Source organism: Rutidosis leptorrhynchoides, chromosome 4 (genome assembly GCF_046630445.1).
Source record: "Rutidosis leptorrhynchoides isolate AG116_Rl617_1_P2 chromosome 4, CSIRO_AGI_Rlap_v1, whole genome shotgun sequence".
Classification (NCBI taxonomy): Eukaryota; Viridiplantae; Streptophyta; class Magnoliopsida; order Asterales; family Asteraceae; genus Rutidosis; species Rutidosis leptorrhynchoides.
The window spans coordinates 306,168,654-306,240,742 of NC_092336.1; the positions used below are offsets into that span (position 1 = coordinate 306,168,654).

A 72,089-nucleotide genomic window follows, 5' to 3' on the forward strand; every position below is an offset into this window, starting at 1 on the left:
GTCTTATTGCGTTTAAAATAAATTGCATGTATTCTCAGCCCAAAAATATTTAAAGTATTTAAAAAGGGAGACTATAAACTCACGGTTCAATATTGAGATTCAATATTGTAGGCAAATTGCGTAGACGTAATGATGGTAAACGACTGTATGGTTGGCCTTGGATTCAAGAACAATACCCCGAACAATACCCAATATTTCCTTAGTTTAAAACGGTTTGAAACCCGAATTAAAAACACCCTTGTATATACCTTATTATTATTAAACTTAAATTTAAAATTAAAATTATAATTTAAATATAAATATTGAGAGAAAGAACGATATTTGTGTGATTCTTCCAAACGAGCAAACTGGCATATTTATAATACTTTTTCATTTCCTGTAGCTCATGCGATCGCATGAGTTTTCAGTGTTTTTGCCATGCGATCGCATGGCCGCCTTATCCGTTTTTGTTTGCTAGTTCATCGACATCAAATAGTGTTTTACTGTAACAAATAGTGTTTACTGCAGCAAATAGTGTTTACTGTATCAAATAGTGTTTACTGTAGTATTGGTTTAAATTAGTCGAAATTTTCCGGGTCATCACATAACCTCCCCGTTAAAGAAAATTTCATCCCGAAATTTTGAGTAGTACCTGTTTTATGAGCAATATCAGTGAACAAATGTGGATACTTTTGCTTCATTTGATCCTCACATTCCCAAGTAAACTCGGGTCCTCGTCTAGCGTTCCAACGAACCCTAATTATCGGTATTTTGCTTTGTTTTAATTGTTTGACCTCACGGTCCATGATTTCAACAGGTTCTTCGATAAAATGGAGTTTATCATTGATTCGTATTTCGTCAAGAGGAATTACGACATCCTCTTCAGCTAAACATTTCTTTAAATTTGACACGTGAAATGTGTCATGAACACTACTAAGTTCTTGCGGTAGCTTTAATCGATAAGCAACTGCTCCAATTCTTTCGGTGATTTCAAAGGGTCCTACGTACCTAGGACTTAGCTTTCCTCGTTTACCAAATCGTACAACGCCTTTCCAGGGTGACACTTTCAACATGACTTTGTCGCCCACTTGAAATTCTAGTAGTTTTCTTCTTACATCAGCATAACTCTTTTGGCGACTCATGACCGTTTTCAATCGCTGTTGTATTTGAATGATCTTTTCGGTGGTTTCATGAATAATTTCTGGTCCAGTAAGTTGTCTTTCTCCTACTTCACTCCAACAGATAGGAGATCTGCACTTTCTACCGTAAAGTGCTTCAAATGGCGCTGCGTTGATGCTCGTATAATAGCTGTTATTGTATGAAAATTCTGCCAACGGTAAGTGTCGATCCCAACTGGTTCCAAAGTCAATCACGCATGCCCGTAACATGTCTTCCAATGTTTGTATTGTTCTTTCACTTTGACCATCTGTCTGTGGGTAATAACGGTGCTCATATCTAATCGAGTTCCCAATGCTTTTTGTAATGACTGCCAAAAACGTGATGTGAATCGGGTGTCGCGATCAGATATGATGGAGATAGGTACACCATGCCTGGAAACTACTTCCTTCAAATATAGGCGTGCTAATCTCTCCATACTGTCTGTCTCCTTTATTGGTAGGAAGTGAGCTGATTTAGTTAGACGATCAACTATCACCCAAATAGTATCATGACTACTTGCAGTTCTTGGCAATTTCGTAATGAAATTCATGGTTATTCTTTCCCATTTCCACTGCAGAATTTCTGGTTGTTGCAGTAATCCTGACAGCTTTTAGTGCTCTGCTTTGACCTTCGCACATGTCAAACATTTGCTTACATAAGTAGCAATTTCTGTCTTCATATTAGGCCACCAATAGAACTTCTTGAGATCGTGGTACATTTTCCCGTTTCCGGGGTGAATTGAGTACCTCGTTTTATATGCTTCATCCAGTACTAGTTGCCTTAGGTTACCATATTTTGGTACCCATATCCTACCAGCAAAATACAGGGTTCCATCGGCTTTTACTTCAAGCTGTTTTTCTAATCCTTTGCTCAGTTCGCCTTTTTCATTTTCTTCTTTTAAAGCTTCTAACTGTGCTGCTTGAATATGTTTTATACGATCGGTACGAATTGTAATGTTCAAAGCTCGGACCCTAAGAGGTTTTACTCTTTCTTTCCGACTTAGGGCATCAGCTACAATATTAACCTTTCCGGGGTGGTAACGGATTTCACAATCGTAATCGTTTAACAACTCTACCCAGCGATGTTGTCTCATATTGAGTTGTTTTTGATCAAAAATATGTTGAAGACTCTTATGGTCGGTGTACACTGTACACTTGGTGCCATATAGATAGTGTCTCCATATTTTGAGTGCAAAAACTACTGCTCCAAGTTCCAAATCATGCGTCGTATAGTTCTTTTCATGAATTTTTAGTTGTCGTGAGGCATATGCGATAACTTTTGTACGTTGCATTAATACACATTCTAAACCTTGGCGCGAAGTATCCCAATAGATCACGAAATCATCATTTCCTTCTAGTAATTTCAAAATGGGTGCAGACGTTAACTTCTTATTTAATAACTGGAATGAGGATTCCTGTTCCGTGGACCAATCATACTTCTTTCCTTTTTGAGTCAATGCAGTTAAGGGTTTGGCGATTCTAGAGAAATCTTGAATGAATCTTCGGTAGTAACCAGCAAGTCCTATGAATTGGCGGATTTGTGTTGGAGTCTTCGGTGTTTCTCATTTACTAATGGCTTCGATCTTGGCAGGGTCAACTTTAATTCCATGTTTACTGACAACATGGCCCAAAAATTGTACTTCTTGTAACCAGAAATCACACTTCAAAAATTTTGCGTACAATTCTTCTTTCTTGAGTATCTCTAGTACCAGTCTTAAGTGTTGCTCATGTTCTTCCTTGTTCTTCGAGTAAATCAATATGTCGTCGATAAAAACAATGACAAATTTGTCTAAATACGGTCTACAGATGCGATTCATTAGATCCATAAATACTGCTGGAGCATTAGTCAATCCAAAAGGCATGAATAAAAATTCATAGTGACCGTAACGGGTTCTGAACGCGGTTTTAGGAACATCTTCTTCCTTCACTTTAAGCTGATGATATCCGGAGCGTAGATCAATCTTAGAATAAACACTTGATCCTTGCAATTGATCAAACAAATCATCAATCTTCGGTAATGGGTACCGATTCTTGATCGTTAATTTGTTTAATTCTTGGTAATCTATGCACATTCTCATAGATCCATCCTTCTTCTTGACGAACAGAATAGGAGCACCCCAAGGTGAAAAACTGGGACGAATAAATCCACGGTCTGATAATTCTTGCAACTGGTCTTGTAATTCTTGCATTTCTGAAGGTGCAAGTCTATATGGGGATCGGGCTACAGGTGCGGCTCCTGGTACGAGATCAATCTGGAATTGTACACATCTGTGTAGAGGTAGCCCCGGTAATTCTTCTGGAAATACTCCGGGATATTCTCTTACAACCAGCATGTCATCAATGCTTCTTTCTTCAGTATCGATCTTCTTTACTTGTGCCAGAATAGCATAACAACCTTTTCTTATAAGTTTCTGGGCCTTCATACAGCTGATAAGTTTCAGCTTCGAGTTTCTTTTCTCCCCATAAATCATTAATGACGTTTCATCCTTTCGAGGGATGCGGATTGCTTTCTCGGCGCAAACAACTTCTGCTCTTGTTTTGGACATCCAGTCCATGCCAACGATTACGTCAAAACTTCGTAATTCTACGGGTATCAAATCGATTTTGAAGGTTTCACCAGCGAGATTTATTTCGCAACCATGACAAATTTTATCGGCTTTTATCAGTTTACCATTAGCTAATTCAATAGTATATTTATCGTCTAGAGGCAATGATGCACATTTTAGTTTAGAACTAAAGTCTTTACACATATAACTTATATCAGCACCTGTATCAAACATAATAGAAGCTAGTTGATTATTAACGGTAAACGTACTCGTGACAAGATTAGCATCCTCACGTGCTTCACTAGTACTAACATTAAATGCCCTTCCACGTGCGGGTTCTTTGTTCTTCTCCTTATCAGGGCATTCATTTATAAAGTGACCAGACTTCCCGCATTCAAAACATTTCTTGACATCGGTCGGTTTTGTCTTTACTTCAGAAACGGTGGCATAACAATCTTTTGCCACATGTCCTTTCTTGTTGCACTTATCACAGACCACTTGGCAATAACCTGCATGATGTGTGTAACATATTTTGTAGAACGGATGGGGTCCATTATAGTTTGGACTAGCAGTTGCCCCATCTTGTTTACCTTTAAAAGTTTCTTGCTTCTTCAGGGGAGTACTTTTACCCTTATAGTCTTCCCATTTCCTCTTTCCTTCAGTTGTCTTGACTTCGATAATTGGTGCCTTAATCGAACTCTCTGTGATCTGGCCCATGAGTTGGTGTGCCATTGTCATGGCTTCCTGCATTGTATTCGATTTGGACGATGTAACATTTCCTTTGATATTGATCGATAAACCGTCAATATACATTTCTATCTTTCGTTTCTCGTTTGGCACCAATTCGAGACACAACAAGGCTAGTTCCATGAAATGCTTTTCATAGTTATTGAGATTCGCAGCGATAACCTTCAGATTACGTAACTCAGATTCCAATTTTCTGATCTCGTTTCGAGGACAGTACTCCTCGATTAGCATCTTTTTCAGTTCTTCCCAAGAGATATCATATGTTGTATCTACTCCTTCTGCTTTAGCATAATTGTTCCACTAAGTAAGTGCACCGTCTTGCAACGTGCACGAAGCATACTTTGACTTATCTCCATTCGTACAATTACTGATTTTTAAAACGGACTCCATCTTTTCAAACCATCGGGTTAGACCGACTGGTCCCTCGGTTCCACTAAACGTCTGTGGTTTGCATCCTTGAAAAGTTTTGTATGAGCATCCGTTTCATGAGTTTGTGTTTACGGCTACTGCTTTGGTTGCTGCTTCGGCTGTTGCTTTTGCTACCTTAGCTGCAGCAATTCTTTCATTCACACGTTTCTCTACTAGTTCCTCAAACTCAGCATCCGACATTTGAGACATGTTTCTTCAATAAATACAACAGAGATAATTTAATCATATAGAATATTATAGGTAAAATGAGTTGTCAATAGTTAATCGTAGCATATTAATAATATGAACCAATTATTATAAAAGCCTTTTCTTCTTATTCGCATTTTATAATTATTTCTAGGGTATTACCTACCCGTTAAGTTCATACATAATAGCTACTACAAGGAATTAACTACTAAAATCCTAATAATATTCCACTATGAAAAATTATAGTGAGTTACTATGTTATTATGTAATAATAATAAGAATAAGTAGTAATAATACAAATAATCATTCCATGCATTTATTATTAATAAACCAAAATAATACAATACCATACAATACCGATATTTTACATATGCTTATTCTACATAGAAAGATAGAGTAGCACTCATAAGTAATAGAATAGCGCATGGAAGATTTATGGTTGCGAGGTCGTTTATTCAGAACTATCAGAAACTTCTTCCCATTTGGTTCTCTCTGCCAATTGTTTATGTGTGCAAGGTCCGACAGACATTCTAGCAGTGTATTTAATTTTTGGTTGGCGTTTTGAGGTACCCGTTGCCTCAGTGGGTTTAATACTATAAGGGTGGTTACAGATCGAATGGTCCTGTTCCTTTTTAATAATTAAGGACTTTTTATTTTTGTGGTTGTTTTTATTATCTATAGCAAGTTGGAATTTCTCCTTAGTGACTTCTTTTATTTCATTAGCGAAATCATCTTCCTCACTGATCTCGTCTAATGACGAACTGTCTGAGTCATGTGTAGGAGAATATGATGACGAACTGTCTGAATCATGTGTACGAGAATATGTACCGGTGGTCATGAACCGAAATCTGCCAGGCGTAATCTTCATAACCCGCCCGTCGGCGGTGTATCTGGCCCAATGTCCATATTCGTTTAGAAATGGACGATCCTCGTTTATTCCAGGGATCATGGGTCCATGCCAATGATACTGTGGCTCCGGAAAACTAGAGTTGGGTGGAGATGGAACCTCCTCTGGTTTTACCGGGAGTTGAGATTCTCCGGCTAACACAATTTCTTCTTTAATAGGTATTGGAACGCCCTTTTTAGTTGTGGATAGAATAGATTCAGTGTCCGATTCCGAGTCATACAAAATGATAGGATTAGAAGAAGTCATCTAACACATAATTGAAACAACAATTACGTTAGCATATAAATATATCATATATAGTGTTTTTGACAAGATGATAAGCAAAAATCGGTAAAAATAGATATGGTCATAGTCCAGACTCACTAATGCATCCTAATAATTATCAGTTAAACACACTAATGTAATTTCTGGTTTTCTATGACCTCAAGCTCGGATACCAACTGTAACGACCCGTCAAAATCGCTATTGACGCGACACGTTAATCATTAATTCCACAGTGAGGTTTTGACCTCTATATGATACGTTTTGATAAAATATTGCATTCATTAAATTAAGTGACTTCTTAAACATAGAAAGTTATAAACATATGGGGGAGTGCTTAGGTATAAGCAAAACCCCAAAATACATAAGTCTTTAATTTACAGGTTGACATCACAGTCCAATTATTTATTACACAACGCAGTTTTATTTTGAATGCAATAAACTTTGTACAAAGCATGAGAGACTCCATGCAGGCAACAAGCACATCACAGCGGAAGCAGTCTAAGGACCTGAGAATAAAATATGCTAAAAAGTCAACACGAATGTTGGTGAGTTATAGGTTTAATTGCTCGAGTCATAAATATATAAAGATAGACCACAACATTTCATCAAAACTTTATCAATAGATTCTACGTAACAGAGCACCCTGTTAACTAAACTTTAACGTTATAATGATAATTACCCCATTCGTTTTAATACACGCAAACCAACGTGTCATAAACTCAAGTAACATACGTCCGTTAAAAGGCTAGCGCTCTAGCTCGGACGGGGATGTCAAGCCCTATGGATCCATATAAAATTATTCGCGCCCACCAGTCCATATCCTATGTACTGGCAGCTACTAGTTACCAAAGCTAAGGGATTTTCGGTTTAACTCAGTGTAGAATTTAGTATGTACTTGTGTCTTATTGCGTTTAAAATAAATTGCATGTATTCTCAGCCTAAAAATATTTAAAGTATTTAAAAAGGGAGACTATAAACTCACGGTTCAATATTGAGATTCAATATTGTAGGCAAATTGCGTAGACGTAATGATAGTAAACGACTGTATGGTTGGCCTTGGATTCAAGAACAATACCCCGAACAATACCCAATATTTTCTTAGTTTAAAATGGTTTGAAATCCGAATTAAAAACACCCTCGTATATACCTTATTATTATTAAACTTAAATTTAAAATTATAATTATAATTTAAATATAAATATTGAGAGAAAGAACGATATTTGTGTGATTCTTCCAAACGAGAAAACTGGCTTATTTATAATACTTTTTCATTTCCTGTAGCTCATGCGATCGCATGAGTTTTCAGTGTTTTTGACATGCGATCGCATGGCCACCTTATCCATTTTTGTTTGCTAGTTCGCCGACATCAAATAGTGTTTACTGCAGTAATAGTGTTTACTGTAGCAATTCACTGTAGCAAAGTCGTTTCACTGTAGCTACTGTAGCAAAGTCGTTTTCACTGTAGCAAATAGTGTTTTACTGTAGCAAAGTCGTTTTTACTGTAGCAAATAGTGTTTTACTTGTACATCTTATAATATATATATATATATATATATATATATATATATATATATATATATATATATATATATATATATACCGGTTTACATAATATTAAATCATATAGAGAATTGGTTTAAATTAGTCGAAATTTTTCGGGTCATCACAGTATCTTTCATTATAAATATCCTCCATATTTCTGAAGATATTTTTATAACTATTTTTATCTGAAATCATTAATCTCTTCGTGCTATCAGTGTTACATCATATAGAAACTGTTAGTTTCTATATTCTGTAAACTTTCGAGCTTAAAATATGAATGTTATTGAAGTAATGTTGGGAACTGATGCATGAGTTAGTATAATATAATGACACTTGATCAACGTGATTATATTACAGTAAGTCATGCTGAATTTCTAAATGGAACATGATGATTCATAGATTATAACGTCATCATGTGTCATGTTACATTACTTTTTCATTCTGATTAACTTCTGAACATATCAAGAAAATATATTCTTGATAGTTCTATTCTCAGTGATTCTGGTAATTTGACAAATCAAATCGTGCTATTACGTTATTTCTTGTTTAGAACATTAAGTTCAGTCAAAACTCCATACTTACGAATTCTGGACCATTACTCGCTTTACTAGAAGGCGAGAAGAGAATAAAAAGGTAAAGAGCTCCAATATATAAGAAGAAAAAAAATTTAAAGCCCAATAACAACACGGAGGTTACAAATCGTGGATATTAATACGAATAGCAATATAAAGGCACGGTAGAATTAAGAATAGTATCACCCCAAGGTAATAGTAGAAGTAAACAAATTTTTCTGGTAGAAGATTGAAAAGAAGGATGACAGAAATGATAATTAGGAAAATATCAAGGATTAGAATGAGATTAAGCATTTTCACAATCTTTTGGAAGTATGAACTAAGAAAGAAATTATAGGAATGGTGAGAATAATGGAACGGAAGAGTTTAATTTATAATGGAAATATCAGACAGAGTAATTGAGGCAGATCACCGTATTTAATTATAGAGATCTAATTTTCTTATTCACCGAAGAATCAAATCTTTTAAATTTTGAAGATTTTCTTTAAATCACTTGAATTCCTGAATTCAACCCTCTACGTCAAAAGTTAAGACGCACCTTTTTTCTAAATTCAACCATGACTACGTCAAAAGTTATGACGAAACTTATTTTCCTCATTTCACTAGTTTTTGATATCTTCATTCGTACTCTTTGAGTAATCGAATTATTTTATCCATATTACTCAATGGTGATAAAACTCTATTTATCAACACATATTCGTCATGAAAACATTTTTATTGTTAGCCATGACCACCTCACTCAAATTTCGGGACGAAATTTCTTTAACGGGTAGGTACTGTGACGACCCGGGAATTTCTGACTAAATTTAAACTTAATCTTTATATGAATTCGACACGATAAGCAAAGTCTGTAATGTTGAGTCTCAAAGTTTTTGACCTGTTTCATATATTCAATTACACTTCAATTGTTCTCGACAATTCACGAACAATTGTTGTAAGTAATATTAATATTACTTTCATTATTACTATTAACAATAACATTAATATTGGTATTGTTGATATTAGTATTATTATTATTATTATTATGATTAAAAGGCTTTTATTTACCACTGAGTATCAATGTAGTACGAAATCCAGTCCGTAAATAGTGACGACTAATATTATTACATGGTTATATATTTATATTATATATATATAATCCTTTTCTCATTTGTCTAAATTTCTACCCGTGAATTGATTAATGTCACCAAATTATTAAAGGAGTTAGTATGCTTTATTATTTTCTTTCTTTTGTCATTCCATCCTCATAAATTAACTAACCGTCTATTCTTTATAAATATGCATATATATGAAGAGATGTAGAGATATGAGTGGGATATGACATCACCCACAAACCTTTATCAAATATCAAATTTACGTTTCTATTTCCTTTCATTTTCATACCCGACCACCTTACCCACTTGATCCTTTCCATCTTTTCTAAATCACATGTTTCTTTTGCTTTGATTAATTAACATATATATATATATATATATATATATATATATATATATATATATATATATATATATATATATATATATATATATATATATATATATATATATATATATATATATATATATATATATATATATATATATATATATATATATATATATATTAACTTTTGGGACAATCATCAATCCACTTATGCTCGATATTGTATATATATATATATACATATAATACCGTACCCACTTGATTCATTTAATATATCTGCTCGATATTGGATCTTCCTGTTTCACTATGTATGTCCGAATATCAAAATAAACAACCATCAAAACTCTAGTTCTATTTCTGCTGCCATCGATAGGCAAATTAAAGCTGCAACTTTGCTACCATACGAATCGATCACTAATTCTATTCGGTCACCACCTACAATTTCACCCTCACCACGGCTCCACAATCATGAACAACCATCAACCGCTACCATCTCTCTTCCCTCTCTCCTATTTGTGTTCAAAGAAAACCACCAACGATCATTTCTAGCTATTTTGTTTACGGTCATTAACACCACCATTTTGTTCACCAATTTGTTGAACCATCATCATTGAGCCTCGCCACCCTGCACCGGCATCCTCTACCACCACAACCATCTAGAATCACCACCATGCCATACTTTTTCCTCGTAAATATTTAACACCCACCACTATCATAAACAACCACCTCCATCACTATACCGTTTCTTCACCATCTTCACTATTTTTCTCTAACTACCACATAAAATTATCCATAACACAACCTCTCTCTCTCTCTCTTTTCTCTCTCACCTTCTTATTCCTTCTTTCGTGAACTCAACACCACAGCCATCATCTTACAGCTGCTGCTATTTTTGTTAATATATCGATCATGGTGATGACGAAGAAGAGGTGGGAGACAATAAATAGTATCGACATACATGGTAATTATATTATTACTGAATATTTCGATGATGTATATATAAATTAGGATAAAAAATTCATAAAGGGATGGTGACAGCCTAAAGTGGTTGATAATCAAATCATTCCACGTAACAACTTGACAAGTTGTATTATTGACAACGAATCCTTATCTATTTAATCGACATGGGCCAGGATTCCTATTTGTGTTGTTGGAATACTGATGCAACCTAGGCCGAAGCCCATAACACACATATATTAGAATCAAGCGGTCCAAAAATCCACTTAAACTAACTGAATTGCTTATCAACTTACTACTGTTACCATATTGTGTTTCTGTGTTACGGTATACATGAGTATGTGATGAGTGAGATAACAAGATATTGATGATGATCGATGATGATGGATGTGGTATTGTTGAGGTACGATGAGGAGAACACGGGTTAAGAGATGATGATACAACCACCATCTATCTGCGTAGTTATTTCTGTTTCTAATCCTACTGCTTTCCTACTAATTCCAGATGCAAACCTACAAATCCTTGGGTCGTTAATGTATTGGACTGTTAATCTAAATTGGGTTGTTAACGATAATTGGGCTTGTAAATTACTTGGGGCAAAATGATGCAAAAGTCAGTTAAGTACAAATGGCTTAAGGAATAGAGCAGAAAAGAGGCGACAGAACCATGGTTAAGGGCGTTGGGTATAAATCGAGAGGTCGTGGGTTCGACCCTTGTCTAAGGCATTCTTTTTAAGGAAAAAGCTTTTAAAGGTAGTTTCAAATATTACTGTTTTTATTGTTATTATTATTAATTAGTTGTCATTATTAAGTTAATTATTATTATCAACAATATTAGTAATATGATTAATAGCATAATTAATAGTATTATCATTTAGTATTATTATCATCATTATTATTAGTATCATTAGTAGTAAATTTACTATTATTATTATTATTATTATTATTATTATTATTATTATTATTATTATTATAAGTATTATTATTAAGTATTATCATAAAAGTTATTATTGGTAGTATCTTTATGCTTAAAATGATTTTTTTATATCATTATTATTAAAAGTTATTATTTTCATTAAAATTATTATTATTATTATTAAAATTAACTTCTTTTATCTAAAATTTTATCATTTTTATTATTGGAATTATCATTATATTTATTATTATTATTTTTATCAATAATAATATCATTATTTTTATTAGTATAAAGTATCATTATTTTATTAATATTATTATTGTCATTACTATTATTATTAGAGTTATCATCCTTATTATTATTATTATTTTTATCATTGTTATTATTATTATTATTATATAAAGATACAACTTTGTATTATTATTTTATCAAATAAATATTAGATCTATAAAAAAAATTCATTTAATACATATAACATAACTAAATGACATAACTAGTTTAATATTTTTATAGTAAATACTAATTATTTATCTAAAGTATGTAAGATAAATATAGTTAATTAAATTATTAATAAAACATATAATTTCCTAAAATAACAATTAATAAGAATATATATAAATTTGTTCGATTACAAATACGTGTGTTAATATACATATAAATGTTATAGGTTCGTGAATCTGAGGCTAACCCTATACTTGTTCAATATTGTCATATGTATTTTTACTACAAAATACAGTATGGTGAGTTTCATTTGCCTTTTTACCCTTTATATTTTTGGGCTGAGAATACATGCGCAATTTTTATAAATGTTTTACGAAATAGACACAAGTAATTGAAACTATATTATATGGTTGAATGATCGAAGCCGAATATGCCCCTTTTTACTTGGTAACCTAAGAATTAGTAAACCAGTCTACTAATTGAAGCGAATCCTAAAGATTGATCTATTGGGCCTAACGAACCCCATCCGTAGTAGCGGATGCTTTAGTACTTCGATGTTGTTTTATATCATGTCCGAAGGATTTCCCGGAATGATAGGGGATATTCTTATATGCATCTTGTTAATGTCGGTTACCAGGTGTTCAATCCAAATGAATGATTTTTGTCTCTATGCATGGGACGTATATTTATGAGAATTGGAAATGAAATTCTTGTGGTCTATTAAAATGATGGAAAGATTATTTATGTTAAACTAATGAACTCACCAACCTTTTGGTTGACACTTTAAAGCATGTTTATTATCAGGTATTAAAGAAATCTTCCGCTGTGCATTTGCTCATTTTAAAGATATTACTTGAAGTCATTCATGACATATTTCAAAAGACGTTACATTCGAGTCGTTGAGTTCATCAAGATTATTATTAAGACAATTATAGTTGGATATTTTATGAAATGGTATTCATGCGGTCAACTTTCGATGTAATGAAAGTTTGTCTTTTAAAAACGAATGCAATGTTTGTAAAATGTATCATATAGAGGTTAACTACCTCGCTATGTAATCAACTATTATGAATCATTTATAATGTATATGAACGGGTCCTTTCATTACTAAGACGACTTCCCATCCTTGATCTTGTGGAAAGTAACCGTTATGATGATTGGCTAGGCAGCATGTTGTAATGTCATCAAAAGGACGAGGGTTTCGTAATGTCCAACAGCCCCGTAATAATCTGAAAACCTTGTTTCTCACCCCAACTACTGAATCCGTCACTTGTGGGAAGATTTTAATTAAAAGTTGTAATCCGATATTCTTTTTCTCACTTTGGTAAGAAGCGAACAACACTAACCCGTAAGTATAACATGCTTCTTTATGTTGCATGTTAGAAGCTCTTTCTAACTCACGAAATACTATGTTAGGATATGTTGAGTCAAAATAAGTTCTTAACCCGTAGCGTAAAATTGCATTTGGGTTCCCCGCATTTAACGCTTTAAAGAAAACACGCCTTAACTTACGGTCTCCCCAATGTGATATACCCCACCTATCAAAGGAAAGCCTTTTATAAACTAAGGCATTTCTGAAAAGTCTTTCAAATGTTTGACAAGTTAATTTCGCCATAACTAAATGTGCTGATAAATTCTAACCGACTCTAGACAAGATTTCCTCAATCATATCCTCTGGTAGGTCTTCTAAAATATTTGGTTCTCTACCCTTAACGTCCATTTTGTTTTTATACTGTAAAATAGACAAGGATTAGATTCGTAAAAGATAATTAACAAACAATACAAGCAATTTTTACATAGAACATAAAAGGACAAGCACACTAAAATACATATAATACACAACATGATTACAACACTCTAATCTGAATCACTGGTTTCTTCTTCTTCAGACTTGGTTCGTTTTCCTAATTTTCTAGGGATATATGGTGTTCCTCTAATACAAGCCGTCTTTTTCCACAATGGTTTAGAAAAACCTGGTGGTTTAGAGGTTCCCGGGTTATTGTTACAATTTAGGAAATACGGACATTGCCGATACATATAAAGTTCATCGGGGTTGGAATCAGGTTTCTCTATTTTTATACCTTTTCCCTTATTATTTTCTTTTGCTTTATTAAATTGGGTCGAGGTAATTTCTATAACATCATCGGAATCCTCATCGGGATCCGATTCATCGGAAAATTGGTAATCTTCCCAATATTTTTCTTCCTCGGCGGAAACACCAATGACTATTATCGACTTTGATCCGTTGGTTGAGGATTTTCTTTTATTTAATCGATTTATAGTAGGTATCAATATTTCTTCCTCCGGAACCTCTTCTTCTTCCGGTTCCTCCTCTTCCGGTTCCTCTTCTTTCGGTTCCTCTTCTTCCGGTTCCTCCTCTTCCGGTTCCTCTTCGAGAATTTGTGAATCTTCCCAAAGTATATTCGACTCATCATTATTATTAGGTGAGTCGAGGGGATTTGTACTAGTGGTAGACATCTATCACACAATATCAAACACATTAAGAGGTTAATATATCACATAATATTTACATGTTAATAATATATAGTTTCCAATAAAAGTGTTACGCAATTTTTTTTTAAGAAAACAAGGTCGAAGTCCAGACTCACTAATGTATCCTAACAAACTCGATAAGACACACTATTGCAAATTTCTAGTTCTCTAAGAACAACGCTCGGATACCAACTGAAATGTCCCGTTCATATTGATTATAAATGTTCCATATGAATTGATTTCGTTGCGAGGTTTTGACCTCTATATGAGACGTTTTTCAAAGACTGCATTCGTTTTTAAAACAAACCATAACCTTTATTTTGTCGACAAGGTTAAAAGGACACCACCTAGAGTATCCAGAAATGATAATCTAAAAATATCACACTTACACACTACCAATACATATTGGTTTACAATATTAATATGTTACAACAAAATGAATCTCGAATGCAGTTTTAAACAATATTATACAAGCATGCTAACACCAAATCTTGTCCATATCTTAGCATGCAACAGTAGAAGCTCTTAATACTCACCTGAGAATAAACATGCTTTAAACATCAACAAAAATGTTGGTGAATTATAGGTTTAACCTATATATTTATCAAATCAAATTAATAGACCACAAGATTTCATATTTCAATATACATCCCATTCATAGAGATAAAAATCATTCATATGATTTGAACATCTGGTAACCGACATTAACAAGATGCATATAAGAATATCCCCTATCATTTCGGGACATCCATCGGACATGATAAAACAACTCGAAGTACTAAAGCATCCGCTACAACGAATGGGGTTTGTTGGGCCCAATAGATCTATCTTTAGGATTCGCGTCAATTAGTAGACTGGTTTACTAATTCTTAGGTTACCAAGTAAAATGGGGCATATTCGGCTTCGATCGTTCAACCATAGAAAGTAGTTTCATGTACTTGTGTCTATTTTGTAAATCATTTATAAAGCTGTATGTATTCTCATCCCAAAAATATTAGATTTTAAAAGTGGGACTATAACTCACTTTCACAGATTTTTACTTCGTCGGGAAGTAAGACTTGGCCACTGGTCGATTCACGAACCTATAACAAATATATACATATATATCAAAGTATGTTCAAAATATATTTACAACATTTTTAATACGTTTTACTGTTTTAAGTTTATTAAGTCTGCTGTCCTCGTTAGTAACCTACAACTAGTTATCCACAGTTAGATGTACAGAAATAAATCGATATATTATCTTGAATCAATCCACGACCCGGTGTATACACGTCTCAGGCTAGATCACAACTCAAAGTATATATATTTTTGGAATCAACCTCAACCCTGTATAGCTAACTCCAACATTACTGCATATAGAGTGTCTATGGTTATTCCAAATAATATATATAAATGGGTCGATATGATATGTCAAAACATTTGCATACGTGTCTATGGTATCCCAAGATTACATAATATAATAGAATATATGTATTATACAATATAAGTTAGCTAGGATATTATTAATATAGATTTGTTACCAATTTTCACATAGCTACAACAAGTAAAAATATCCAATCTTGTTTTACCCATAACTTCTTCATTTTAAATCCGTTTTGAGTGATTCAAGTTGCTATGGTTTTATATTGAACTTAAGTTTATGAATCTAAACATAAAAAGTATAAGTTTATAGTCAGAAATACAGATTACAAGTCATTTTTATAAAGGTAGTCATTTCAGTCGAAAGAACGACGTCTAGATGATCATTTTGGAAAAAATACTTCCACTTTGAGTTTAACCATGATTTTTGAATATAGTTTCATGTTCATAAGAAAAATCATTTTCCCAGAAGAACAACTTTTAAATCAAGGTTTATCATAGTTTTTAATTAACTAACCCAAAACAGCCCGCGGTGTTACTACGACGGCGTATATCCGGTTTTACGGTGTTTTTCGTGTTTTCAGGTTTTAAATTATTAAGTAAGCATATCATATAGATATAGAACATTTGTTTAGTTGATTTTAAAAGTCAATTTAGAAGGATTAACTTTTGTTTGCGAACAAGTTTAGAATTAACTAAACTATGTTCTAGTGATTACAAGTTTAAACATTTGAATAAGGTAGTTTTATATATATGAATTGAATGATGTTATGAACATCATTACTACCTCAGGTTTTGTGGATAAACCTACTAGAAATGAGAAAAATAGATCTAGCTTCAAAGGATCATTGGATGGCTTGAAAGTTCTTGAAGCAAAATCATGACACGAAAACAAGTTCAAGTAAGATTTCCACTCGAAATAAGATTGTTAAAGTTATAGAAATTGAATCAAAGTTTGAATATGAGTATTACCTTATATTAGAAAGATATATTACTATAAATAAGAAAGATTTCTTGAGGTTGGATGATCACTCAAAGTGGATTTGCAAGATTAGAAGTAAGCTAGCAAACTTAGAAGTGTTGTTGGTGTGTTCTTGAGTAGTTGTTTTATAACTTGGTTTATGTATGGATTTATGAACTACATTGAGCTAGATTTTTTTTAAGATGAAGAACACTTAGAACAAAGGAAGAACACTTGAGTGAGAGTAATTTGATTCAAGAAAATTGCAAAGTGAATGTGTTTGTGAGCTCCCTCATTCACGTGAACTTAGCCTCTCCATATAGGCTCTATTAGTTTGTAATATTGTGAGATATTTCATTCTAGATGTTAAATGATGGTTCCCACATGGTTAGGTGACTCACATGGGCTGCTAAGAGCTGATCATTGGAGTGTATATACCAATAGTAAATACATTTAGAAGCTGTGTATTATAAGAGTACAAATACGAGTGCATATGAGTAGAATTGTTGATGAAAATGAATGAGGATGTAATTGTAAACATTTTTGTTAAGTAGAAGTACTTTGATAAGTGTCTTGAAGTCTTTAAAAAGTGTATGAATACATATTAAAACACTACATGTATATACATTTTAACTGAGTCGTTAAGTCATCGTTAGTCGTTACATGTAAGTGCTGTTTTGAAACCTTTAAGTTAACGATCTTGTTAAATGTTGTTAACCCATTGTTTATTATATCAAATGAGATGTTAAATTATTATATTATCATGATAATATGATGTATTAATATATCTTAATATGATATATATATACATTTAAATGTCGTTACAACGATAATCGTTACATATATGTCTCGTTTCGAAACCCTTAAGTTAGTAGTCTTGTTTTTACATATGTAGTTCATTATTAATATACTTAATGAGATACATACTTATCATAATATCATGTTAACTAAATATATATATATCCATATATATGTCATCATATAGTTTTTACAAGTTTGTAACGTTCGTGAATCGCCGGTCAATTTGGGTGGTCAATTATCTATATAAACCTATTTCAATTAATCATGTCTTAACAAGTTTGATTGCTTAACATGTTGGAAACACTTAATCATGTAAATATCACATTCAATTAATATAGATAAACATGGAAAAGTTCGGGTCACTACACCAATGAGGAGGAAATCTCTCAAAGCGTGATGAAATGCCCAGTCAAAATATTCAAGTATGTGATGTGTGGGGTATTGATTTCATGGGAACATTTCCCTCTTCTGAAAGAAACCAATACATTCTTGTAGCTATTGATTATGTTTCTAAATGGGCTGAACCAAAAGCTCTTCCCACTAATGACTCGCGAGTAGTAGTTGACTTTTTTAAGAAATTATTTTGTTGATTTGGTTTTCCTAAAGCTTTAATTAGTGACCATGGAACCCATTTCACTAATCAACTACTTGAAAGAGTTCTTAAAAGATATGGTGTTAACCATCATTTTTTTACAGCTTATCACCCTCAAACGAGTGGTCAGGTTGAAAATACTAACCGAGGATTGAAAAAAATACTCGAACGGACAGTTGAGAATAATCCAAAACTTTGGTCTCGAAAATTAGATGATGCATTATGGACTTTCCGAACTACCTACAAAACACCTATAGGAACTACTCCTTTTAGGTTGGTTTATGGAAAAGCTTGTCATCTACCGTTGAAATTGAACAACGCTCATATTAGGCTTTAAAACAATGTAACTTAGATCCTAAAGAAACAGAAAAATATAGATTACTTCAACTAAACCAACTTGATGAGGTTAGACTTTCGGCTTATGAAAACTCGATAACTTATAAAGAGAAAATGAAAAGTTGGCACGATGCACAAATTAAAAATATTAAAATATTTCAACCAGGGGATAAAGTCTTAATTTTCCAATCAAAATATAAATTTTCTCCTGGAAAGTTCCAATCTAGATGAATGGGTCCTTTCACAGTTAAGCAATCTTTCTCCACTGGATATGTTGAATTATATAATAAAAAGGGTGAAACATTTAAAATAAATGGTCATAGATTAAAAATCTACTTTGAAAAAGATGCATTACCAGGAGGGGAAGTAATTTCCCTTGCCCCAATTAAAACTTAAAATTCATGACTTAAAATACTGTAGAGTTTTGTAGAATACTTGTATATTATTTTTGTATTTTGAAAATTGAAAGTTTCAAAATTTTAAGCGAAGCTGCCGGCCTGGTAAAAATAGAAAAAACTGCAGACTGTCATTTCAATTAATGCCTTTTGACCAACGAAGCTGCTGGCTTGGCTATAACGCCGCCGACTTTGCACTACAAATAGTTTTTAACCTTAAACCTCTCCATTTCTTCATTTTTACACTTATACCTATTCAAAAACGCTCTCAAGGAGAAAATTTGCTGATTTCTTAATCCAACTTGTAATCACACATGGCTGATAGGGTAAGTTTCGATTTTAACTTTGCATGATCAAAATCCTTTTAATTTCTGTAAAATCTACCATGATTGCTCTATAAAAACATGAAGCCGCTGGCACTAGCATAAAGCCGCCGGCTTCATCTAACCGATTCCTTGATAATTTTTTTTTGCTGTTATAAAACTGCTGAATTATGAATTACTATAGAATGCTTGTTTATTACTGTTAGATCTATTTGATTGATGTTATTAGACTTAAATTGATGAATGCTGAAAAAACCCTAAAAATTGGAAACTGGTATAAAGCCGTCAGCATGATAACAAAGCCGTCGGCATATTGATAAAAATATCCGATTTAAAATTACACTGTTTGAACAGGTTTCTGGGAAATTTGTGAAAATTGTTTATGAGGGTTATGAAGCCGCCAGCCTGGCTTAAAGAAGCCGCCGGCTTCGTTCAGCTGTTTATTTTATTTTATTTTGCTGATGTTTATTTGAATTGTGTTAAAAACAGAGAGTTACGAACAGGGAAGAGCGTGAGGAGACTGAAATTAGAATTAACTGGACTGTTTTACATGAGTTGTTAAGGTTTCCTCAAGATGATGATAGGTTTGAAACTATGGCACGCAGGCTCAAAAGGATGATGCGTTAGGAGATGTTGGCTCCTTATACGATTGATTGGTCTGCGCTTAACTCAGCTGGTTTGTTTGATACTTATAGGGAGATGCTTCAGACTACTTATTTGGTACCCCTAGCTAACGGAGGGGGGATGAGTGTAGTGTTTGAAGATTGGTTTAACTTGTTTATCGGTCGGGAAACCATTTATCCTAGTTTGGTTTACGAGCTGTTGGCTTCTGCTGTCTGCTCTCATCACATTCAGAGTGTGACAGATTCCTCATTTTTTAGATTTCGTTTGGGTGGATGTGAGCAGTCCATGAGCATGGTTGGTATTGCTCGAGCTTTGGGTATCTATGGGGAGCGTATTAATGAGACTTGGTTTGAGGGTTATTTGATGAGTGTTGCTAGACAGGGACGATCGGGTACTAATCTGGGCTTTGACTATGATGTTGCTTGGAGTTAGTTTGGTGATCAGTCTATGGGTTTTCTTAATACGGATGTAAGGAGGAAGCACATTGTCTTCCCATACATGCGATGTTTTGACGTTCTGGTTTCTCACACTATCGCCTTGAGGAAGGAGAACACAGAGAAGTTAACTCAGTCTGATTGTTGGTATTTGTCTCAGTTGTTTAATCATAATGCAGTGAACATTCCTTATTGTGTGGCCGATTATTTGAGTAGTTCAGCGAGGGGTAGGACTCAGACGAGTGATGTATGTGGTGGTCATTTTGTGACCATGATTGCTAAAGCTTTGGGGGTTCCGACTATAGGTTTGAAGCCACTTATGACTGAGGTTGGTGAGGTAAATGCTAGGATCTGGTTGAGTGCTAAGGTTGTTAAGAGGGGATCAGGTGAGAGTTATATTCTGTATGAGCCAATGATTGGCCAGTTGATGGATGTTGAGCAGCCACATGAGGCACCTCACACTGAGGCGTCGAGTAGCCGATCTAGGGGTGCTAGGAGAGGTGCTCACAGTGGTACAGATGATCTGTCGAGAGTGATTGAAATGATGACTTCCCTGAACACTAATCAGGGTCATATGACTTCTATGATGGGAGATCACCACCGAGAGTTACTGGCTAAGCGCCAGGAGGATAGGACTGAATTTGATGCATTTAGGAGAGAGACTACTTATGAGTTGGGGTGTATTGATTACTCGGTTCAATGGGGAGTTCATAATAATGAGAGGTTCTATAGCCATTATCCGAGTTCCGATCCCTTTGAGGCCACGTACTATGAGCCGCCACCATATTATGCTCCAGATGTTGCCTATCCACCAGCACGTTATGACCGCACCTATGCTCTTACCCAGATCCAGCCTGCTGCTAACAGTGATGAGGATGATGAGGAGTAGGGGATGTTGAGACCCCTGTGATGATTTATTGGCTATGTTATGTTTTAAAACATTATTATTATTATCTACACTTTGGTCTGTAATAACTTTAACTACGTTTAATTTTCGTATGCATGGGAACCTTTTTATTGTTATATGTTTGCTTGGTTTATTATCATGTATATGTTTGCAATGATGATTGAAGGACGAACAGGTTGAGCAGCAATTAAAGATGCTTCTACGTTTAAAGGCTCGAAAAAGGAGGGAATTACCTTTTTCTCACTTACACTTACTTTCATTATTTTATTTAGTTTATGCAATGAGGATATTGCAACTTTCTAAGTGTGGGGTGGGAGATGACTAATTGATTGAATTAAATTTGTTAAAGTTAAAATAATGGGAAAATGGGTACAAAATTTAATTTTTGAAGTATAAATTTTTAGTCAAACTTATATCTTTTTATCTAACTTAATCTTAAAGCTAATAAAGAACTACTCTCAATTTCGAGATCGGATTACTAAAAATAGCAAATAAACTCCAAAAATTCTGAAACGATTGCAAACTTATAGCCACTACCATATGGCATAATAAGCATGGACCACTGAGATAGCAAAAGAGTCCAAATACGGGCCAAGATAGAGAAATTGTTAAAAGCAATTGTAAAAGAAAAAGAGCCCAATGAAGGCCAACAAAAGAAAAGAGTTCCAATGAGAACCATACATTTTTTTTTTAAAAAATTCTCTAAAACACAAAAGAGTCCAATGATGACCAAACTGTATAAATCTGATTTAATAAACATTAGGACTGCTTGTATTCCTTGGTATGGTTCAGACTAGTTCTTTTAATAATAAAAGCTAACTTATAATTAGACATCTGTTTGACTTTGCAATTTTGCTTCAACTCTCTATACCCATTTAAATTATTTAAATTTATCCCCATTTGAAATAATATGATAAATTTACTTGAGGACAAGTAAAAATTCAAGTGTGGGGTATTTGATACCTCCTAAATTATACAGTATTTTTATAACATTTTAAGGAGTTATCTTGTTATTTTAAAGTCATTTTTATGCCAAAACACACTAAAATGGGTAAAAAGGGAAAATAGGTATTTCTGATATTTTATTTAAGTTATGCGCAATACAGGAACAAAGACAGTGAAAAATGCAGAATGTAGGATGAAGCGGCCGGCCTAAGGGCTATAAAGCCGCCGGCTTCCTCATGGATTTTCAGAATGTTCCAGTTTTGTTCGTGAAATATGTTAAACTTGAAGCCAAAGAAAAAGTGAAGTAAAGCTGCCGGCTTCACACTGAAGCCGCCGGCCTCGTGGACACGGTTTCTCGACTTGCTGATCAAGTTCAAATAAATAAGGAAACCAATTCAAAAAAAAGATTTGCCGGATAAATAAAGCAGCCGGCTTGGCACCAAGCCGCCGGCTTAAGTTAGACGGTTACGCGTTTTTGACTTAAGGATCACGTTTTACTTGGAGAGCAATTCACCGCCTCAGGGAAGCCGCCTGCTTCACCCTGAAGCCACCGGCTTTGGTAACCGTTTTGAAACATTATAAATAGAGGCCTTAGGCCAGAGTTTTTGACATCCAATTCAGTTTTCTCTATTTTTCAGAATTCAAGTACGATTTAGTTAGGTCTTTATTTCCTTTCGACATTCAAGTTCATTAATCAATCATTTGGTTTTCAATTTCTTCTATGTCGGTATGATTCTTTATCTTATTTCTTATCTTTTACTTGTTTTTACTTTAGTTATGGGCTGATAGCCTTACATATGCTTGAATCATGTAACATTTTTTTATCAATTGCCTGAACCATTAAACTGTATGAAAGAAAAGAGAAATTCGGATGAGGGACATGAAGCCGATGGCTTCATGGACCAAAGCCACCGGCTTCATCTGGATTATTTAATATTCGTATGTTGTTTATACTCAGATCAAATTAAAAAGTATTCGGCGGAATTATTCAAAAAATTCAACGAAGCCGCCGACTTCATTGACAAAGCCGCCGGCTTTATGTGATATACACAGAATTTATGTTTTAAAAGAATCTCTGGAATTTCTGTTATGTTTTATGTCTGATTAAAGCACCACCGTTAAATTAATCTGGTTTACATAAATCAATTATTATTAGCTTTTAACTAGAACATCACTATGTTTAGAACTTGAAAAACTTAAATATAATCGGATTGATTTAGTTGTGAGGATTATAGCCAGTAACTATAATTATGGTTTGGTTAATCACACTAAATCCATTATCAGGTCTTAATGCAAGCAGGAAGTCTAGCCATCTATTTTAGGGTTAACCTGATCAATTAATCTTGAAATAGGTATTCTTAGGTCATTATCAATCCGAGTTCAATCTTAATTCAAAAAGGCAATTGTGAACAAGGTGTGAAAGATTCAAGCATGTGTTCTCTTTATCATAGTTTATTTCTTCTAGTTATTTATTTGCAATTTATTTGTTTATTGTTATTTAAAGTTTAAAACCCAAATCTATATTCTTAAATCCACTCGTTCTTTTGGGACGAACCTTAACTTATAAAATACTAAACTACATCTGATCGGGTTTTGTTGCTCGTTAGGGTATTAAAGGTAAATCGTAAATTAAAGATATTATAAATTTAAAAGTAGATTAAAAAGACACGCATTTTTTCACATACTTTTGACACATCACAGATATAAACGAAGGTTCTTCGACTAGGCCTAATAATAGCAAGGTTACTATGCAAGTGCAATTTATTATCTTTCTGACTCAATTCTACCAATAATCTTAACTTAAGTTTCATGCAATCCAAATACCTTGTTTGGTGCGATTAACCTAGAAGATTAGATGAATCGAGTAAAAGCTTACTTCAAATTAATTACTAGTTAATACTAAGTCTTATTACTTAATCATTAAGCATGCAAATACAAATCTTGATCTTGGCAAATTCAAACAAGATAAATAATCATCACAGAAACATAATTATACAGTGCTGGAAAAACCAGACTCTGTACTTATTTGAGCACGAAGCCGGCGACTTTGAGTATCCCACCCGGCGGCTTAGAATGATCCACCGACAGCTTAGATGACTCAGTCGGTAGCTTCATCTTATATCCCAGTTTTTGTACAAGTAACTACTATGATCGTTTAGTTCATAGTTGGAGATGAACAGAAGTAATTAACGGTAAATAAAAACATAACTAAAGTATAAACGGAATAATACCTTGAATAAATGAAAGAAACTTGAATAATCTTGATTACAAAGAGTGTAGAGACTAAAAACTAAACCTAAAACCTAACTAATTCTTAATTGAAAGTGGAATATGAAAAGTACATCTAAAAACTGAACCATAGACCTCTATTTATTGTTTTCGAAAACCAACACCTTAGCCGGCAGTTCCAAGGGCATAGCCGGCGGCTCCATTGACTTGAGCTTGAAGTACACGAAACAGATCTTTCGGAGCAATAATTTTCCAAAAATAGGTCCGATCCGGTGGCTAAAAATGTCTAGCCGGCGGCTATGGTGCTTGGGGAGAAAGGAAAACTTGGCCGGTAAACTTTTGACTTTTTGACCTTGACCCGCCAGCTTTAATGGCTTAGCCGGCGGCTCTACACTTTCGAATGCAGTCGGATTCCTCCATTAAAGTGTAGATTTTTCTCTCGCAGTCGTTTTGACAAGTGGCTCGCCTTAAACGGAGTCCGGATGCTCAAGATATGCCCAAAACTGTGACAACGCGCAGATTTTCCAACTTTCTTCAGAATTTCTTCAATATTTAGCTCATTTTGCACCAACTTCTTGCATATGATCCTATAATCAATATTAAAATAAAGCATCAAAAGCTCATAATATTGACTCAAAACATATGAATTTATGCTAGATAACATCCAAATAAATGATGTAAAATATGTATAATTTGGGCGTTATCACTCGTTATGTTGTTTCCTTGTTTGTAACACATACATGTATGCACAAATTTATTAATAAAATCTCTACAGTTTAGTCTGTGGATTAAAGTAATCAACTTTTGATTACATATAACCACGTTAATTATTTGTTTTTAATTTTTTCTTTATTGTCTTCATTTATCTTTGTAGTTAGAGTAATTTTTCTGGAATTACTCATATTGTTTGGGTCCTAAAAATACTAACACCGCCGTTAAAAAAGATTATAATACTCCGTCCGTCCCATATTAATTCTCCAGTATTCCTTTTCGGGTTGTCCCAAATAAATTTTTCACTTCAAAAAATGGAAAGTAAATTTAGTGAAGCTTACAATATTGTCCCTAATCAATTGATTAAATGTAAAAAGTTAGTGGCTTTAATAATTAACTGATTAAGGGTAAAATTATAAAGTTAGAAAAAAGTACATAGAAAGTATATAATGACATTTCCTACATATTTTTTATCTTAAAACAATTAATCTAGGACGCTAGGAGTACTTGTATTTGTCAAATGTAAAAACTAAGATACTTTTTATACTAATTGTCTTTTTTTAGTTTATGGTCTTGGAACTAAGTGATGAAAATGGAAATAAACCAACTTGTTTGGTTTGAGCCTTTGAGCTATGGGTTCCTAACGAATAAATTGCAATAAAGAAAATAATAATAATAATAATAATAATAATAATAATAGTAATAGTAATAATAATAATAATAGTAATAGTAATAATAATAATAATAATAATAATAATAATAATAATAATAATAATAATAATAAACAAAAAAATTATGGCGTGTTTGTCAATTTTTGAAATCAATTATTAAAATTAGATGTTAGCGAAAATGCCTTCTCGTTTACGAACCATAACAATTCTTTCGAAAAAATAAAAAGCTGTAAAATGTCCTCGCAATTCGCAAAGAATTCTTGGAATTGCGAATGCATGATTTTGGTAATGATGGAAGAGCTTTAGCTCGATGATCGCAAAATTTTAGCTCGTGAGCGAAAATATTTTGATCATGGCCGGGTTTTTTGCTTGCAACTAAGGCCAAAAACCGAATACGCAAGGTCGCAAGTGACTCACAATTGTCAAAAACTAGATATGCAAGGTTGCAAATGATTCTTGCTAATGGCCTAAATTTCATACCTTAACATCCAAACTTTAAAAGGTCATATTTTATGATTGTCAACTCTGATTAAGTTCATTGTCTTTTAATTTTTTTAGGTTTTTTTAAAGATCTATGACCTTCAATATTTTGACGTTTTTCATTGATTTTGACATTTAAACGTACTTTGAGCGCTCATAATTTGATATATATATATATATATATATATATATATATATATATATATAATTCGCAACTCGTTAGATTTACCAACAATTGACTAAAATTACACGAAATCCTAGATTAATATGACTAAATGACGCAATACAAGAATCACACATTTCTAACTTTAACGCAAATCACAATATGAGGTCGAAGTTTAACAAATTTTTGGGACTTTGGTATTTTGATAACAAGTATATTTCGAAAGATTACTCGAATAAAAACACAATTTCTAAATCTGAGCTACGAATTAAAGGATATGCGTTTCATAGTTTATATAACTAATTTTTAGGTCACGATCGAAAAATCTCTGGTAACAACCTGGTAAAAACCCGCTTGCGAATTGCGAGAGTATTTTTTGCAATATTTTAGGACAAGGTACAGTAATTTGTAATATAAAAAAAATGCCTGATAGATATCTAACTCTTAATTTCTTCCTTTTTTAAAAATAATTTACATGGCATGTCATACTTTAAAAAAAAATTGGGGTAAGATGTTGATAGAATTTTAAAGAAAATGTTAGTACATTTTCATTTTTGATTACTTCTTAAGTTAATTTATAGAATTAATGATCCGAGATTGGTTCGTTTCTTTTTTTCCCAAAAATAAAAATTAAAATCAAAAGGATTCGAAGACCAAATTAGTTACAAACTAGTTATTGAACCCTCGCTTCGCGCCGGGGGTTCGATTTTTAATGTATTTCATTGCGTTTAGTAAAATTATTTTGTGGCTAACGATGATGTCGTTGAAGCGCAACTCGAGTCGAACTAAAAGGTATAACCCGTGAGAGATTTAAATGTTATTTTAAATTAACAATATATGTGCATCTTCGCGTTTCGCTATGGAATTGTCGACTTTTAAAAATTTAACGCAAAATCAACGTGTATGAAAAGTACCCCAAATATTTAGCGTTTTTTAAAAAGCGTCCGTTTTACGTATAGCTAGTGACATTGTGTTCTTAAAATTATTTCAAGTTTAACGATGGTGTCGGAAAAATTTAACTCGTTGCAAGTGAGAAGATATGACCCGTTGAATATTTAGGTGGAGTTTATTTAAAATTTTTTATGAAAATAGTTATTTGACACTTTACCCCCCTGTTTGGGGGGTCGATTTGAATTTTTCAAAAAAGTGTGGGGGCCTTTGTTGGTAAAATGAAATTTAGATAAAATTAAAATAAAAAGAAGGTGAAAAGTCAAAAATGTCCCTGGTACTATTCATAACTTTTTGTTTATTAGTTAACTAGTTGTGGAGCCCTCGCTTCGCGCCGGGGGCTCCGTTTTGAATGCGAGTTAAAAAAAAAGTCTTGATCTATTTTGTAAAAAAGAATTTTTTTCGACATAACATTGAAGGGTTGTTCCTTTTGTGAAAGTTGCTTCTTTTAGCGTTCGGATTTTATTTAAAAAAAAAAGTTAGTAAAGTGGGGGTTCGATTTGTATTTTAATAAAAGTTAGTGTGTTAAGTTTGTGAAATTTGAAAAAACTGTACGTATAAAGTGGGGGTTCGATTTGTATTTTAATAAAAGTTAGGGGGTTAAGTTTGTGAAAATTGAATATTAGTAAAAAAAAAAAAAGTTAGTAAAGTGGGGGTGCGATTTGTATTTTAATAAAAGTTAGGGGGTTAAGCTTGTGAAATTTGGAAAAAAATATACGTATAAAGTGGGGGGTTCGATTTGTATTTTAATGAAAGTTAGAGGGTTAAGTATGCGAAAAGTGGAAATGAATAGTACTATTCATTATTCATTTCCACTTTACCTTTTAGATATAAGTATATATTAATATGTAAATGGTACTGACCTCAAAAAGATTGCTTGAAATTATAGACCCTACAATCTACTTGAAAACAACTATTTGGCTTGACCTTACTAACTGGAACTATAACCAACAACAATCAACAAAAAAACCGTTACCAAATGAAACTCCATCGCCAACTAAATACCCGTAAACTCTAGCATCTAAGCAAAAACCCTACACCTGCTTAAACATGCAACACCCATCAACCATAATATTCGAAAGCCGCAACAAAGAAAATGAAGAAATCACCCAAATGTTGCCTTATAAATCCCCAACTGTGAAGTGAAAACCAATTCCAGTTACTGAGTGAACACAATGTTCTGAATCCAAACCCCCAGACCATTAGAAGTTACTAATGATTTAATAGCAACCAGGTTGTACGGCACTACGGCTGATGGTCGAAAAGCAAGAAAATGAAAAAATTGAAAACGAAGGAGGCATGTAAGAAACTTGGTTATTTTTGCAAGTTAAAAGTTGTAAGATTTTCTCTATTCGGGTTATTCGGGAAGGGCAAGTAATCCGACCCCATAATCTAGTGTACGCAGCCCATCGGGAATACTTCCTAGCTGTTTCCAACCCTTGTGAAAAGCCAAAATCAAGTTACAAAACCATAAAGGCCAATATAAAGATGAACATACATACATCGAGTTACATTTCCAGGCTACACTTTCTTATAAGCTAACAAAGACCAACTGAACACCCCTTTTACAGAAGCATCCATGGCTCAATCAATAGAGAATTTCAAAAAGGACGACGGAATAACCAAACAAAAGTTCCACCAATTAAACAATGCTACCCAAATGTTATGTGACCATGAACCGACCAAACTTTATGTGACCACGAACAATGAAGTAATAAATGTTCTATGGACTCGACATATAATATACACCAACCACACTTTTCATCCGTTCTATCACGTAAACCATGCTGTAGGATAAGACCTCTTTTACCAGAACTCCACCTTGAATCGCTAACCAATAGAAAATGGCTAACTTTGAAGGGACAAGTTTGTTCCAAACCACGTGAACCCAATCGGTCTCCAAATCTATTTTAGAAGAAATCATAACTCGAACATCATCCGCAACCGTATAAATCTTATCACCGTATGATTTAACAAGACCATTAGCGTTTGTAATTGGATACTTTCGTATTCGTTCAAAGAGCTTGTATACCCCAAATCGCAAACAAACGACGCACTATCATTAACAACACCCACCTCCGCTATCCACCAACCTTGGGATGGTTTTATTTGTGCAAGCTAGTTCTTATTAAATGAGGTCAAGACTTGTACTTGTAAAAGGATGCGTGTAAGAAACATGGTTCTCATCCTCTTTTAAAATGGTATAATATTCGTACCCATGTTGATTTTCGATAGTAAACCAAACAATAATGTACTATATAACAAATTAGCACTCAATTCAAAACATTAGGTGTTGAGATTAAGAAATCAGAATCTGTTTTATACTTCTGCAATAGGTTGGTGACATTAAAGCAGAGGCGGAGCTAGAAAATTTGATCGATGGTGTTAGTAGATATAAGAGTCAATTTTTTGTTAGATACTGAAAATACTTATTTTTTCATCTAACAAATTATTAATATTGATGGACTTGCAAAAATAATACGAAAGTAAATAAAGGTCTATCAACGTAAACCCTATGTGGCCATCCAAGTTCAACCGTTGTGCCTTTAGGCTGCTCGCAAAGCGACTAGTCGTCATGAGATTAATCAGTTCGTCAAATGAGTTGAAAATCTACGTAAATAGGAAATATATTTTTTAATTTTAGTAGTTTTAAAAATGATACAGATATAGATGCTAGTTTAGGAAGTCATAAAACATTAGCGATTTTATGTATTCCATCAAGTTTGTAAATTGGTACATATGTTTATTACTCCATACTTTCTTAAGTTCTTAAGTATGCTACTAGTATTGTGAAACAATAATATAAATGTAAACTGATTAATGAGAAGAGAGAAATAAAAAAGGAAAAAGTCATAATTAAAGAATCGAACTTTCACAATAAATAAAAGAGTAGTAAGTTAAGTTGAAGTGAATATAGATCTTTGACAGCAAAAATAAATAAATAAGTAAGAAGAAAGAAAAAAAGGTTAGTGGATTTGAACTTGCACCCTCTTCAAAAAACATTTCGCTATAACATTGTTCCAACCACTCAGCTAACTTCAATTTTATGTTTATTAATGCAATGTAGCCACTATATTTCAAAAATTTGATGGTGTCAATTGCACCCATAGTCTATAACGTGGCTCCGCTACTGCATTAAAGTAGAGAATATGGACCAATGCAACATTTATCAATAGCTTGTGTTGATGAGATGATAAAACATAGAGACAAATAGTACGAAATTCCTTTGATCAAGTAACCCCTCTATAAGGTTTAGGATGTACTAGAACTAGAATGGACCATTTCCACTTGACTTATCTTTTAGCCTTTACATCCTCGTGTCAAATTACTATGCTCTTAAAAGGGGCCTCTTAAAGCTGCAAAAATTGTTTCCAAAATGGTAAAATAAAAATAATATACTGAAGTTCATGATGCAACTGTGCACATGAAAATTCATCATTCATCATCATCTATAAGAAAAAAGAAAAGAAAATAGTAAAACGAATGATTGGAAATAATTATGGGTGGGAATGTGTGATTATATGACAGACATCATCAGATTTTTAGTTTAATCACAAAGTGCAGAGTCTCAGTAGCAAAAAGATATAGTAAAAAGAAATGTTCCTTGCTTTCATGATATCTTTGACAATTGCCAGTTTGCCACACCCTTGGCCTTGGGCCCTCAAGGCCTCAACCACCATCATTTTCTTCCTTGCCACTTTTTATTATATATACGTAAAGTATTCCACAACCTTTTGGCCTATTATTTATCATTTACTTTTCAATTCCATAGCAATAGCAATAGCAATATTGACTAGGTAAACTCAATACTTCTATTCACATCAGACCGAAAACAAAAGATCGTTACACACTTACACGAATTCTGGGATTTACTTGTATTTCCTAATGTTGCTCTCTGTCTGTGCGTGTGTGTGTGAAAGAACTATATATGTTTTACATATGGATAAATGGTATCAAGAGAATCAAACACTTTGTTGACATGGGTGCAGATATTGATATGAACAAAATGCCTAAACAAGTAATTTGATTTCAAGGGGTAATAAGTGTATAAAATAATGCAAAAGGCTTAAAAGGTTGTGTAGGAGAATATGATTTGATGCATATATCCTTTGCTCATTAGTGGTGAAACTTGGAAGTTTTTCATTGAAGTCGAAAAGGATAACATCACTAACTTTGAGGGTCTAGCTATAACGTTTTTAGTTTTAAATATTGTAAATTGTAAATACACTAATAACTCAAATGTTAAGGGCACACAACGCTTGGCTCAATGTAGTTCCGCGTGTTTATATCTTATTATCTTAAGTTGATTATTGGTAATTGCTATTAACTTTCTATGTGACCAAAAGGGAATGCTATTGTTTAACCTTAATGGCCAACTCAAAAAGGATAGGTATGATTATGGTAACTAGAAGGGTTACAACTTTAATAAACCTAAACTATTAATCTTATTATAACCACATATTACTCCTTTAAATCCTCAAAAAAAGTCAATTTACATATGGCTTTTTCTAATTTACAGGTATCATGTCTTGCCTCTTTGTAGCCGATTATATTTTGTGAATAACCATTAAGTATTGGTTTTGAATTGAAAAGGTAAACCATCCATCATGATCAACCAAATATCAAAGGATTAAAAAAATGAAATAAAAATAGCATAATGCTAAATATTGCGAACAATATATTCAACTTATTATATTTAACTTAATTTCATATTTATAACTCAGATTTACTACTCATATAAAAAAATTGGAATATCGATGTTAAAAAAAATTATGTATACTCATTAAATTAACAAAGAAATACAATAATTATAACTAGTCATGATAATACTGGATATTGGTAATTATTTGGTATTATGCCGTCCCACAAGTATATGATATTTGCATAGTCATAATCTCTTTCAATCCTTGTTATTATTAATACTAATAAAATCTTTCATTTCTATCGTTGACCATGTAATACACAACAAAAATGTTGACCAAAAATTAATATCGTCATTTACTAGATTTTGGATACAAGGAGTTTATGGTGCCATTAGTAAGCAATACAGAGCAACATGACATATTAATGGGACAAATACATACTTTTGGACATATACAAACCACAAAGTGGAGGTAGGTTTGGTTATTATCTATTCTATATAAATTTAAGATAAATATAAATATAAATATAAATTAATCTAAATTTAAATATCAACTGGGCACTGTTCTTTAACAACCATTAGTTGCTTGATAACGATCTTTTGCCTTCTTTCACTTACAAATCTAACTTACTTTTCTATTTAACAAGCAAATTATATATATCAAGAGTAAAGAGTAATACTGATGGAATTCACTCCAACATGTAACAAATGATTATAATTATATAGTATTATTGAATAAAGAACTATGAGAACCCAAATGTGTTATCTTATTAATTTAGAAGTCCTCACAAAAATGAGTCTATAAACGTTAACCTTTTTCAATACACACAAAAAAATATAATACTACTAATTTTAGTGTAAATTTTTTTTTCCTTAATGATATTTTTCCACAGTATATAAATAATTTAGTTATTAAAAATTGTGAGCTTCAAACTTTTTTAGCCATGTTCAATTGCATTTTCCACATGTGCCCAAAACCAAAGATAATACAAGTAACCTCCACATTATAAGATTTATAAATTTCAGGGTGGTTGTGAAAGTATAGGATTTTTGAATATTGAGAAAACATATATTGAGAAAGCATTAGTGGGTAGTAATGTTATGATAAAAAGAGACAAAGCATCAAATAATTTTATTAGAAAGCACAGGATGAGGAGAGTAAATTAGAAGCAAATGTAGCATGTTACAAAGGAATTTTAGGCACCAATAACTTTACTTTTTGCCAATTCATTCAAATCAACAGAAAAAAACAGGAACTCATAGGTATTTGCGTTCACATCTAGTAACAAGTATATATGAATATACTCAAAATATGAATAATAACCACAATTTCCCAATCGTGTTCTAAACAACTTACAAAATCGAGCTATCGCATATCTTGATAAACATATGACTTTCAATAACTTGACATGATAATTAATTTTATTGAAGGTATATTTTTTCTATATAAGAAAAAAGTATGCAATGATTTAAAATATACTCGTAACATTGAATACAAGGTGGTCCTAGGATTCCAATTAAGAGCACCCAACCTGGAAAGATAAAACATATCAATGGAAACAACATAAATTATCATTTGATGCTTATTCTACTTTCACTTTCGGTTTGCCACCAAAATCTACTCCAAAAGAAAGAAAAAAACAGAGCATGTAATACAAAGCTACAATACACCTTGATAAGGTGAAAAACACACTTACTTTTCACCCAAAAAAACACTACAATTGAAACCAAAAAATTATCTAAGTATAGTTCGAACTAATCGAGAGTCAGTCTCTTAACAAACAATTAACACATACTATGTTTTAGAAGAGAGTTTGATACATTGCATTTAGCTTTTTATATAGATTTAAGAAGTTTTTTACAAACAAAGAACACATACTAAATATCCAGTTAAGAGCTATCATAAAAGTTTATTAATATAATTGGTATAAATCCATAAAGATATAGTCAAATTAACACTTAGATATTTTTATATATGTACAAACGAATTATTATACACATAAAGATTAGTGAATTAGTCAAATGAAATTTAATATCTAATGTCTAGAATTTTGGACTCAAGACTCGAGGGGAGATGTTAATTACAAACGTGGTACAAGAATATTAAAGTGAAAGAGAAAGGATATCTATTTAAACATTGATATTATAATAATGGGTTTTAAACTAGTATTGAATTGAAAGTGAATAAATATTTGTAATACAAGTATACAATATACTTACTGTACTATAAAACGACCAAACAGAAACAAAGATGGCGAATGTTATAGCTCTGTATTAAGGAGCAAGCAAACTCTTTACCCCCACCATTTTTTTTTTTTTTTTTTTCCATCTCTTCCTTTCTCCTTATCTTCATTACTAAATTTTGACTTTTAATATCAACTTTTATTTATGCTTGATCATGGCCGATGAAAATGTATTATCGTTCTCAGTGGCTTCTGTTGTAGAAGACGTTCTTAACCATTCTCAAGGTCTTGATCTAGACTCTCGTAGAGCCCAAGAAGCCGGTATATACTTGCTACACTCTTAAAAACTTTATAAGTTCATCCCTTTTAATGTAACTTAATTTCTGTATAAACGTGTTATATTCTATACAATAATAATGCATACGTTAATGAAATTGCTTTTGGTAGCTTTGAATGGTTAAATTTTTATATTTGAAATACGTATAGCAATGAGAAGATACGAAGGTGCAGCTTGGCTTCGAAAAATGGTTGGAGTTGTTGGTGCAAAAGATTTGCCGGCTGAGCCTTCTGAGGATGATTTTAGGCTTGGTTTAAGAAGTGGATTAATCTTGTGTAATGTAATTAATAAAGTTAATCCTGGTGCCGTGCCTAAGGTAAAAAAATTTCTAATTTACAAGTATCCCACAATTAATTGCTCCGTATTTTTTTTTTTTTTTTTTTTTTATTAAAAATGTAAACTTGACTTTGATTGTGATTATGATTATGAATTTATGTTTTTTATTAGGTGGTTGAGAGTTCATGTGATCCTAGTGCTGTACCGGACGGAGCTGCTTTATCTGCATATCAGTACTTTGAGAATGTCAGGAACTTTTTAGTAGCTGTAGAACAAATGGGACTTCCGACGTTTGAGGCATCTGATTTGGAACAAGTGAGTGTTTATTGTGATTAATTTGCAATTTATTTGATTATTGAAATTTATTTATGATCACGATAATGGCAATTAATGTGTTTCAAATTTCAGGGAGGAAAATCGTCAAGAATTGTGAATTGTGTGTTGGCACTTAAATCATACAGTGATTGGAAACAAATGGGTGGTAACGGAACATGGAAATTTGGAGGAAATTTGAAACATACTACGCCTTGCAAGCAACTTGTTCGCAAAAATTCAGATCCGTTCACAAATTCCGTTTCAAGAATGAATTTTCGGGCTTCAGAAGTTGATAATAGTAAAATGGTAGGTTGTGTACCAGTTCTGCTTTAATAATATAATAACTACTGTAACAACTTAACATGTTGCAAGAACATGAAATGTACTGTATTATTCATTTCTTACCAATATTTGCAATGGAATATTTTACTCATTTTGTACAAATATAATTGCCAATACTGCTAAAAAAAAAAAAAAAAACAATGGTAAGTGTGTTACATTAAATGATAATTGATTTTTTTGGTAATACTGCATTAGTTGGTTAAAAAAGTGAGTAGTACAATGTAGTTTTGCAAACTCCTTGTAGTCATATTCTAATAATTTTTTTATGTTGATGCTTACAATATGCAGCAAAATTCATCCTTAAGTTCGCTTGTTCGTGCGGTTTTGTTGGATAAAAAACCCGACGAGGTTCCCATGGTGAGTGTAAACTTACTAGTATTTTAAGAAACTTTTATCATTTATCTTTCTCCTCTTGTGTCGTGTTACAAGGCCATTTCTGGTTGTGCAGATTCTAGAATCACTGCTAAGTAAGGTCATGGAAGAGTTTGAAAATCGTATTGCAAGTCAGGTTGAATTGGTAATCGATGTTATTATATAGAAATTTCAAATTGATTTAAGCACCGTATTTAGTTCTTTACTTGTCATCTTTTATTCTTCTTGTTCAATAGATAAAACCATCTCCTAAGGATTCTCCTAATTTTAATGGAAACAGAACACTTTTGAAACGTACTTCAAGTGACATTAAGGTAACCTTTTTATTCTAATTTTTGTTTCTTTCAAATGTGTAGTAAGCGGTACCCCCGTTCTCATGCTAAGATTAAAATCTTATGAATCCTTTATTATTTTTATTTATTTGTTAATGCTTTTGTTTTTTTACTAACAAAGGTAGAAGACAAACAATCTGCAATAGTAATGAAAGATAAAATCTCTCATAAGAAGTCTGTCTCTGATGAAGAAATGAGAAGAAAACAAATAAGACATCAAATGTTTTTTGATGAACAACAAGAAGATATCAAGGTATTCTTAACTGTGAAAGGATTTCTATTTTTAGAAAGTGTGTACCTTACGTTGATTCATCTGCTTTGTAGTCATTGAGGCAAACTTTGTCAACAACGAAAGCTGGGATGCAGTTTATGCAAACAAAATTCCATGAAGAAATTCAGAATCTCGGTATATTCTTATACTAATAAAAATAAAAAATGGGGTGTGTGAGAGAGAGTGTGAGGAGAGAGAGAGTGAGGAGAGAGAGAGGGAACTATGCAAGCTACAAGGCGAGTTTTGATTTCAAGCAAGATCGATATCACAATGGAAGGTTTAATAACACCGATTTTCCTAGGCTAGTCAAAAACCAATGGATCTCGTTCATGTTCTTTAACTATCCCGATAGTTGGAATATGGAGGATCTATGGCGGGTTTTCAAACACCATGGCAACCTTAGAGACATCTACATGGTAGCAAAACGTCTCAAGAACGGGCAGAGATTTGCATTCGCGAGATTTGGAAACGTTTCTAATGTTAGTAGATTACTTACATCTCTCGAAACGATCAGATTCGGGGAAAGACCCATTAGGGTTTTCCTTGCACATGAGAAAAAAGATAATGGACATGCACAACCTGCTGATATGGGCAGAAACATTCCTGGTGATCTTAAAAATCCAAGACCTGATGCATTCACGGATGGAAGAGGGTTCTGCGAAGTAGCCTCTACTCCACCTAAGGATCTTAGATTCATGTTGAACAATGGCAAGGAAGATTTAAGGTCAAAACTCAAAGCTAAAAAATCCAATAGAGATTCGAATGGAACAAAGGGTAATGCCACTGGTCAGATTTTTGTAGATGAGGTGGAAGATATTAGGGTGGTTGCGATTAAGAAGGATAGGTGTATCTCGGACGATGCTATTCACTGCTGCATTGTGGCTCAACTAAAGAATACTGAACTCATCAATCAATTTGAATCATTGTGCAAGGCAGAAGGTTTGAGGGAGTTTTCGATCAAATATCTAGGTGGGTTAGATATGCTTGTTCAATTCAATTCAAGTGCCATGGTGGACAACATCCTGAATACGAAGGAGCATGCGATTTTCAAGTGGTGCAACAAGGTAGAAAGACTCAAAATCAACTACTGGACAACGGGTGGCAGATATGTATGGGTCGAAATCAAAGGGACTCCGGTTACAGCATGGAATGAAGATGTTTTTGGAGAAATAGCAGGGAAGTGGGGAAGAGTTATTGAATTCGATAATTGCTCTATTACTTCACACAATCAAAACTTAATGGCAGGCCGAGTATTAATTCATTGTAGGGATTTTGGTCACATTTATGGGATGGCGAAAGTCATTGTTGATGATCTTCTTCCTATCTATGTTTCTGTGATTGAGGTTCGGGAACCCGTTATCCAACTCGATATTGAATCACCTGCTTCAGATTGGTTTGAAGATGGGAATATGAATGACGAAGATATTGATCCTCATGATGATGATGAATTTAACTCCATAAACGACACCTCTGATGACGAGTTCATCGAGGATACGTTTGATCCTTCAGACATCGATGAATCTCCTTTGAATAAGGATTTCCGTAAGACTGAAGACTCCAACGACATGTGTTCTCCGGCGGCCCAGGATCTTTCTCCGGCCAGATGCCCAGAAGATGAAGAATCAGGTTGCAATAATGATGAGAGTGGGGCCCAAGAAAGTAATAATGATGGCAGAGAAAAAAGTAGGGATTCTGGTGGTATCCAAGGGGATTCGTTTTGTTCCCCAAAAAAAGTGGCTGGCGACGGTTTTGATGTAACTTCCCCCAATAAATGCGACCCTTTGGATGATGTTAATGATTCAGAATACGTGGAAGAAACGTGTTATTTTCATAAAAATGGAATGGGCCAGAACTTGAATAAAGATCTAAGCCCAATTAGGGTGGGTGGACTGATTTTCGAGTGTACTTCTACCCAGGCTTCTCCTATTGGGCCCAAAGCTCCTGTTAAACCAGGCCAAAACTTTCCAAACCCAAATCCATCGATTGGGCCAACCGATTACTCTAACAATGAAGTCGTGAAGCAACACACTGTTGACCAGAATACTTCAGTGAATCCCCCTGGTACACAAAAAAACAAATCGATTGAGCAACATATTTCTCCCCAACCGTCGACTGGACATAGGGTTTCTGGAGTCAACAGACTGAACCGAAGATCTGAAGAGAATAATCGATCGCTCAAAAATAATAACAGAAACAATCATAAAAAATCAAACATCAAGTCAAAAGGAAAAAAGGATTGTTGTTTTTCTAGTCTTCGCAAGTGGAATACGTCTTCTAGACTACTGAACTTAAAGAATGCAGCAAGAAGAGATCAGCAGGAGTCCGGTCCCCTTAGATCCACATGCTCCTCGTGTGCCAAGCAATCGGTGCCTAATGCGTCTAGGAGGTCTTTATCTTCTAAATCGAGGCAAGTTAATTCTTCGAATAATTCCTCTTTCTCTATTAGTAATAATGGTTTAAGGGACTTTGGTGATCAACTTGGCCTTAAGTGGGTGGAAAAATCCACTCATTAGCCTCTGTCTTTTCCCTCTTTGTCGTGATAGTTTTTATGCTTATGAAGTTTCTATCTTTAAATATTAGAGGTTTTAGAATTGGTAAGGAATCTAAAGTTGGTTGGTTGAAAAACATTTGTCGTGTGGAAAAACCTAATTTTGTGGCTATTCAAGAAACAAAGTTACATTGTGTAGACTCTAATTGGATTCGGGTGTTGTGGGGAAATGATGATTTCGGTTTTATCCAAAAGGAAATGGTTGGGAAATCGGGTGGGCAATTACTTATTTGGGATACTAGTTCGTTTGATGTTATTGACTCATTTGTTTCGAATTTCTTTATCGGTATTCGAGGTACATGGAAGAGCACGGGGGCCAAATTCAATGTCATCAATGTGTACGGTCCACATGATGATCCTAGCAAGCAACTTTTTTGGGATCAATTGCATAGTAAGATTTCGGGTGATCCTAATGACTCTTGGATAGTTTGTGGTGATTTTAATGAGGTAAGATCCGAAGATGAAAGGCTCAACTCCCACTTTATTGAAAGTAGAGCGAAAAAATTCAATGATTTCATCAACATCAACAAGCTCATCGATATCCCATTAGGGGGGAGGTTGTTCACACGTGTTAGTGATGATGGCTTAAAATTTAGCAAGCTCGACCGTTTCCTTGTAAATGATAATTTTCATAACATATGGAGTTGCCTCTCGGTTGTTGCACTTGATCGCGGTAAATCGGACCATTGTCCGATTATTCTTAAAGACGACATCAAGAATTTTGGGCCGAAACCAATTAAAGTTTTTGACGATTGGCTTAACATGGAGGGCGTTGATCAAGTGATAAAGGACGTGTGGTGTGAAGATGATAAGGGTGGTTATAGAAAAGATTGTTTCCTAAGGAACAAGTTAAAAAAGACTAAAACCACACTAAGGTCTAAAAGTTTACAAAAGTTTGGTAATTTGGAGGGTGAAATAGATGCGTCGAAGACCATGGCTTCGGCACTTGAACTTAAAGCCGAAAATGGCATCATCAACGAGGTTGAAAGGAACCAATGGCTCAATGCGAGGAAAGAGTGGTTTCAAAAGGAAAAGATCAAAGTTAACATGTTAAAGCAAAAAGCACGTGTTCGTTGGATTCTTGAGGGCGACGAAAATTCGAGATACTTTCATTCGGTGATCAAAAGAGGGTACAATAAGAACAATATTAGGGGTTTGCTAATTAATGGTGTTTGGTGTGAGGACCCACTTGCTATCAAAGATGAGGCTTATTCCCACTTTAAAAGTCGTTTTGAAGAATCTCCCGGATTTAGGCCGAGTCTTATTGATCTTTCGTACCCGACATTATCCCCTGATGAGGCTAATGATCTTGAAACCCCTATCCTTGAATCAGAAGTCCTTGAAGCAATTCACGATTGTGGTAGCTCGAAAGCCCCGGGGCCCGATGGTTTTAATCTTAGATTTTTTAAGAAATTCTGGGATATCATAAAAGAGGATGTTCTTAATGCCATCTCCTGGTTCTGGGAAAAGGGGGAATTCTCCAAGGGTTGTAATGCTTCATTCGTTACCTTAATCCCGAAGAAAAGTGATCCTATTACACTTAGTGACTACCGGCCTATTAGTCTCATTAGTAGCTACTATAAGATTGTGGCTAAGATTCTCTCCAACAGATTGCGGAAGGTTATCCCTAAATTAATCGGGTCGGAGCAGAGTGCTTTTCTTAGGGAGCGGTATATTCTTGATGGTGTGTTGATAGCCAATGAGTCGATTGATTTTCTAAAAATTCACAAAAAGCGGAGTTTGATCTTCAAGGTTGATTTCGAAAAGGCTTTTGATAGCCTAAATTGGGACTTCCTTTTGGAGGTTATGTCATGCATGGGGTTTGGGACTAGATGGTGTGATTGGATCCGTGGATGCCTCAAATCGGCTAGCATCTCTGTTCTCATTAATGGTTCACCCACTCGAGAATTTTCAATGGGTAGGGGGGTTAGACAAGGGGATCCCTTATCTCCTTTTTTATTCATACTTGCTGCGGAAGGTCTTAACATACTCACTAAAGCCGCGGTTGATCGTGGCATTTTCAAGGGGGTGGAAATTGGAAATGATAAGGTTACCATCTCGCACCTACAATATGCGGACGACACGATATTTTTTGGTGAATGGTCGAACTCGAATGCTCGCAATCTTATTAAGATATTAAAATGCTTCGAGCTTGCGTCGGGACTAAAAGTTAATTTTCTTAAGAGTTGCCTTTATGGTATTGGGGTTGGTGCGAATGAAATTGAATCCTTAGCCTCCCGTATGAAATGTCAAGCCGGTAGTTTCCCCTTTACCTATCTTGGACTCCCCATCGGAGCAAGGATGAAAAGGATTGGTGATTGGTCTCCGGTTATAGATAAATTCATAAAACGACTTTCGGAATGGAAAAGAAGAACGTTATCCTTTGGTGGTAGATTAGTCCTAGTTAAATCGGTGCTTAATAGCCTTCCATTGTATTTCTTCGCGCTTTTTCGGGCTCCGCCTTGTGTGCTTAATTTACTTGAGAGTGTGAGGCGAAATTTCTTTTGGGGCGGGGATCTTTCGGGTTCTAAAATTTCGTGGGTTAAATGGTCTATCACGTGTCTACCATATGGGGCGGGGGGTCTTAATATCGGGTCTCTAAAAGGCAAAAATCTTGCCCTTTTGGGCAAATGGTGGTGGAGGTTTAAAACCGAAACCCACTGTCTTTGGACAAAAATCATTCGTAGCATTTATGGAATTGACGGTGGCTTAAGGTCGGGCGATGGGCTAGCTCGTCAATCGACCTTGGGCATTTGGAATAATATTATCATTGCAGGAAATAGCCTCGAAGGTTGTGATATTGCGTTCAGGAACTCATTCAGCAAATCTATTGGTGACGGAAAGAATACTTCATTTTGGAATGATAATTGGTGCGGCTCAAGTTGTTTTAAAGACATGTTTCCAAGATTATTCATGCTCGAGTCAAATAAGAACGCTATGCTCAGTGACCGGGTCAAAAAAGTTGCTGTCTCTGTTAATATCTCAATGCAGGCTGCTGCTACTCATGGTTTTCGTTCGGGTGCTACCTCGTTTCAGTGTGCTGCTGCTCTCGGTTCTGAACCTGCTGCTCCAGAATGTATTTCGGGCTTGGATGGTGCGAATCGCCCCATCAGATCTCACTGTCCTTCTGTTTTTGTTCCTTCTGTGCAGGTGGTAACCGAAGCCCCCATCTCAGAATCTGTTTCTGCCCGTCCTCATCATCCAGGTGCGGTGGTCTACAAAACTAACTGGGAATGGTCTCGTTTACCCACAGGAAGAACCGCTGGTGAATTAACTGATCTTGAGAACCTTATAAACTCGATTCATTTTGATTTTAATTCGGGTGAAAAATGGAAATGGTCGCTAGCAAATGACGGTATATTCACGGTAAAACGATTATCCACTCTTATTGATAATCATATCCTCGGTCATCACCCTAGCTTGACTGAAACACTCCGGAACAACCTCATACCTAAAAAGATTGAAATTTTCATTTGGAGAGTGCTAAAGAAAAGGATCCCGGTAAGGGTCGAGCTTGATAAAAGGGGAATAGATCTTCATAGTGTGCGTTGCCCCATTTGCGATGATGGGCAAGAGACGGTTGATCATTCTCTTGTTTCGTGTAAATTCGCTTCGGAAGTTTGGGTTCGCATCTATAATTGGTGGAATATGGGGTCTTGTACGTTTTCGAGTGTGGAGTCTCTTAAAGGAAGCATCACTCAAGCCTCATCTTCGTTGGGAAAGAAAATTTGGCAAGGAGTGATGTGGGTTTGTGCGTATTATTTATGGAAGAACCGCAATATGAAAGCTTTTCGGAACGAAGAGTGGTGTGTCCCGGTCATTGTAAATGAAATTCAAGTGAAAGCGTTCGAATGGATCTCGTGCCGGCTTAGGGGTAGGAACATCGATTGGTCTTCTTGGCTTGTTAACCCTCATGTATTTTTAAATTTGTAATCGTTTGCTTGAGTGCTTCCTCCGCACTTTGCAAATTTCGGACTTTGTCGGGTCGATCCTTTTGGTGATCGGTGCCGTGTATTGTAACTTATGTTTTGAGTAATTATATTCATCTTGCCTTTCAAAAAAAAAATATTCTTATACTAATATCAATTGTGCATTCATTTTTCGCTCCATTAGTCTTCTATGAAACCAGTTATTCACTTATTATGATTGCAGGTCAACACGTTCTTGGTTTAGCTCATGCTGCTTCTGGATACCATAGAGTTCTCGAAGAAAACAGAAAGTTATATAATCAAGTTCAAGATCTTAAAGGTTTCTTGAAAATTTTCCAAAAAAAAAAAAGGTCCAAAAATTAATCTTCTCCCAAAAAAATGATGCTTAATTTGTTTTCGTATCTTATAACAGGAAATATTAGAGTTTATTGTCGTGTGCGACCCTTTTTGGGAAGACAATCTAACTGTGCTAATACCGTGGATCACTTTGAGGAAGGAACAATTGCGATTAACACCCCACCAAAGTATGGAAAAGGACGTCGATCATTTAACTTCAACAAAGTTTTCGGGCCCACAGCCACACAGGGTTGGTGTAATAGTTACTTGTGATTATGTGTTAAATCTTTGTGAACCTTTGTATCTTACGCCTACAAACTTTATTTTGTAGAGGAAGTTTTTGAAGATACTAGACCCCTTATTCGCTCGGTTCTTGATGGTTACAACGTTTGTATCTTTGCTTATGGGCAGACTGGATCTGGGAAAACACATACAATGGTAACGAACTGACATTTAAATCAGGGGCGGATCCAGGATTTGCAGTCACTGGTGTCACCGGTTAAAACTCAAAAAAATTTCTACTAGATGTTTTATTTCAATGGTGTCACTCATACAAAATTTACACTATCCACTGGTATCACTAGTTAAAAACCCCAAAATTTTTCCACTACATCGCATATTTCAGTGGTGTCCCGTGCCACCACACTCAACACACTAGGTCCGCCCCTGATTTAAATATGCCATTTTCTATACAAGGTGACGTATTTTAGACGGATTTAAGGATCAAATTTGATCGAATCTGCTTATTGAGTCTAAACATGTCAGTAACTTTGACCATGTTGACTTTTTCATTACATGAAAGTTAATTTGGTTTCTTCCCGCCACTGTGATCCTATTATGTGGTCAAAGTGGACCGAACTTTGACCATTTTGACTTTTTCTGTTTTTCAAATGTGGCACAGTATGGAAATGGTGTCACCTTATTTTGTAAAAACATATTAAACATAACAGTTCACCTAAAAGAATTTTTGTTTAAAAAAAAAAAAAATTGCTAGATTAAGCAATAAATAACTAACTAACATGGAGTTTCTGTGTTTTTTCTTAATCCAGAGTGGACCGAAAGATCTTACTGAAAGTAGTCAAGGAGTTAATTACCGAGCATTAAGCGACTTATTTCTTCTAGCAGAGCAAAGAATTGGAACTTTTCAATATGATGTCTCGGTTCAGATGATTGAGATATACAATGAGCAAGTGCGGGATCTTCTTACTACTGACAGTCTATGCAAAAGATATCCTTTTATATATGCTAAGAATTCATTAGAAAAAAACATTGAATTTAAGTATTTACTAGTATCATGTTTCTTAAGATAAGATATGATATAATATAACTAGGATTCCTTAATTTGTTATTACATTAGAGATTCGTAACAACTCACAGAACGGATTCAATGTTCCTGAAGCTAGTCTTGTTCGTGTCTCTACCACATATGATGTTATCGATCTGATGAACCTTGGGCAAAAAAACAGGGCTGTGGGTGCAACTGCTCTCAATGACCGTAGTAGTCGGTCTCACAGGTTTGATTGTGTTTTCTAGACGTTTAAGAAAAAATATGTTACCTTTTTAAGCAATAAGCCTTTAGATGTATTATTATGTACTTAGTATGACCATTTAAATTTGATGAATAAATGTAGTTGCTTAACCGTACATGTTCAAGGAAGGGACCTTACATCAGGAGCCATTTTGCACGGTTGTATGCATTTAGTTGATCTTGCAGGAAGTGAACGTGTCGATAAATCTGAAGTGACGGGAGATAGATTAAAAGAAGCACAACATATTAATAAATCGCTATCTGCCTTAGGAGATGTTATTTCTTCACTTGCACAAAAGAACGCTCATGTCCCATACAGAAACAGCAAACTCACACAATTACTTCAAGATTCACTTGGTAATTAAACGAATGCATATTCATTTACTTCTTTCTTTTAAACTTTACATTACAATTACAATTACAATTACAATTACAATTATTATTATTATTATTATTATTATATTATAATTATATTTAATATCTAATATTTAATATTTATGTATGTTGAAATGCAATTTTAGGTGGGCAGGCGAAGACACTTATGTTTGTGCACATAAGTCCTGAACTTGATTCTATTGGAGAAACACTTAGTACACTTAAGTTTGCAGAACGGGTCGCTACAGTTGAACTTGGTGCTGCACGAGTAAATAAAGATAGTTCAGATATTAAAGAACTGAAAGAACAGGTCCCAACATACACATATATATGTCTTGATTATTGATTATTTTTACAAATTTGTCTGACATTAAAATTCACGATACAATTTTTTAGATTGCCAATCTAAAGGCAGCGTTAGCACGAAAAGAAGGAGAACATGAAAACGTGCAACACAGATCAAACATGACATCATCTCCCATCCAATCTAACTTGCAGGCTGGAGATATGTTTACTGACCCAAAGAGTCGAAGAAAATCAATAGGAGAGCTAGGCAACGTTGAGGTAACTCCAAGTTTGTCTATATGTATCATTGTTAAAGATTGTATAATATATGCCTATATTGGCTAACATGAACCCATCGGGCTTTGCAAAAAGGCCCAGTACTGACACTGAAATATAGGACTAATCAGATTCAAGCCTCCGAAATTTAGATTTGATAGTGTTTTTGAAACTGATTATAACATTTAATTTAATAAATTGTTATACTTCAACATAAAAATAAAATGATAAGATGATTAGCATCACATAAGCATCATCCTAACAAATCTGTATACCATCCGGCATCCAGACCTTAAATTACAAAGCTGTTGGGAGTGGATTTGTGAAAAAAGTCAAAAGTCATGATCACGTGCAATTTTTGGGCCAAAACAGTCCTAGGACTGTGATTTTGGAGTATGGACGGCTTTTTTATTGGGTTGCGCACATGACCTGGCTCATGCCCATTCGTAAATCATTATGTGTCTTTCATTAACATAAAAGTGGCACCTTGACTTTGTTTTCAGGTTAGTAAAAAATACAGGAGACAAAAGACACAAAGCGTTGATTTAGACGAACTTTTAGGAAATTCACCTCCATGGCCACCTGTATGCAGCAGCCCTGGTGAATCGTACGGTGAGGAAGAAAGAGAAATTGGGTCGGGCGATTGGGTAGATAAAGTAATGGTAAACAAACAAGATGGATCACGTGGAAACGTAGGAACTTGGGACGCAGAACATTCACGAATATCTGATGGCTTTTACCAAAAATATCTCCCAGAACAATCATATAACATGTTCCCAGCCGGAAATGGATTCGATGTTGCTACTACTGATGATCTTGATGAACTTGATGCTGCTACAAGTGACTCGTCAGAACATGATCTACTCTGGCAATTTAACCGCTCGAAACTTTCAAGTTTGACCAATGGCAGCATGTCAAAACTCAACAGCTTAAATGCAAAGCCAACAAGGTACTCCTAGCACCCTTGTTTATTAAATTAGGGCCAAAATTGTAGTAAATATTACTGACTTGTTATTACAGCAGGACAATGATTCCAAACGTAGGGGCTTCACCTTCACGGAAAATGGCGACCCACACTCCACAGCGAGTTGGGAGGCAGTTAGCCTTTGCAGATGTTAAAAGGAAAACAGTGAACAGAAAGTAGTCATTTGACAAATATACTTTTGCTTTTTGGAATTTGTTTTATTTGATTCCATATTTTTCTTTAATATATAGAGTGAGAGTGATGAGAGGATTTGCATACGTTTCTTATGTTTTTGATTTTTTTGTTAATATGTTGCTTGTTAATGTTGCTTGTTAACCAACTTCTGTTGTAAATTAGTTTCAATGTACTAAAAGTCATATACATCTTTCCATCTAAAACAACAAACAGTGCTTCTGACTCTGAGTCTCTGAGATAATGTTGTCTTTCCAATTGTTAATGTTCGTCTTTTATGTGAAAACATTGCTGAACCTCATGTTCCTTGCTTATTGATCGTTGGTGATTTATTAGACTGCTAGCAATGGTAGCGTGGTCGGGGCTCCGTTGCAGCTCCCAACGGCGCCGTTGCTAGCCCAAGTGGTGGTGACCGCCGTTGAATGGCCATCGTGGATTATGCCACGCTTTGACAGATCGAAGCACGCGAGGAAATAAAAGAAAAAAAAAAGAAAAATCAAAGTAGCCGTTGGAAACTAGCCGTTTGGCTTTTTTTTATATTTATTTTTTCTATATATGCTACAACTCTTTACTCATAATTTTCATAATTAAAAATACAACAAAAACAATTAAAAAACTTATACTTTTATAAATTTTTGACTACGGATCGAGATCGGGAAGGTGAAATTTATGAAGAGGCGGTAGCTATTGCAAATGCATATGATCAACTTCAAGCTCTCGATGCTATCGATTTTTTAGAAGAAGAAGAAGTCGAAAACGAAGGTGTCTCTATACCCAAAGCTCCTAGAAGACATTTTCCACGAGATAGAGAAGGAAAAGCAAAACAACTCTACAACGATTATTTTTCAGACAACCCCACTTTCCCGCTTGATAAGTTCCGGAGACGCTATCGTATGAGGAAGTCTTTGTTTATCCGCATATGTCGAGGTAAAATTTATTTTGATCAAGAACCTATTAGCAAATATTTTACATTCTTTCAACAAAAACAATATGCTACGGGTTTATATGGTTTTAATGTTTTTCAAAAATGTACGTCCGCTATAAGACAATTAGCGTACGGTGTTGCGCCCGATTTATTTGACGAATATTTACACATGGGTGAATCAACTGCTTATTTCTGTTTGGAAAACTTTTGCAAAAGTGCTTTACACTTATATTCGGCCGAGTACATGAGAAGGCCAAATGCACACGATGTGTAACGTTTAATTTCAAAACATAAAGAAATACATGGTTTTCCGGGTATGCTAGGGAGCATCGATTGTATGCATTGGGGTTGGAGAAATTGTCCCGTTGATTGGAAAGGGCAATTTACACGAGGTGATCATGGTTACCCAACAATTATGTTAGAGTTTATTGCCTCGTATGGTACATGGTTACCCAACAATTATGTTAGAGTTTGTTGCCTCGTATGATACATGGATTTGGAATTCCTCGTATGATCATGGTTACCCAATGACATAAACATTTTATATCAATCAGATTTATTTAAAGATTTATTAAAAGATGAGTTACCTCCATGCAAGGTTGGAGAATTCGGATCTCAGGTAGATCTCGTTTGAACTTTTTTAGGGAGATCTCGGCATCTCGGAATAATCTCGGGGAGATCTCGGACGTTGACTTACGTTGACTTTATAATTTTTATAATAAAAATATACATGAAAACATAAATATATGTATATTTATATACGTCTATATGAGATTTTACAAAAATATCCGAGAAATGAGCGAGAAAATCTTAGAAATTACGAATTTTACAAGGAAATCTTACAAATTAGCAAGAAAATTCGAGAAATCGTGGCTTTGACTAAGTTTGACCGCGTTGATCGAGAAATCTCGGGTGATGAACATCTCGTCTTGGTTGCCTTATAAAAACGAGATCTTGTGAGAGATCTCGGGGAGATCTCGGGAGATTTACAACACTGCCTCCATGTAACTATACTATTAATGGGTTTCAAATTATTAGACGATATTATTTGGCGGATGGAATTTATCCGGAATGGTCAACTCTAGTTAAATCTTTTAAAAATACTATAGATCTGAAGGCAAAGAAATTTAAAAGAATCCAAGAGTCTGCAAGAAAAGATATTGAACGAACTTTCGGTATACTTCAAAGTCGATTTGCAATTATTAAAAATCCGGCCCGACAATTCTATATAAGCAAAATTCAAAATATTATGTATACTTGTGTGCTCTTACATAATATGATAACCGAAGACAATGGTCGTGCATTTTGTGGACTTGAAGAATAATATCCGCCAGCGCGTCATCCCCGACAATTAAACATTTAAGAACGATTTGAACTACATATGCGAATGGATAAAGAACTAAGAGGTAAAAGCAGTCATCATTTTCTTCGAGATAATCTTATCGAACATAATTGGAGTCTTCCACCAAACCACCGCATTCAGTATGATCCGACTGCCGGACCTTCAAACATTCCCGAACATGTCTCTGATGAGGAAGAAGATGAGGAAGAAGATGATGAAGAAGAGGAAGAAGACGAGGATGAAGAAGATTATGAAGATGAAGAATGCGACAAAGATTAGTTTATGATATTTTCTATTTAAGTTGAGTGTAATGTTTTTTATTTTCAATGTAATGTTATTTTCTAAATAAGCTTGAATTTAATGTTTTTTTATTTTCAAGGTAATGTTATGTTGGTTAGTGATCCAATGATAATATTCAAATGTTAACCACTTTGTTTTGATGATGACATCAAGTCTTATGTGCTTAAACAGCATATAGAACAACACAAGTTCACAAGCCTACACAATCTCTAGTAAACGACCAATACACAAAATAGCTAAGTCAAAAGAATCAATTGAAAAACACTGGAGGAGCACGGCTGGGTCCACGGTCGATCGCAGGTCAGACTGTGGGATGCCCAGTACATTGGTTCTTCGAAACAAGGTGCACGGTCGACTCCACGGTCAATCGTGGGTCGACCGCAGTTTCTTCTGTCCGAATTTTTGATCGAAAAATGTTTGACTACTTCGGGACATCTATAATTTACAACACTCATTTAAACATGCTTAGAATAGTTGCCTCCTTCATATTCAAATGAGTTTTGGTCACTAAAACACTAATCTTTTTAACCACACTTAATGACGTCTTAACGACACTTTTAGCTTATGATTAATGTTAAACACACAAGTATGGCTAAAAGTTCTTTTTCAAAAGTCATATTTCTAAATTAAAAGTAATGAAATATTTAAGATGGTCATTAAAGTCCCAATTAAAGAGATGCTCTCCACTTGATTAACCATTAAGCATTACTTACATGCTTAATAAGAGTTTAGTGTTAACTCCCAAAAGTCTTCATGTAAAAATAAGTTGGTCTAATTTGGAAGGTTGCAAGTAACCAATGAATGCATATACTTTGCAAAACTAATGTTGACAAAAGGCTAAAAGACTTGTGACTTGAAGTTTCGAAGCTTGTTGTTGTCATGGGATCAAAATCTACATTTGCTTAAAAGGAAAATCAATGACACACCTCTAGTACAATGGGACTTTTCTCTTTTAAGCCAAGGTCAACATCAAAGAATACATCCAAGATAAAAGGGGTAATGCAGGTCTTTTCAGATGTTTTTGGCATCTAATTGCAGCCATCCAATAAGGGAAAATGACAAAGTTAAAGATCTCAAACGGCTATAATTTTAGAGGTCAGAGACCTGCACGGTTAACCCACGATCGACCATGAGGTGAGCCGCATACAACCGGGTTTGAATTTCTCTTGCCTGTAAAAGCCAAACCTTGGAGCACTTGAAGACTCACCTCTTGCACTTACATTACATTTATTGTTATCATTCAAAATATTATTGTAATCTATTTAGAGTGATTCAAACAAGAGTGATGTAAACTTAGTTGTAAGTTTACTTGTAAACTATCTTCTTAAAGGGATCTAGAAGATAGGTGAGGTTTCACTTAGAGGAAGCATTAGGGTCATTTGGTAAGAGCATTCGGTGATTGTGAATTCTTTAAAGGGATGTAAGGGTTCATAAGTTGCAGCTTATCGAGGGGCTAGTGTTGTATCAGGACACTCCACCGAGTTTGGAGCATCATAGTGAGTCTAGCTCATAATTCGTTAAAATTGAGGAGTGTATTAAGGAAGATTAGTTAACATCGTCCCGAACCACTATAAATCTCCGTGTTTGTTCTCTTATCCTTTATCTTTGCTTTTATTTTTGCTTGTGAACAAACTAATTAAATCACACTATAGTAAATTCAAGTTCTAAATAGAAAAAGTTTTAAAAATCGCATTAAGTAACTATTCTTCCCCCCCCCCCCCCTTCTAGTTACTTACATGTTATTTGTAACTAAGTTTGAATGTAATGTAATCTTATTTTCAAACAACACTTTTATTCAACACATAAACGGTTACATTTTTTTTTAAACTACAACCAAATTAAACTGAAATACAATACAACAAGATCTTAAAACACGAACATCGATTACTTAATAGTCGGAATCATCAAAATAACGACTATCTGTACCGGTTCCTCCTTTTCTTCTTCGTCTGCTTCATCGATGTAACGCCAACCCAATGTCTCTTCATCTTCGAGAACCAAATACAGAGAAATGCGGTTTAGACGATCATCAAGGGTATCTTTTATACCGTACTATTGATCATTAGTACGGAGATAGCTTGCCTTTAAATCCGGTTCACAATCACCTTCAAAATACATCACATCCGTGTATTCGCACGGAACATTTTCTTTCAAAAATGCTAGCAGATCCCCTGTAAACCAACGTCACGAACATTGATTCCTTCAAATGACATTTTTTTACCGAACTTGTAAAGCTTCATGGCATTACGGAAGTCACCTCCGTGATGAAGGTCATATGCAGCATTCATTGGGGGAATTGTTTTCATTTTTGAGTAGTTTCGTGTGTTTTGGTTTTGAGTTGAAAAGTGAAGTGTGTAAAAGGATTTGAGTTAGTGGGTGTATTTATAGAGGTAAAAATCTAGCCGTTTTTTTGAAAGAAAAAAACGGTCGGATTATCGCCATTAGATTTTCAAATTTAAAAAATAAAGTTATAATATTAATAATAATGTTAATAATAATAATAAATTGATTAAAAACCAAAATATTAAAGTCGGGTCAATGTGGTTGGTGTGATGGTTGTTAGTGAATGTGGTTAGTAATGTGAAAGAAAGAGGGGACGCTGATGTGGCACAATGTGGTTGTAAAAGTGGTGTGATGATTGAGCGTAGTCTTAGGAGATGAGAGATTTGCTAATTTAATTTAATTTGAAGGCTAGTCTAGACTTTCTAGGAAGTTATTAAGCATGTGACATACATAAATACATTATAAGTCTTCCAAGTTATGAACAAGTCTGATCATTTTCTACACATTTTATTGATGTTGTTAAACTCTAGTAGTCAGAGGCGAAACCATGATTCACGTTTAGGGATGCATTTCATAAAAATTAAATATCAATATAGATTTTTCATATATACATGGTAACTATGAGATATTTTCCGTTACTTTCGTTAACCTTCCGTTAGTTTATTTAACGGCAATTATTTGACTTTTATGTGTTTATGTGTAATAAATGCGTACTTGACCTTTGGAGGGTTATAATAATTAATATGGGTTGATATAAATTCAAATAAATATTTCGGATGATGAAATACGATTAAAACGATACGATTTTGATAACGGCTTTTTGAGCAACGAAACGCTCGGGTTTATTTTAATAATTAATTTATTAATTATTAACTTTTCAAAAATAATTAATTTTTTGGGTTTTTAATAAATTAACGTTTGGTTGCATTTAACGATCGGTTTAGCGTTCCGGACCTTCGGTATGACTAAACGACACTTGAAACGAGCCACGATTACACGAAATTGCAAAACACGAGCCCGGGAGTACCCCATGGGCCATATTCGGCCGACCCCACTCCCCTCCCCCCTTATATTTTAATTTTTGTAACTTTAGGGACTTAAGTGTTGTTTGTGGAATTAGGGCTTAATATAAATTAGAGTGTAAACCTAATTTTGGCATAAACCCTCACAAGAAAAAGGCACCAGTCAATCCTCTCCCTCTCCCTTTTGTCCGTCGACTATAGCACACCCACACACACATCAATTTTCAATTTTTGCTCTAGCCTTGAACACAAAAAGTGCAATTCTCGATCTCCTCTACGCGTTGATATAATTCTTTTCTTGATCTAAGGTATATTTACATGAACCCTAATCATAAAAATCTGATTTTTACTAAAGTTTCATAGTTATGTTGTCAATTACTCAAGTCTATACGCGTACGTGTTAATTGTTATCGTTATATTGATTGTTTGATGCGTTAGGGTTTAAAAACGAATTTGTTTTTGCATGATCAGAAAAATTAAGTTTATCAAATTTTAATTATTATTTTATATTAAGATTCCTTGCGAAAAACTATTGAGTTTAGGCTTTGGATTCTCTTGATTTTGTTTCCGGATGATCAAGTTATGCTTAATTGAAATTAACGTTGTGTTTTCGTGATTGATCAGAAATCTGGATTTGACAGACCACAAATTGGCATGTGATACTTATACCACTGGAAATATAATTTAAAAACACTCAATTTAGACTAGGATATCATGTCGTTTGCTTATGTATAACCCGAGATATGCTTGAATTAGTGTAAAAGTAGTTTTATACAGCACTTGCATGAAAATAACCTTGTATGATAAAATGTGTTAACTTCTGTGATTAAAGCTTTGCATATTTGAAATTTACACAAAAATTACTTCACCTTTCATGTAGATATCATAGGCTAATTGTATCTATATCTTCGGATAATCGCGTGCGAATGTGACTAACTAAACTAGAATCAAATCTGTAAATTGCTCTCTGTTATATACTCTGTGGATTGTGTTTATTGAATGAGCATGTAAGCTTCTAGAATATGAATTTTAACATGATATGTGACTTATTGTTAGTTTATGTCAATCTCTGAAAACTTATGCATTGGGCACAATAGAGCCGTACTTTATGTGGATTCTGATTTGAGCGGAAAAATTGAACATCCAACTTGCATGAATAAACTGTACAAATTGGCTAAACAAAATTTGCTAGATTTTTGATATGTGTTACTTTGACTTGTTCTTGAACTATGGCCACTGGTCTTGTATCAATTGCATGTCCCTAACTCCGGTTATAGCCAAAACAAAATCAGTGCGCGATCAGAAACTTGTTAGTCGATATTATTGTTAATATTATTATTATGTTCACGTTTATGTTTTGTAAGCCCATCTCTATAAGGGCTCGGTTTTTAGAGTTAGCCCATTAGGTTTGAGATGTTATCTATTTATATTCGGTATTAGCATTCATGTAAGGAACAATCAATTTATCAATGAAATCACACCTTAACAGCAAAACGACGAACATAAATAAGGTTTTTCACAATGTTAGGTGTTACAAGAACGTTAGAAAGGTAAAGTGGTCGGTGAATATTAGGCAACACGCAATGACCTGTGTTAGTGATGGGAATGTTGTTCCCTTCACCAACGACAACCGAAGGGTACATGCAATAATTAAAAATTGTACTCAAATTATTAATGCTAGATGTAAGATGGGTGGAAGCACCTGTGTCCATATTCCAATCTACTGGACCACTATGTTGACTTCTCCAGTTAGTAAACTGAGGTGTTGAGGTTTGATAAGTGGGCTGACTGTTTGATCTGCGTTGCATGTAAAAAGTATGAGGCTGTCCACTCTGGCCCAATTTGTGAGGCCCAATTTGAGAAGAAAGGCCAGACTGGTAAAAGGAATTTGGTTCAGTGTTGAAATAAGTCTGTGATCTATTTTGGGCTATGCCATATTGGGCCAAAAGTTCATCCTGCACTTTTATTATATTCAAGAGCTGAGTTGAATTTAGGGAATTTAGATCGTAGGTCTGTGTAGTTGCAGCGGCCATCGAGATTATTTATTTGGTGAAGGCTTAAAACTTACAGATTGTAAAATGATAAATTTATGGTTGAGGTTAATGATCATAAAAGAAATCGATAAAAAATGCTTACAATAACGATGATGTATGCAACTTTGTTGAGAAACGAGTCGATACTTTATGCTAGTATGATAATAACATCCACGTGATCCCTTTCTTTTGTCTTCTAATTTTATAAACGGCGGGTCCCAGAATGGATTGGAATATTGATGTATAAAAAATATTAAAAGATGATTTCTAAAGAATGAATAAGATATGATGATGAAATTTGTTAGATGCTGCAGTATGGCGATTGGCCGGCAATTTTTTTATTTTTATTTTTTATTTTTTATTTTTTTTTTTTTTTTTTTTTTGGTATTAGGTTAAGCTCTTGGTACCATGTTAAGGTGTGATTTCATTGATAAATTGATTGTTCCTTACATAAATGCTAATACCGAATATAAATAGATAACATCTCAAACCTAATGGGCTAACCCTAAAAACCGAGCCCTTATAGAGATGGGCTTACAAAACATAAACGTGAACATAATAATAATATTAACAATAGCAAATGCAAGTCCTTCAAATTATCCTTGAATGACTCGTTGAAATGTTGCTTTCAATTAGCAAATACACTACGGAAGCATTATGTAGGACATGTTTGGTCACGATGGCGCTTGAGCACCGATGTTCCTTGCGGGTCATCAGAAGAAGTTGTTGGCATAGCAGTTAGACTTGAGTCACATTTACCCTTGCGGTAGCAATTGATCACACGTTCGGTAAACTTTTCATCTGGCAGACCAGTTTTTGGGTTCAAAACCTGGAAGGCCTGCTCACGCGGGTCTGAATTGGCTGCCTTGTTATACGTATCGGCTTCAATCTCGGTATAACAAGTTAGTTCTTCAGATGTATCTCTTATAGTATGCGGAATGAGGTTAAGCTTCACGGTACCATTTTTTTTCAACCGTTCCAACCTTTCCAACCTACCTTCTTCACGAATTTTTTGGAGTTGGGCATCATCGATGATAGGATTCCGTTTCATCTGAAATGTCCCGTTCTTATTGATTAAAAACGTTCCATATTAATTGATTTCGTTGCGAGGTTTTGACCTCTATATGAGACGTTTTTCAAAGACTACATTCATTTTTAAAACAAACCATAACCTTTATTTTATAAATAAAGGTTTAAAAAGCTTTACGTAGATTATCAAATAATGATAATCTAAAATATCCTGTTTACACACGACCATTACATAATGGTTTACAATACAAATATGTTACATCGAAATCAGTTCCTTGAATGCAGTTTTTACACAATATCATACAAACATGGACTCCAAATCTTGTCCTTATTTTAGTATGTAACAGCGGAAGCTCTTAGTATTCACCTGAGAATAAACATGCTTTAAACTTCAACAAAAATGTTGGTGAGTTATAGGTTTAACCTATATATATCAAATCGTAACAATAGACCACAAGATTTCATATTTCAATACACATCCCATACATAGAGATAAAAATCATTCATATGGTGAACACCTGGTAACCGACATTAACAAAATGCATATATAAGAATATCCCCATCATTCCAGGACACCCTTCGGATATGATATAAATTTCGAAGTACTAAAGCATCCGGTAGTTTGGATGGGGTTTGTTAGGCCCAATAGATCTATCTTTAGGATTCGCGTCAATTAGGGTGTCTATTCCCTAATTCTTAGATTACCAGACTTAATAAAAAGGGGCATATTCGATTTCGATAATTCAACCATAGAATGTTGTTTCACGTACTTGTGTCTATTTTGTAAATCATTTATAAAACCTGCATGTATTCTCATCCCAAAAATATTAGATTTTAAAAGTGGGACTATAACTCACTTTCACAGATTTTTACTTCGTCGGGAAGTAAGACTTGGCCACTGGTTGATTCACGAACCTATAACAATATATACATATATATCAAAGTATGTTCAAAATATATTTACAACGCTTTTAATATATTTTGATGTTTTAAGTTTATTAAGTCAGCTGTCCTCGTTAGTAACCTACAACTAGTTGTCCACAGTTAGATGCATAGAAATAAATCGATAAATATTATCTTGAATCAATCCACGACCCAGTGTATACGTATCTCAGTATTGATCACAACTCAAACTATATATATTTTGGAATCAACCTCAACCCTGTATAGCTAACTCCAATATTCACATATTGAGTGTCTATGGTTGTTCCGAAATATATATAGATGTGTCGACATGATAGGTCAAAACATTGTATACGTGTCTATGGTATCTCAAGATTACATAATATACAATACAAGTTGATTAAGTTATGGTTGGAATAGATTTGGTACCAATTTTCACGTAGCTAAAATGAGAAAAATTATCCAATCTTGTTTTACCCATAACTTCTTCATTTTAAATCCGTTTTGAGTGAGTCAAATTGCTATGGTTTCATATTGAACTCTATTTTATGAATCTAAATAGAAAAATTATAGGTTTATAGTCATAAAAATAAGTTACAAGTCATTTTTGTAAAGGTAGTCATTTCAGTCGAAAGAACGACGTCTAGATGACCATTTTAGAAAACATACTTCCACTTTGAGTTTAACCATAATTTTTGGATATAGTTTCATGTTCATAATAAAAATCATTTTCCCAGAATAACAACTTTTAAATCAAAGTTTATCATAGTTTTTAATTAAATAACCCAAAACAGCCCGCGGTGTTACTACGACGGCGTAAATCCGGTTTTACGGTGTTTTTCGTGTTTCCAGGTTTTAAATCATTAAGTTAGCATATTATATAGATATAGAACATGTGTTTAGTTGATTTTAAAAGTCAAGTTAGAAGGATTAACTTTTATTTGCGAACAAGTTTAGAATTAACTAAACTATGTTCTAGTGATTACAAGTTTAAACCTTCGAATAAGATAGCTTTATATGTATGAATCGAATGATGTTATGAACATCATTACTACCTCAAGTTCCTTGGATAAACCTACTGGAAATAAAAAAAAATGGATCTAGCTTCAAAGGATCCTTGGATGGCTTGAAAGTTCTTGAAGCAGAATCATGACACGAAAACAATTTCAAGTAAGATTTCCACTCGAAATAAGATTGTTATAGTTATAGAAATTGAATTAAAGTTTGAATATGATTATTACCTTGTATTAGAAAGATAACCTACTTTAAGTAACAAAGGTTTCTTGATCTTGGATTATTACTTGGAATGGATTTAGAAAACTTGGAAGTAAACTTGCAATTTTTGAAGTATTCTTGATTTTATGAAACTAGAACTTTTGGAATTTATGAAGAACACTTAGAACTTGAAGATAGAACTTGAGAGAGATCAATTAGATGAAGAAAATTGAAGAATGAAAGTGTTTTTAGGTGTTTTTGGTCGTTGGTGTATGGATTAGATATAAAGGATATGTAATTTTGTTTTCATGTAAATAAGTCATGAATGATTACTCATATTTTTGTAATTTTATGAGATATTTCATGCTAGTTGCCAAATGATGGTTCCCACATATGTTAGGTGACTCACATGGGCTGCTAAGAGCTGATCATTGGAGTGTATATACCAATAGTATATACATCTAAAAGCTGTGTATTGTACGAGTACGAATACGGGTGCATACGAGTAGAATTGTTGATGAAACTGAACGAGGATGTAATTGTAAGCATTTTTGTTAAGTAGAAGTATTTTGATAAGTGTCTTGAAGTTTTTCAAAAGTGTATGAATACATATTAAAACACTACATGTATATATATTTTAACTGAGTCGTTAAGTCATCGTTAGTCGTTACATGTAAATGTTGTTTTGAAACCTTTAGGTTAACGATCTTGTTGAATGTTGTTAACCCATTGTTTATTATAACAAATGAGATGTTAAATTGTTATATTATCATGATATTATGATATATAATATATCTTAGTATGATATATATAAAGTTAAATGTCGTTACAACGATAATCGTTACATATATGTCTCGTTTCGAAATCATTAAGTTAGTAGTCTTATTTTTACATATGTATTTCATTGTTAATACAATTAATAATATATTTACTTATCATTTAACATAATTAACCAAGTGTATCAATATCTTAATATGATTCATATGTACCTAGTAAGACGTTGTTATAACGATAATCGTTATATATATCGTTTTCGAGTTTCTTAATTTAATAGTCTCATTTTTATGTATATAACTCATTGTTAAAATACCTAATGAGATACATACTTATAATAAAATCATGTTAACTATATATATAACCATATATATGTCATCGTATAGTTTTTACAAGTTTTAACGTTCGTGAATCACCGGTCAACTTGGGTGGTCATTTGTCTATATGAAACCTATTCCAATTAATCAAGTCTTAAAAAGTTTGATTGCTTAACATGTTGGAAACACTTAATCATGTAAATAACAATTTCATTTAATATATATATAAACATGGAAAATGAAATGTCCCGTTCTTATTGATTAAAAACGTTCCATATTAATTGATTTCGTTGCGAGGTTTTGACCTCTATATGAGACGTTTTTCAAAGACTGCATTCATTTTTAAAACAAACCATAACCTTTATTTCATAAATAAAGGTTTAAAAAGCTTTACGTAGATTATCAAATAATGATAATCTAAAATATCCTGTTTACACACGACCATTACATAATGGTTTACAATACAAATATGTTACATCGAAATCAGTTTCTTGAATGCAGTTTTTACACAATATCATACAAACATGGACTCCAAATCTTGTCTTTATTTTAGTATGCGATAGCGGAAGCTCTTAATAATCACCTGAGAATAAACATTCTTAAAACGTCAACAAAAATGTTGGTGAGTTATAGGTTTAACCTATATATATTAAATCATAATAATAGACCACAAGATTTCATATTTCAATACACATTCCATACATAGAGATAAAAATCATTCATATGGTGAACACCTGGTAACCGACATTAACAAGATGCATATATAAGAATATCCCCATCATTCCGGGACACCCTTCGGATATGATATAGATTTCGAAGTACTAAAGCATCCGGTACTTTGAATGGGGTTTGTTAGGCCCAATAGATCTATCTTTAGGATTCGCGTCAATTAGGGTGTCTGTTCCCTAATTCTTAGATTACCAGACTTAATAAAAAGGGGCATATTCGATTTCGATAATTCAACCATAGAATGTAGTTTCACGTACTTGTGTCTATTTTGTAAATCATTTATAAAACCTGCATGTATTCTCATCCCAAAAATATTAGATTTTAAAAGTGGGACTATAACTCACTTTCACAGATTTTTACTTCGTCAGGAAGTAAGACTTGGCCACTGGTTGATTCACGAACCTATAAAAATATATACATATATATCAAAGTATGTTCAAAATATATTTACAACACTTTTAATATATTTTTATGTTTTAAGTTTATTAAGTCAGCTGTCCTCGTTAGTAACCTACAACTAGTTGTCCACAGTTAGATGTACAGAAATAAATCGATAAATATTATCTTGAATCAATCCACGACCCAGTGTATACGTGTCATAACCCGTCCTTAACCATAAGAACGTGTTAGATAACGTATGATTTCATTGCGAGGTATTGACCTCTATATGCGACATTTTTTTTAAAGAAAAACTGCATATATTATACATTACAAACCATGATCCTTATTTTTGATACAAGCTTTGAACAAAATAAAGATGATTATCATTTAGCGATAATCTTCGACTTACAAACTTTACAAATGATAATAACAACCCGATTTCTAGCATATTTTACAACACAAGTTCTTGGATATGCAGTCTTATTTTTGACACAAATATGCGTACGCAAGATCCTGCTTAGATTCAACATGATGCAGCGGAAGCTTCTAATTATCACCTGAGAATAGACATGTTTAAAACGTCAACATAAAGTTGGTGAGATATAGGTTTAATGCCGGCAGCGATATAAATATAGACCACAAGATTTTATATATAAACATTTTAATAAAAATATTCTAAGTGGTTGAGCACTTGGTAACCATACTTAACATTTAATCACGTCGCATATTCCCTTTATTATGAAATCTTACTACACCGTACCAAGTGTAGTCACGAAACGAAGTACTGTGCAACCGTTGAATACTGGTCGTCCAGTCCGGTTGGGGTTGTCAGGCCCGATAGATCTATCAACAGGATTCGCGTTTACAATACCGCTGTAAATAACAGTTACCAAGCTACAGGGAAGTATGCCAGTGGTACAACTCAACGTAGAATATATTTTTCAGTTACTTGTGTCCATATCGTAAAACATAAAATACATGAATTCTCATCCCGAAATATTTAGAGTTTAAAAGTGGGACTATATACTCACTGTTGTCTTGAAGATATATATAATTTGACTTGGTCTCCGGTTGATATCACGAACCTATCCATATATAATATATCAATACCTTTTCTTTTTAAACAAACGTCACATATATATACTTGTTATACTTTTAATACTTTGAATAATTCCTTAGTCCGTAGTTAGCAGTTCGTTGTTAGTATTTCAATTTTAATGGTTCATTTTTAGATGTTTAATATACCCGCAATGAAATAAATAAAACCCCCTAACGAAATAAATAAAACCCCATCGTATATGTATTGGTCGAGATTAATCTTGACCCACGGTACCGGTGTTGTCAAATGACGTGTTGCGTACATAAAGTACCGGTGTTGTCAAATGACGTGTTGCGTACAAACATGGGATCTTATGATTAATCTTCTCGTGTTGTTTGCGGGTGATCCTGAACCATATAAAATTGAATTATAAGTACATATATATAAAATATCATGTTATCTTAGAAATATGTGATTTTATTTAATTTTTCCCAATTAATCCCGAAGTTAAACAAGTCTTAGATATCTGATCTCGTTTTGGTCATAGTTTCTTCGTTACAACTCCGTTTTCGTTGATTCAACTTGTCACTTCCTTGGATCGAGTCCCTATTTAAGACTATGAACTGTAAATACCTTAGTTTGTATTCGAAATCACAGGTCATAGGTCAAACTTTAGTGAAACTTATAAAGTTAATCATTTTCCATCATGTAAACAACCTTAAATGATTATTTTTCTAAAAATACTTATACTTTGAGTTAAATCATGAAATTTTTATGTGTTATCATATTCATAGTAAAAATCATTTTTCCAGAAAATAAACCTCCAATTCAAAGTTTAAGATGGTTTTTAATTATCCAACCCAAAACAGCCCCCGGTTGCACTCCGACGTCGTAAATTCAGTTTTTAAGGTGTTCTTTGAAAAACCAAGTTATACCTTGTTAAATTAGCATATATTTATGATATATTACAGGTCTTGAAGTATTTTAAAAGTTAAGTTAGAAGGATCTATTTAGTTTGCAAACAAGTTTGAAAACATTCAAACTATGTTCTTGTTGTTAAAATTTTATACCACAAAATAAGATAGCTATATATATATGAATCGAATAAGGTTATGAACATAGATTCTACCTCCAGTTCCTTGGACAAGGTTGCTGTAAAAGAGGAGTAAAAAGCTAAAACCAAAAAGGGTGATGGAATTGGATGAAAGATTGGAAGTAAGTTTGTGTTCTTGGAAGGATTTCTTGAAGTGTTTTTGTATGGTTTTCTTATGGTGATTAAGTAAGGTTTTTGAAGCTAAATGATGGGGAAAATGCTTGGAGATGATCAAGTATGAAGTTAAGAGTATTTTGAGAGAGAAATGGAAGTGTAAGTATGAGAAAATGGGGTGAAGAAATGGTGTGCATGCATAAAAACGTTTTTAGGTTATAAAGGAAAAAAAGATACCTAACTTTGTTTTCTTGCTAAATAATTCATGCTACTTGACAAATGGTTGGTTCCACATGTTTCTTAATCATTTAAGGCTGCTAAGGAGCAGATTTTTATTGGTATATACCAATAGTAAATACATCTAGAAGCTGCGTATGATACGGGTACATATACTCTAGGTATACGTATAGAAATCTTTGAGGAAACGGAACGAGGATTCAAATATAGCTATCTTTTGTAAATATACTTATATTGTTTTATGTATGTAAGCCCTTTAAAAGTGATAAAATACATATCTATACGATGCATGTATAAGTAATATAGGTTATAAGTATTTACGTCGAAAAACATTACGTATAGTTATCGTTTTGAAAACTTAAGTTAGTAGTTTTAAAATATACTTATAACTTATTGTTATTAATACAAAATGAGATATTAAAACATTCTTAGATCATGTTAAATATGTATATATACATATATATACACAAACGTATAATTATCATATGTTATATAGTTCGTGATATCATCGGTCAAACTAGACGGTCAAACGTTGTGTAAACTCTTTTCGGAAATATAAATCTCGACAATTTGGATTGCTTATCATGTTGGTAAGGTTTAATTTATGTAAATATTAATCTTATAAGTATAGAACGATCGAAAAAGTGCGGGTCGTTACATTACCTCCCCGTTAAATAAATTTCGTCCCAAAATTTTAAAATTGTACCTATTTTGCGTCATCGAGAAACAAGTGTGGATACTTTTGTTTCATCTGATCCTCTCGTTCCCAAGTAAACTCAGGACCTCTTCGAGCATTCCAACGAACCTTAACGATCGGTATGTTGCTCTGCTTGAGCTGTTTAACTTCACGGTCCATGATTTCGATTGGTTCTTCGATGAATTGTAGTTTCTCATCGACATGGATTTCTTCAAGAGGAATGGTGAGATCTTCCTTTGCAAGACACTTCTTAAGGTTCGAGACGTGAAAGGTATTATGTACTCCGGCGAGTTGTTGCAGTAACTCGAGTCGATAAGCTACCGGTCCAATGCGTTCAATAATCTTGAACGGGCCTACGTACCTTGGGTTCAGTTTACCCCTTTTGCCGAAACGTATTACACCTTTCCATGGTGACACTTTTAACATAACCATGTCACCGATCTGAAACTCTAATGGTTTCCTTCGAACATCGGCGTAGCTCTTTTGGCGACTACGGGCTGTTTTCAATCTCTCCTTGATTTGTACAATCTTCTCAGTCGTTTCGTGTATGATCTCGGGACCCGTTAATTGTCGATCTCCTACTTCATTCCAACAGATAGGAGATCTACACTTCCTTCCATACAATGCTTCGAATGGCGTAGCTCCAATGCTCGCATGATAACTATTATTATACGAGAATTCTGCTAACGGTAGATATTTATCCCATCCGTTTCCAAAATCGATCACACATGCCCTGAGCATGTCTTTAAGAGTCTGAATTGTTCTTTCACTCTGCCCGTCGGTTTGCGGATGATATGCGGTACTCATATCCAAACGAGTTCCTAGTGCCTCCTGTAGTGATTGCCAGAACTTTGAGGTAAATCTACTATCACGATCAGATATAATGGAAATAGGTATTCCATGCCTTGAAACTATTTCCTTTATATATAATCGTAATAATTTCTCCATTCTATCCGTTTCCTTTATAGGCAAGAAATGTGCAGATTTGGTAAGACGATCAACAATTACCCAAATAGTGTCGTATCCCCAGGCAGTCTTTGGTAACTTCGTGATGAAATCCATGGTAATACCGTCCCATTTCCATTCTGGGATTTCTGGTTGTTGAAGTAATCCTGACGGCTTTTGGTGTTCTGCTTTGACTTTGGAACAAGTTAAACACTCCCCAACATATGTTGCAACGTCTGTCTTTAAATTAGGCCACCAATAATGCGTCTTAAGATCTTGATACATCTTTCCAACTCCAGGATGTATCGAGTATCTTGTCTTATGTGCCTCATTCAATATCAACTTCCTTAATCCACCCAACTTCGGTACCCAAATACGGTTTGCAAAATATCGAATTCCGTCTTCCCGTATAACGAGTTGCTTCTCATACTTCTTCATTATTTCATTTCTTATGTTTTCTTTAGTAAGTGCTTCTCGTTGAACTTCTTTGATTTGTGAGTTGAGATTCATGCGAATTTTTATGTTCATCGCTCGTACTCGAATTGGTTCTCGTTCCTTTCTGCTTAGAGCATCGGCCACCACGTTCGCCTTCCCGGGATGATAACGAATTTCACAATCATAGTCGTTTATCAGCTCGACCTACCTACGTTGCCTCATGTTCAGCTGTTTTTGATCGAAAATATGTTGAAGGCTTTTATGATCAGTAAACACAGTGCATTTAACCCCATACAAGTAGTGTCTCCATATCTTCAATGCAAACACGACTGCTCCCAGTTCTAGATCATGCGTCGTATAATTCCGCTCGTGAATCTTTAATTGTCGGGATGCGTATGCAATAACTTTCTTCCGTTGCATAAGAACGCAACCAAAACCTTGTCGCGAAGCGTCACAATATATTTCAAAATCATCGTTCCCTTCTGGTAACGATAAAATAGGCGCCGTAGTCAACTTCTTTTTCAGTAATTGAAATGCACTCTCCTGCTCAGAAGTCCATTCATATTTCTTCCCTTTTTGCGTTAACGCTGTCAACGGCTTAGCTATTCGGGAAAAATCTTGAATAAACCTTCTATAATAACCGGCTAAACCCAAAAATTGGCGTATCTGCATTGGTGTCTTAGGAGTCTCCCATTTTTCAATGGCTTCAATTTTTGCTGGATCAACCTGAATTCCTTTGCTACTAACAACGTGGCCAAGAAATTGCACTTCTTTCAACCAGAAAGCACATTTAGAAAATTTAGCATATAGCTGTTCTTTTCTCAACAACTCTAATATCAACCTTAAATGCTGCTCATGCTCTTGCTCACTCTTGGAATAGATAAGAATATCATCAATGAAAACGATAACAAACTTATCTAAATATGGACTACAAACTCGATTCATGAGGTCCATGAATACAGCTGGCGCATTCGTCAATCCAAACGGCATGACCAAAAATTCATAATGACCGTAGCGTGTCCGAAAAGCAGTTTTCGGTATATCTTCTTCTTTGACACGTAATTTATGATAGCCCGATCTTAGGTCAATTTTCGAGTACACACATGATCCTTGGAGTTGATCAAATAAGTCGTCAATTCTCGGTAGTGGATACCGATTCTTGATAGTTAACTTATTTAATTCACGATAATCTATACACATTCGGAAAGATCCGTCTTTCTTCTTGACGAATAAAATTGGAGCTCCCCACGGTGAAGTACTTGGTCGTATGAATCCACGATCCAGTAATTCTTTTAACTGACTCTGAAGTTCTCTTAACTCGGACGGTGCAAGTCTATATGGAGCACGGGCAACCGGTGCAGCTCCTGGTACAAGATCTATTTGAAATTCTACAGATCTAAATGGAGGTAATCCCGGCAACTCTTCCGGAAATACTTCAGGAAAATCTCTTGCCACAGGCACGTCATTGATGCACTTCTCTTTTTCTTTCTTTTCGACTTTATTAACATGTGCTAAGATAGCATAGCACCCTTTCTTCAAGCACTTTTGAGCTTTCAAATAACTAATGAGTTTTAGCTTTGATTTACCCTTCTCTCCATAAATCATTACTGGCGTTTTATCCTTACGAGGAATGCGAATTGCCTTCTTGGCGCACACAACTTCAGCTCCTATTTTGGACATCCAGTCCATGCTGATTATTACATCAAAACTTCCTAATTCTACGGGTATCAAATCAATCTTAAATGTTTCTCCGGCTAAATTTATTTTACAATCACGGCAAATTTTATCGGCTTTAATTAGTTTACCATTAGCTAACTCAATCATGTACTTAGCATCTAGAGGTAATGATGAACAATTCAATTTAGCGTGAAATTCTCTACACACGTAACTTCTATCAGCACCAGTATCAAATATAATAGATGCGGATAAGTTATTAATGGTAAACGTACCCGTAACAAGCTCCGGGTCTTCACATGCCTCTCTAGCATTAATAACAAATGCTCTCCCACGTGCAGGTCCGATATTCTTCTCTGGATTCGGGCACTGGCTCTTATAGTGACCTTGTTTTCCACACCCAAAACAAGTAATGGTAGCCAAAGCAGTTCTATTTGCATTGGTGGCAGGAGTCTTGGTACCATTTGTATTTGTAACGAGAGCCCTACAATCTTCAGCAAGATGACCCTTTCGATTACATTTGTTGCATACCACATTACAGTAACCAGAGTGATGTTTGTGGCATCGGTTGCATAAAGGATTTTGTCCTTTATAACCAAAGCTTAAACCACTACCCGCACCTTGCGTGTTTTCTTGTTTCTTAAAAGATTGTTGTTGGTTACCTCGATCATAATTTCCATTCCACTTTCTTTTGTTACCTGATACCTTCACATCAGTATTGGATACTTTCTTATCCATGATGACCTGATCCATTAGCTCGTTTGCCATGGTTATAGCTTCATGAATTGTCTTAGGTTTCGATGCTGTAACATTTGCCTTGACCTTTTTGGGCAAACCATCTTTGTACATTTCAATCTTCCGTTCTTCGGTTGGAACCAATTCAGAACATAGCAAAACTAATTCCATGAATCGCTGATTGTAGTTGGTGATTTCAGTACCAATAACCTTCAGACTTCGTAACTCATCTTCCAACTTCCTAACCTCGTTCCTTGGACAATATTCGTTGATTAACATTGTTTTGAATTCTTCCCACGGAGTATCATAAGCTACATCTCCTCCTACAGCCTTCACATAATTTTTCCACCACGTGAGTGCACTATCTTGTAAAGTGCACGATGCATACTTGGTCATGTCCTTTTCAACACAACCACTGATTTTAAACACAGTCTCCATCTTTTCTATCCACCGGGTTAAACCGATCGGTCCTTCTGTTCCACTGAATGATGAGGGCTTGCAAGCTTGAAAAGTTTTGTAAGTGCACCCCACACGAGGATTTGGGTTAACTGCAGCACCTCTTGCAGCCTCGACCCATAACATTCTGTCGTTCACTCGCTGATTGATGAGTTCCTGGATTTCTTGTTCCGTCATTCGGTTCAATCGCGCCATATTCTTCTATAAGAATGAAAAGAAAATAATTATTCACATGGAATATTATAGATGTAGTGTATATTTACAGTACATTATAGCTTATTAATAATATGAACCAGGTATTATTATAAAAGCCTTTTCTTCTTATTAGCATTTTATAATTATATCTAGGGTAGTACCTACCCGTTAATGTCCATACTTAATAGCTTAGTACAGAATCAATTACTACCATCTAAATAATACTTAACCATGGAAAATTATTGCATTTCACACTTCACTATTTTACATATGCTTATCTTACATCGAACATTAAACAAACCACACTAATAATATTATACAAAACATTATATGATCCCATGGTTTAATACGGCAGCGCATCGTTTGGTCTATTTTCTAGGACGTTTAGGTTCAAAGAATCGCTTAACGCTTATCCTGGCTGTCTGCCTATATTTTGGCTGTGGGACTAAAGAACTGGATACCGGGATAGAACGAATAGGAATAGCGGGAATAGGGGTGGTAGTGTCTAGTGGAGTTGGTGCCACATCATCCTTACTAAACTCGGGATTTGAATTTTCTAATTCATTAGCCTTTCGTTTCTTTCCTAGTTCGAACTCGTCTTTTGTAATTTCCTGTATTTCTTCCTCGGGTTCACTTTCCTCCTCGGGTTCACTTTCCTCCTCGGGTTCACTTTCCTCCTCGGGTTCACTTTCCGGGTTCTCTATAGTCGGTTCATCCAGAATTTGTGAGTCTTCCCCAAAGATATTATTTTCGTCATCGGATAGGTTAATGACTGGAACACCATCTGAAGATTCTGGTTCGGAGTCGCTGAACGTGATGATAAGTTTTGAGCCCGACATCTATCACACAACAACTAACCCATTAGTACTACATAATATTTACATATAAATTTTAACCAACAATGATAAGCAATGGTTTTTAAATCAAACCCGGTCAAAGTCCAGACTTACTAATGTATCCTAACGACTTATCAGTTAGACACACTAATGCAAACCTGGTTCGCTAAGACCACCTCTCTGATACCACATGTCATAACCCGTCCTTAACCATAAGAACGTGTTAGATAACGTATGATTTCATTGCGAGGTATTGACCTCTATATGCGACATTTTTTTAAAGAAAAACTGCATATATTATACATTACAAACCATGATCCTTATTTTTGATACAAGCTTTGAACAAAATAAAGATGATTATCGTTTAGAGATAATCTTCGACTTACAAACTTTACAAATGATAATAACAACCCGATTTCTAGCATATTTTACAACACAAGTTCTTGGATATGCAGTCTTATTTTTGACACAAATATGCGTACGCAAGATCCTGCTTAGATTCAACATGATGCAGCGGAAGCTTCTAATTATCACCTGAGAATAGACATGTTTAAAACGTTAACATAAAGTTGGTGAGATATAGGTTTAATGCCGGCAGCGATATAAATATAGACCACAAGATTTTATATATAAACATTTTAATAAAAATATTCTAAGTGGTTGAGCACTTGGTAACCATACTTAACATTTAATCACGTCGCATATTCCCTTTATTATGAAATCTTACTACACCGTACCAAGTGTAGTCACGAAACGAAGTACTGTGCAACCGTTGAATACTGGTCGTCCAGTCCGGTTGGGGTTGTCAGGCCCGATATATCTATCAACAGGATTCGCGTTTACAATACCGCTGTAAATAACAGTTACCAAGCTACAGGGAAGTATGCCAGTGGTACAACTCAACGTAGAATATATTTTTCAGTTACTTGTGTCCATATCGTAAAACATAAAATACATGTATTCTCATCCCGAAATATTTAGAGTTTAAAAGTGGGACTATATACTCACTGTTGTCTTGAAGATATATATAATTTGACTTGGTCTCCGGTTGATATCACGAACCTATCCATATATAATATATCAATACCTTTTCTTTTTAAACAAACGTCACATATATATACTTGTTATACTTTTAATACTTTGAATAATTCCTTAGTCCGTAGTTAGCAGTTCGTTGTTAGTAATTCAATTTTAATGGTTCATTTTTAGATGTTTAATATACCCGCAATGAAATAAATAAAACCCCCTAACGAAATAAATAAAACCCCATCGTATATGTATTGGTCGAGATTAATCTTGACCCACGGTACCGGTGTTGTCAAATGACGTGTTGCGTACATAAAGTACCGGTGTTGTCAAATGACGTGTTGCGTACAAACATGGGATCTTATGATTAATCTTCTCGTGTTGTTTGCGGGTGATCCTGAACCATATAAAATTGAATTATAAGTACATATATATAAAATATCATGTTATCTTAGAAATATGTGATTTTATTTAATTTTTCCCAATTAATCCCGAAGTTAAACAAGTCTTAGATATCCGATCTCGTTTTGGTCATAGTTTCTTCGTTACAACTCCGTTTTCGTTGATTCAACTTGTCACTTCCTTGGATCGAGTCCCTATTTAAGACTATGAACTGTAAATACCTTAGTTTGTATTCGAAATCACAGGTCATAGGTCAAACTTTAGTGAAACTTATGAAGTTAATCATTTTCCATCATGTAAACAACCTTAAATGATTATTTTTCTAAAAATACTTATACTTTGAGTTAAATCATGAAATTTTTATGTGTTATCATATTCATAGTAAAAATCATTTTTCCAGAAAATAAACCTCCAATTCAAAGTTTAAGATGGTTTTTAATTATCCAACCCAAAACAGCCCCCGGTTGCACTCCGACGTCGTAAATTCAGTTTTTAAGGTGTTCTTTGAAAAACCAAGTTATACCTTGTTAAATTAGCATATATTTATGATATATTACAGGTCTTGAAGTATTTTAAAAGTTAAGTTAGAAGGATCTATTTAGTTTGCAAACAAGTTTGAAAACATTCAAACTATGTTCTTGTTGTTAAAATTTTATACCACAAAATAAGATAGCTATATATATATATGAATCGAATAAGGTTATGAACATAGATTCTACCTCCAGTTCCTTGGACAAGGTTGCTGTAAAAGAGGAGTAAAAAGCTAAAACCAAAAAGGGTGATGGAATTGGATGAAAGATTGGAAGTAAGTTTGTGTTCTTGGAAGGATTTCTTGAAGTGTTTTTGTATGGTTTTCTTATGGTGATTAAGTAAGGTTTTTGAAGCTAAATGATGGGGAAAATGCTTGGAGATGATCAAGTATGAAGTTAAGAGTATTTTGAGAGAGAAATGGAAGTGTAAGTATGAGAAAATGGGGTGAAGAAATGGTGTGCATGCATAAAAACGTTTTTAGGTTATAAAGGAAAAAAAGATACCTAACTTTGTTTTCTTGCTAAATAATTCATGCTACTTGACAAATGGTTGGTTCCACATGTTTCTTAATCATTTAAGGCTGCTAAGGAGCAGATTTTTATTGGTATATACCAATAGTAAATACATCTAGAAGCTGCGTATGATACGGGTACATATACTCTAGGTATACGTATAGAAATCTTTGAGGAAACGGAACGAGGATTCAAATATAGCTATCTTTTGTAAATATACTTATATTGTTTTATGTATGTAAGCCCTTTAAAAGTGATAAAATACATATCTATACGATGCATGTATAAGTAATATAGGTTATAAGTATTTACGTCGAAAAACATTACGTATAGTTATCGTTTTGAAAACTTAAGTTAGTAGTTTTAAAATATACTTATAACTTATTGTTATTAATACAAAATGAGATATTAAAACATTCTTACATCATGTTAAATATGTATATATACATATATATACACAAACGTATAATTATCATATGTTATATAGTTCGTGATATCATCGGTCAAACTAGACGGTCAAACGTTGTGTAAACTCTTTTCGGAAATATAAATCTCGACAATTTGGATTGCTTATCATGTTGGTAAGGTTTAATTTATGTAAATATTAATCTTATAAGTATAGAACGATCGAAAAAGTGCGGGTCGTTACAATACGTATCTCAGTATTGATCACAACTCAAACTATATATATTTTGGAATCAACCTCAACCCTGTATAGCTAACTCCAACATTCACATATAGAGTGTCTATGGTTGTTCCGAAATATATATAGATGTGTCGACATGATAGGTTGAAACATTGTATACGTGTCTATGGTATCTCAAGATTACATAATATACAATACAAGTTGATTAAGTTATGGTTGGAATAGATTTGTTACCAATTTTCACGTAGCTAAAATGAGAAAAATTATCCAATCTTGTTTTACCCATAACTTCTTCATTTTAAATCCGTTTTGAGTGAATCT

At 34.2% G+C, this 72,089-nt stretch overlaps 1 protein-coding gene across 1 annotated transcript; it reads left to right on the top strand.

Moving 5' to 3' along the window:
* The first annotated feature begins 34,479 nt into the window (after nt 1-34,479).
* Nucleotides 34,480-47,085, top strand: LOC139843640 (kinesin-like protein KIN-14I). Its single transcript, XM_071833750.1, has 19 exons — nt 34,480-34,585; nt 34,751-34,917; nt 35,049-35,192; nt 35,286-35,498; nt 35,823-35,891; nt 35,983-36,051; nt 36,143-36,220; nt 36,360-36,491; nt 36,563-36,644; nt 43,210-43,305; nt 43,399-43,572; nt 43,654-43,760; nt 44,372-44,550; nt 44,675-44,836; nt 44,954-45,207; nt 45,372-45,535; nt 45,622-45,789; nt 46,290-46,735; nt 46,807-47,085. Exons 1-19 carry the CDS (start codon nt 34,480-34,482, stop codon nt 46,928-46,930), a joined length of 2,934 nt encoding a protein of 977 aa, XP_071689851.1. The 3' UTR covers nt 46,931-47,085.
* The last annotated feature ends 25,004 nt before the right edge of the window (nt 47,086-72,089 follow it).

What these genes read in the sequence shown, in the direction of transcription:
- LOC139843640 (XM_071833750.1), top strand. Translation starts at nt 34,480, where the DNA reads ATGGCCGATGAAAATGTATTATCGTTCTCAGTGGCTTCTGTTGTAGAA. An exon ending in TCGTAGAGCCCAAGAAGCCG is followed by an intron (nt 34,586 to 34,750) that starts GTATATACTTGC and finishes AAATACGTATAG; the next exon opens with CAATGAGAAGATACGAAGGT. An exon ending in TTAAAGAACTGAAAGAACAG is followed by an intron (nt 45,536 to 45,621) that starts GTCCCAACATAC and finishes ACAATTTTTTAG; the next exon opens with ATTGCCAATCTAAAGGCAGC.